Below are 72,089 nucleotides of genomic sequence, written 5' to 3'. Positions count from 1 at the left end.
ATACGGTGTCTAGCTTGCATTCCTTCTTATTTGTTGAAATGGCTTATGCTTAGTTTACACAAACAGTTGTGAATATGCCATGTCGTCCTGTTTTTCGTACATATTCCATCCTGGTATCATGTGTTTGCCTTACATCAAAGTAGTGATTGTCAGTATCATGCAGGAATGAGTTCTAAAGAGTGAATTTTATTGCTTTTTCTTGTCAGTTTTACTTGACAATTCAAAATGAATAAAGCGGAAGGAAGTTAGCAAGGCAGTGGATAAAGGTGCTCCTTCCAAATGGAGGGCCTCTACAGAATCTACTCCTCCAACCCCCAAGATGATTTGCAAGACAACACATGCATAGACACTCAACGTAGCTGTGTTGATGATTAGCACGTATCCCCTAGTGCACCATCACAGGTGCTCCCTCTAACTTGCCACTGTTATATGTGGTTGCATGTTATGTATGATGTCTAGATTGTATTGCTTCTAATTTTGTTGAATTCCAACTGCTTACTTTACATATTATACTTGTGAATAAGACACGTGTTCCTGTTTCTAGAACATACGATATCTGTCTATCACACCATGTTCTTACATCAAAGTACTACTGTTGTGTAACCTACAACAATCACTTATCATAAGACACATTTGACTTGGTAGTATGATATAGGTTACATCTCGCATTCTTTTCTAGCTTGTACTACTTCTAATTTGTTGAAATGGCACTTATGATGAGACAGTTTTAACTTGGTAGAGTGATATTCATTGCATCTTTCATATGGTGTCTAGCTTTCATTGCTTCTAATTTGTTGAAATGCCTTCTCCTTAGTTTACACATCGTAAGCTGTGAATATGCAATGGCACTAATGATGAGAGACCTTTAACTTGGTAGTGTGATGTTGTTTGCATCTTGCATATGATTTATTTCTTGTACTGCTTCACATTTGTTTAAACGCCAGTTATGACGAGACACTGTTAACTTGGCAGAGCGATATTTGTAGCATCTTTCATATGGTGTCTACCTTCCATTGCATTGCTTCTAATTTAGTGAAATGTCTTTTGCTTAGTTTACACATCATAGTTATGGTTATCTCATGCCGTCATGTTTTTCATACATATTACATCCTCCTATCATGTGGATGTCTAACATCAAAGTTCAGTTCATCTATATCACACATCAATTTGTTCTAAAGAACTAAATGGTTATTCGTTTTTCTTGTCGGCTTGACTTAACATGGCACAGATAAAGAGGAAGGGACACAGAATGACAAGGGATGGTGTCAGTACTAAGGACACACGAAAAGTGAACCGGAAGAATCCTACAGATTCTGTTGGTACTAATGGTGCAATAGAAGGTCAAAGTCCAGCAGAAAATTGTACAAACAGGGTATCCCATGCTACACGAGCTGTAGAACAAGCCAAAAAGAAATAAATAGCTGCCACGAAACAAGCAGAGACAACCCTAGTTGTTGCAACACCTTCCACAGTACCACCGGCTGCACGAGTTACTCGTTTGTCAACTTAGCTAGTAGCACATTCCCAAGCTCCCTTGCCACCCGACACTAGTTTCGAAGCACTCTTGACACAAGGCGAGTTGGCAAGATCAGATGAACTTTGTGAGCTTCAACGGCAAGATGGTAGTTGCTGGAGTCAAGTTACAGTTGCATGCTTCTTTATATGTAGTCTCACAGTTTGATGTACACTAACACTTCCTATGTTCATTGTTGGACTAGCACCTAGGCGCAAGAGGAAACAAACATCAGGGATAATGCTCGATAGGTTAACTAAATCTAGAGGAGGAAGAATGGAGATCCGTTTTGAGGTTGGTTTAAAAAGGCCACGTGATGCTACAGAGTCAGCTAGGTTAGTATTAGAGGCGGCGGTTGCCGTTAGGTGTCATGTACGTATCCTCCCAACATGGATTCAGCACAGGAATGACAAAGACGAAACCCAGTTCAACACCTTCCTCGACCATTTATCTGTAAGTATGGTTATGTATGGAAACTAGTAATATCGTCTTGCTCTGTCCCATACTTTCTAGGTTGCTGATAATGAGACTCCCATAATTTTCAACAGATGAGGTTCTACTTGGGTAGCCAAGATGATGCAACCAGACAAGCTTGCACCCATGTTTTCAAGTCTGCTCTACAACAGTATCGGTATAACTAGAGAAAAACTCACTTTGAAGGGAAGGCTAACAGTGAACTTGCCCAAACATCTCAAGTGGAAAATATATCGGATGAAGACTGGAGAGGCCTCGTTAAACACTGGTCTAATCCAAAGTATCAGGTACATTATATATATATGTGATCAGATCACATGTTGAAGTCCTATTTACGCACGCGCCTCACAAATCTATCTTCTTGTAGGTGAACTGTTCAAAGAACAAGGCCAACCGTATGAAAGTGAAATTCCAATAGACAGGATCTCGTAGCTATATTGCACACTGCGAGGCGCTTGTAATTAGCTTCTATTTCACTCTTTTCGCTGTACCATATTATCAGATCTATATTGACTTGTTCCAAATGTAGAGGAAAGCCCGCAAGCACCAAAAAGTACCTGAACCAAATGATGTGGAAATCTTCAAGGACTATCACACCAACAAGACGAAGGGCATGACTACACCAATCAAAGCCGCTATTGTAAGTCCTTAATCCTCATGCCTTCTAACTACTACTTACTCTGACTTGTGCATTGAACTGCATGGTTTGCAGCCAATGTCTATTACTCTTTTCAATTTTATACACAATTGTCTTAGCGTATCATTGCACCTTACAAGGTTTAAAAGAGAGGAGTGATGTTCCTTTGATCTTGATCTGTAATCTAGTTCCTTGCTGGACTTGCCCACCCAACGTTACAATTGCCTGTTTGTCTGTTCTTAGTTGTTTTGTGATATGAATGATGTCATACTATGCTTACCGTATTATAAACTTTCGCTACTAGGGAAATGCTTATACATAGGAGCTTATAAGAATGCGTTGCTACTAAATAACGGTAGCACTTGTCACCAAAGAGCGCTGCTAATATCCATCTAGCAGTAGCGCTTTTGTTATAAAAAATGCTACTACTCCCTCCGTTTTTATTTACTCTACATATTAGAGTTGACTGAAGTCAAACTTTGTAAAGTTTGATTAAATTTTTAGAAAAAAGTACAAACATTTCCTATAAGAAATCTATATGCTGTGAAAGTACATTCAATAATAAATCTAATGGTATATGTTTGTTATTGTATATGTTAATATTTTTGTTTATAAATTTGGTCAAAGTTTAAAAAGCTTGACTTTGACTAAAGCTAATACGCGGACTAAATAAAAACAGAGGGAGTACAATAGTTGCCAATGGTTGCATGGCAGTGTAGGTATACTAGTAGCGCTCTTAATTAAAAAGCGCTACTTCTATTGTACATAGAAATAGCATTGTCCTCTGTCGAGCGCTACTGCTAAATAGTAGTGGCGGTTGTTTCTAAAGAGCGCTACTACTACGCTCACCTTATCCACCCCGCGCGCGTCCCTCACGCTCCCTCACACCCTCACTCGCCACATGTCGCTAGCCGTTGCCCACCGTTCCGCCGACTCCCCCAAGGTATCTGCCTCCCTCCCTCCTCCTCCTCTCGCCGCCCTCCTCATTCCTTCCTCCCACGGCCCTCCTCTCTCCTCCCTCTCCGTCGGTGGCCCCCTCTGATCCTCCTCCTCCCTCTCCATCGGCCCCCTCCTCCTCCCTCCTCCCTCTCCTGCTCTCTCCTCCTCCTCCCTCCTCCTTCCTCCTCCCACCTCCTCCTCCTCCTTCCTCCTCCTCATCTTGGCCTCCTCCCACCTCCTCCCCCCTTTTAGTAAATAGGTTTTAGTTTTTGTTAAATGTAGGATTTTGTTTTTAGTAAATGTAGGTTTTTAGTATATTTTATTTGTAGAAAATTTGAATAAGTAATTTGAAAAGAATAAGTAAATGTAGGTCTTTTGAATAGAATAGGAATTTTTTAGAAATTTTGAATAAGTAAATTTGAATAGAATAAAATATGAAATTGAAAAAAAATAAGTAAATGTAGGTCTTTTGAATAGAATAGGAAATTTCTAGAAAATTTGAATAAGTAAATTTGAATAGAATAGGAAATTATAAGTAAATTTGAATAGAATAACTTAATGTAGCTTATGGAGTTTCACTAAGTCCTAAGATGACGGTAATAATGTTTTTGTTTATATTTTGTTTTTGCAGAAATCAAGGACCCCTGCATCATCCCCGCCATCGTCCCCGTCACCGACCCCCTCCGACCTCGATCGAGGTGAGACTAGCCACCCCATGTTGTTAATTTAATTTAGGTATTTTAGGTGTTTAATCTTAGAATAATGTTGTACGAACCCTAGTTATGATCGAATCATGTTCAAAATGTAGGTTTTTAATGAGGTGTAGTTAATAGAATTTAGGTGTTTCAGGTGTCACATTTGTTGTTATTTTTTTAGTTAAAGCAATTATTCCCGCATCGACGTCGACGATGCCTATCCTGCATCCTCGTCGTTGACTCGGCGGCAGAGGCCTACTTGATCAGAGGGGCCATGTCCGGGGCTGGGCTCCGCCGGGCTGGTACTGGGAGGCGCTACCTACCGGGGGCGCAGCTTGGTGAGTAGCCAGCCCGTCGTTGACCCGAATCTTCTTTGGTGGCGGTCGCATGGGCCAGTGATAGTGCGGATGCTTGAGGACCCCGCGGAGGTGGTACTTCATCGTGTCAGCAAGGAGGACGCGCTGGTCCGTCAGTACATGGTTGCGTTGGAGCGCAGGTTCTCCAACACCTGGCAGGTTCTCCAGGGATCTCACTGGAGCTCCTATGATGATTCCTTCTCTTTGGGTTTCCATCACCCGTGCCGATACCCGTCGTTCGCTAGGGTTTTAGTTGTATTAGTGATGACTATTCGAGATGTATTAGTGATAATATTGGATGATGTACGGACGAAAGAGATGATTTAGTTTTGCTTATTGAATGAATGCTAATTTGAATACTAATTTATTTTATGATTTGGTTTTGCTTATTGAATGCTCAAATTGGAAAACTACTCCATCAAGTTTGAATGCTCATATGATGTAGATATAAACATGTATATCTTGTGTTGCTCAAATAGGATATGTGCTTGCCCAAGTGGCCGGCCATGTTTGCAGGTTACACCTCCTATAGTGGCCTATGTTTTGCCGGAGTGTTGGTTAATTTCCGTTCCAGCAAATTTCAAGCGCTCAATATATCCTTTTTTAGCAAAGGTCATGCCGGATTTTTCCGTGAATTCTTGCATGACTTGTGCTAGAATATGTAGGAAATATCGAGTTGCCTGGATTTTCTAGAAAAATAATTAAATGACATTTTGGGTTGACTTTAAGTCTGTCGAGGCTTCATCACCGAAGGTCGAAAAAACGGTGAGGGAGTGTATCCACCATATATGAGAGAGGACGAAGAAGCCCGACTGTTGTCGTGGGGGTCGTTTCTCCTTCTTCTCCGGGTGCTAGACCTTGTTATGCACTAGGGGAAGGAGGAGTAACGACCATCACCGACGGTCGCAAATGTTTGAGAGGAATCAGTGAGTGAGAGTCTCCACCACATATGAGAGGACGAAAAATCCTGACTGTTGTCGTGGGGGTCGCTTCTCCTTCATTCCCGTGTGCTAGACACTTTGGTGTAATGCACTCGGTGACGAAAGGAGGAGCGATCATCACCATCGGTCGAATGTATACACCACGCGAACTGAGAGTTTTCAAGAAAAAGACTCGGCAGACCGATACACAACCCATGATGAATAATAATGATCTAATTTAGTTTTTGTAGTACATATATTGAATTGTAAAAGTTTAATCATTGAATTATGAACATAGGAAATGTCATCGTCGAACGACGAAAGTCTCCCGGGGGAGTGCAGCTGGTGCAACGACGACCGAGGTCTGTGCGACAGGCCTCACCTAGACGAAGATTGGCGCTTCAGCCTTAAGCTCTAGGAGACCTTCGATGTTGAAACGGTACGCGACGACGATAAGTGTTTTTTTCGTAATTAAGCATGACTTCAACTATTTCAACGTGTAATTTTCATCTTTTACAATTCGAGTAGCTTATCCCATGCCAAGCAAGACGCTATGTCTTGGAGAGGATGGATTTTGAGGACCATGAAAATTTAGAAACAAAGAAAATTCACCTAAGGACCCATCATGGTATGGATTTTGAAGTAAATCTGTACAATTCTGAGAGCGTCACCCATTTTGGTTGCACAAATTGGGAAGCAATTTGCAAGATGTATGGTTTTATGAGGGTATGCTTGTCACCATGGATCTTGGTGATCCTGACATCGACCAAGACAATATGGACATTTGGGTCCCTATTGATACGCTTCTAATTCTACCTCTATGTGAGTTTCTCAAACATAGTTATGAACTAATTTATATTGTTTATTTCAAAATAGTTGACAACTTATTTCCATTGACATCTTATTTTCATTCTCCAAACAATGTGCGGAAGATGGTAGACATAACCTACTACACCCATGGCTCTAAGTTAACTTATCAGGAGAAAAATCATCTGGTCGCATTTTGTACCGATCTTGATAATTACAATATCTATTATAAAACTCCTCCACATTATGGTCAATACATGCCACTAGTGCACATGTTGAACTACACTAACATCCATGGAGATGCCATGGTAAGATTTTTTTACTATTACGACATACGTGCATCTTTTGCATAAATTCTTTTAAAACTTAACTACATTGCTAACTACGAAGTTATTACTATGTTTTTCAACAGAAAATCCTGAAGGATTGTGTGCCTCACCTTATGTATCAGAATGGTCGCCTTGATGTTTTGAACATACGGCCAGGTCATCCTACGAACCACACCTTTCCATACTGGATTTCTAAAACCAGTGAAGACATGAAAAATCAAAGAATGGAAAAAATGTATGTACAGTCGTAAGGAGGTACTTGGAAGCAACATTGTGCGAAAGGCAAGAATTGGAGACAGGATAATCTCCATTCTCCATAATGGAGAGTTAGGGCCTCTCTTGTTTTATGCTATTTTACCTAAGATAAGGTAGTAGGTCCTAGTTAATAATACTCATGATCATGTGCTAAGAACAACTAAGTAGGATTGGTTAGATGACTATAATGATGATGTGGTATCGAGTAGAAGTTGTATGATCGATGATGATGAGTATGACTTGTTATTATGATACCAGTGATGAGTTATTTATTATTATGATCGATGTTGCATGATGCTAAGTTGTTATATGAGCATGATGAGTTATTATATATATCAGTGTGTGAAATGAACATGGATTAGATTCAAGTGGAGGCAACATGTGGTGCACACTGAAAGTACTACTAATCCAAACTAGATCAACTTTGGATTAGAGTATTACTTTCGACAGGCACCACATGTTTCCTCCACTTAAATCTACTACACGTTCATTTCACCCACTGTTATATATAATAACTAATCATGGTTGTAAAATCATATGATGAAAGTATTGTATATAAAACCACACAATGAAAAAAGCTGTATTTTTAAAAATACAGGAAATGTTAGCAGCATCGCTTTTCATAAGAAACACTACTGCTACTTACTACTAGCAGTAGTGCTGACCCGATGAAAGTGCTACTGCTAACTAGGTATAGTAGTAGCGCTCCCTTTCCGGCGCTAGAGCTACTAGTTAGCTGTAGCGCCTTAGTGCTAGCGCTCGTACAAGTGCTACAACTAGCTATGAAACAAGCGCTACTACTAGGGTTTCCCTAGTAGTGTTTGTCTCTTTATCCTTAGCTGTCAATACAATGTGAAGAAATAGACAATACATTAGCCATGGTACATGGTCATATGTTTGGAACCTGGTTTTATTATGTACTTTGAAGTAAAATACAACTAATATTTTACATGGGTTCACCAGAATAAGTTCTGTATATAGACCAAAGCTATTTTGTTTGGTTTTGCTTCCTCCTTAATATCTTCTGTTCTGGTACTACTAATGTATAAACTCAACTTTTTAGCAAGCTATGGAAAAATGGTGGAACCATCACCTTATGAAGGTGACGAGGCAACTATAACCGCAGTGTCACCTCTTGCTGCAGTGGGTTAGTACCTGTCCACTAACAGTGCCAAAAGCACTTTCCTGCGTAAACTGGGTTGGTTGTTAAGGCAATCTCGTCCAAACTACCTCATGATCAAGATATGCAAGCTCAAAACAATGTTATATCTACGCTCCAGACACAAGTCCATTACCTAACAGAGACCCTTTATGAAACAAGGACAAACATTGTTCGATGTCATCAAGATATGCATGGTTTCGAAACCAGACTATCAGACATTTGCTATGTTGTTCAGGAGCCTAGGAGAAATGAAGGCGAAGGGTGATCCATCAGACAATACAGCATGAAAACGTAACAGTCAGGTCAAATGAACTGAGCTTTTGAACTTCTGGTGGTGCATTTATCTGCCAGACTATTAACTATTATGCCAAGCTTCCTTTTGTTTTATGGTTGTAACTTGTTTTGTTGTGATACAAAATTTGTTCTTAACGTGCAGCCACTGACTGAAGAAAACAAGAAGCCATTTTTGTATAGTGTAGGGTGTTCCCTATATTTGCACTAGCGGCGATCTTTGATGCCTAGTGGATGTAATCTATGCAATCGCCTTAATAGCCTAGCGTTAGTTTCGGGCTTATTTATTTCCTAGTCTTCTTTTCCCTAGTTTGCTAGTGGCCGCAACAACCATAGGCCATATATGGACCGTGGTAACCTTGACCTTACTACAGGCCGTAGGATGCATGGGCCTCCTACGGGTCGTCGGATAAATGGGCCTCCAACGGGTCGTAGAATCAGTGGGCCTCGGGCCGTCGGATAAATGGGTCCACATAGGCCACAAACAGGCGTATTTCGTATCGGCCCAGCATGGTAACATGTTGTTAATAGGACGGAGGACGACAAAGGCTTAATTCTGTCACAGGCATAATGGGTCGTTAATGGGCCAGAGTATAGGATGGGCTGGAAACAACGCAACGGGTTAACAGGCCACAAACGGGCCGATTCTTACCACGTGCCGAATTTGGCCCATTAGGGGAACAGGCCAGTAACAGGCCAGAAGTAATCGAGGGCCGAAACGGAGGCCAAGAACATATGGGCCGTCAGCAGGCCGAAAGCTAATACGGGCTGGAAACGGCCCATGTGTATCATGGGCCGTTAATGGGTACAAAGAAATTTACTATTCATTATGGACTAGAGTCATCGTGGGCCACTAAGGGGCCTAAAGTTATGAAAGGCCTCATATGGGCTGAAAGACGTCATGGGCCATACATGGGCTGAAAGTGAAACGGGCTGGTGTTATATTTGACGGCTCACATGACGTTGTTGGGCCGATTTCGGGAAGGCCCTAACAGACCGTGAGTTACCGGGCCATAAAAACAAGCTTTTCATGGGCCAACCCGCTAATTTTGACCAAGTCAAACGGGCCGGCCTTTGTAAGCTAAATGGGCTAGTGGTGGGTCATCGCACGTGTCGGCATATCATAGGAGCCTATCTGACCCAATGACGAGCTGACATGTGTTTCTTCCGGCCAATGAGAATTTTCCACATGGAAAATCCCCATTGGTCCGGGCTGTTAACGGGTTATCGGATCCAAAACCGGACCCGATAGCTTAACGGCGACCCGTTACGGTGGATGCCACGTGTCGGTTACCCTTGACGAAAGAACTTCCATGGCACGTCATTTATCGTCATGGAAGTGAACACTTCCGTGATGATAAATTTGGTATTGTCATGGAACACTTCTATGACAGCATAGGTATGACTATCTTGATTCTGTCATAAAATCATCATGGATGTACATACATAACAAAAAAGGTGACCTACTATGACAAACACGTATCATTATGGAAGTGTATTTTTTTGTAGTGTCACTTCGGTTCTGTAATGCACAGTGAGCTCAAGCAGCCGACGAGAGTGATGTTATTTCCCTTGGTTGGGATTTGTTACAATATTTCACTCCTAATTAAACGAATGGCAAGCCATTTGCCTTGTTTCAAAGAAAATATGACAGACACAACCGAGTTCAAAAGGGCAACAACATCTAACTCCAGCTTACAAACTGTACAAAAGCACAAGCGTTAATTGTTCATCAGGTTTAGAGAAAACTCAGATTGAAAAGGGCAACAACATCTAACTCCGGCACTGTTTTTGGCAGTCACGGCCATATGGATCGGTCAGGTCCATAGAATGAACATCCCGGGTCGTAAAATTTAATGGATTATGACCACAAGATGTTATAAATAGAAGCCCGACACATTTAGAAGCTCTTTTGTCCACCTGAAACTCCTTTTTTGCTCTTCGACAAACCCATCCATCAAAACCATGCTGCTGATAAACTTAAGCCTGATGGAGAATAGTAACCTTGCATTCAGCAGGAAGAATGTGACAAATCTATTGTTTGCATGGTTCGGTACATATCATTCGAGCGTTATTGTCTTCAATCGAATGTCATGAGAAGTGAGAAAATCCTAGTTCTTACGAATCCACCGATTGGTTATAACTTTCTTACCCCGTCTTGTTGCCTAAATAGACAAGACGATTGAAACAGTTAAGGTCTAAAAAAAGAGTGTCGAAAGAGCAATAGCTGAATGGTTAATTCTAATACACTATATGCGGGCTTCCAATGTGCGTAAAATTATCACCTTTATATACAACTTCTCCAGACATGGAAAGCATTGCAGCAAGCCAATAATCTTGTTCAGATCAAAAACTATTCATTTGGATATATAAGATCTTGACAGAATCCAACACCATTGATAGGCTATCCATGGAGAAACTCTTCATTGAGCATAGAACATAATATTAGTATAAAATGTGTAGTCTAAGATGATATATAACTTATGCACAGAAATTTAAAATGCAGCTTATGGTTACAACGGTAGATGATAATATACAGCACCTAAAGAACTGCAGAGCCAAACACCATCTTGAAATGAGCACAGAGATCATGTACTACACCCAAGGTCTCTAGTTTAGGCGCAGAGAGGATAGTTATTTGCGACGGTGAATAACAAGAATCAAGGATCATCCTTTGAAGTGAAGGGGCATCTTGGATGATGAGATGCCTTCCGTCAAAACAAATTCCAATTCTTACAAGGTTAGGCAACTTTATTTGGAGACAACCGATTCTAACTATGAAAACAAGCACCAAGCACTCTAGGGCAGGGCAACTGGAGTGGATGATGATGTTCAATGAGGCCTCCAATATAACAATCCGCACAATTGAAAGTTTTTTGAGAAATGGGAGTCCAAATTTTAGTACCAGATTGTCTGGTAAGTAGCACAGCGCAAAGGTGGCGGTGTGGAGAGAGGAGGAAAACCACGAGATGGACATCGGTGCTGAGGGCACAAGTACATGTTGTTCGGTATCTTGTAGGTGATTTCCTGGGGAATAGTAAAACTCAAGCAGTTGTAGTTCTATGAATTCAGGGGATTTTAGCCAGGCGTCCACCGTGTAGGGCATGGTATGCTTGCTCAGGTAGCATGACGGGATGCAGAGGCTTTGAATGGAGCCCTGGTGGGAGGAGATGATGGCTTCGGGGAGTTTAAAATCATTAAAGAGAGATAGCTGACGACAGTCGAGATTAAGGGGTGCGGCGCACCATAGAGGGCGCCACCAAATTGAGAGGACTTAGGTGCGGCAGCAATCCTTTGTGGGGAGAAGCAACATGATCTCCCCAAGTATGGCATCCGGGAGATCGTTGATGTGGTCCACCCGAGATTCTATGGGTTCCTGGGATCCGGTGGGGCCGGGCTCGCCCTTCTCCCCGCGTTGCCTGGTGCGGGATCTACAACAGGCATCGCCCCTGGCGGGAGCATCATCTTCTTGGCGCTGGGGTAAGCCGACTCCATTTTCCTCGAGAGCATCGCGTCGAGCTCATGGATTTGAGCAGAGTAACGAATGATGGGCCTAGTTGTAGTGCGAGTGAAGAAGGGGAGATGGCATTTTTCTATAGTAGTGAGGAAGAAGGGGAGCTGGGTTTTTCTGTAGGAGTGAGGTGAGGAATTTGGGGGTACGAGTGGAGCAAGCTGACGTGAGGTGGGTGGGAGTGAGGAGGAAGAAGAGCACCCATGTTTTTTTGGGGGGGGCGGTTTGCTGGGTAGCGCCTCTCATTAAGTAAATATATGGGCTTTCGAACTGATTTTATTATTTACTAGGGTGGATGGGCTGTTTTGTCTTGGGCCCAAAAAAACAATTACTACTAGTATAGTGGAAACACTCTACAGCTACCCAGAAAAACAATTACTATTAGTACAGTGGATACACTACCGCTTCTAGCTCCTCCAAGGTCATCGAAACGTCTCCCTCTATTGAATGTCATTTTACTTTTGTTCACTGACATGCGGGCCATGAATCGAGCGGGCCCAAATGCCATCCACCAAATTAGAAGGCAGTATGTAGGCGGAGAGTCACCCCGGTTGTAGCGTGGCAGTAATGAGTTGTCGTATCACAAAACCCCACCTCCCCATAGTCTAAGTTTGACGGACGAAGCAACCATCATTTCACTCTTCACTGAATCCCCTTCTCCATCACCGTCTTCAGGAAAGCCAACACTCGCATCTGCCACTGTTCTTCTCTCCCAATGAAGGGAGGGTAAGCGGATCCATGATGTACGAAGCAACCATCATTTAATGCCCAATATGCGACTATACTCCATACATGTCGAGGCACGACTTGGGGCATAAGCGCATATTGGTATGGTCGCAAGAGTGGTTGTATCTTTGCGCATCTCATGTACTGAATACATAGAATACGAGCTTTTGCTTATAATCGCCACAATGTTACACAAATATCATCAATCAATACAATCATTTAAGATGAACACGGAGTCTGGCTATGAACGAAATCAAACGAATAAAAGAAAACCACCCAAGCTAAGTCTCGATCAACCCTACTGGGCACCACTACTGATCGTCCGGAAAGGAAACTTAGTAACGGCCATGGTCTTCGTCGAACTCCCACTTGAGCTCAGTGGCATCACCTGCATCAGACTCATCGGTACCTGCAACTGTGTTTGTAGTATTCTGTGAGCCACGGGGACTCAGCAATCATATCACCCACGGTATCAAGACTAACAAAGCTTAAATAGGTATGACATGGTTAAGTGGTGGAGTTGCAGCAAGCACTAAGCATTTGTATGGTGGCTAACTTACGAATACCAGAATAAGATAAGAAACTACACAACAGGTTGCAAACCAGTAATGATCAAGAAGTGATCCTGAACTATTTACGTTCAAGCATAACCCCACTGTGTTCTCTTCCTGAACCTCGTCGAAAAGAGACCATCATGGTTACACACGCGGTTGGTGTATTTTTAAAGAGTTTATTTCAAGTTCACTACAACCGGATATTAAAAACTCTTGTCTGCCACATAACCGTGGGCACATCTTTCGAAAGATAAAACCCTGTAGGGGTGTCCCAACTTAGCCCATGACAAGCTCATGATCCGCGGAGACAATCCTCCATCTCGGGACCCTCCGATCAGACTCGGAATCCCGGTGCACAAGACATTTCGACAATGGTAAAACAAAACCAGGAAGACCTCCCGGCGTGCCGACACCCTGATAGTAGCCGCACGTATCTCGTCTCAGCCCACGATGGATGAGCGATGCGTACATGTGCCAAAATAACCCAAGTTGGCTTGGGGCAGCCCCGCACAGCGCTCTAGTTTGGACCAACACTACTGAGGATCATTGGCCCGGGGTTGATTAAGAATCCCCGGGTTAATTACTCCCTATGCAATTTTTAGTTGTTATTAGGCAAATGGTAAAACCAAAGTTGGGACTTGCTGGAAGAGTTTTATTCAAAGCGAACTGTCAAGGGGGCCCATAAACCCCCACCATGTTAGGGACGCAAAATTCAAGGAACATAACACCGGTATGACGGAAAATAAGGCGGCAAGAGTGGAACAAAACACCAAGAAAAAGGCCAAGCCTTCCACCCTTTACCAAGTATATAGATGCATTAATTAAATAAGAGGTATTGTGATATCCCAACATATCCATGTCCCAACATGGAACAACCTGCACTGCACCTGCAACTAGCAACGCTATAAGAGGGGCTGAGCAAAAGCGGTAACATAGCCAAACAATGGTTTGCTAGGAAGGTGGGTTATAGGCTTGACATGGCAATTTGGGGAGGCTATATAAACAAGTGGTAGGTAGAGGGACATAGCGATAGAATGAATAACTAGCAAGCAAAAATAGAAGTGATATCGGGGGTAATGATCATCTTGCCTGCAATGTTTCTAGAGGTATCGAATCCTTGCTCCTCATGAATGTACTCGACAGGGACCTCATTCACGAACTCGTCTCCCGGCTCTATCCAAAGCAAGAACACAGACATCAGAACAACAATCAATCATGGTGCAATACGCAAGTGACATGATGCAAGACATGACATGGAATGCAAAATATGAGGTGCAATGCATATGAGGTGCTTCGGAAGGGGTGCAAATGAGACAGAAGGAGAAACAATGAACATGGCACAATCTTGGTGACCCAAGCATGCCACTGTATAGATCGGAAGATTTTGGTGGAAATCGGTATAAAAATCACCGGAAACGGATGCACGGTTTGGAAAAGACAAGCCAAACAAGACGCAATGCAATCTGTTGGAAATAGCAACATGGCCAATTAGATGCATAGTTTAAACATGCTACAGCACCCAAACATGAAAACAAAAGACATGGCAGTGAAGTACATATCAAGCACTACAAAACATTATTACTGAGATACTGCTAGAAACGACAAGAGCATGCCTAAAACAGCATGGACAAATTGCAAATGATAACAGTTTTACTGACTTGGTGAAAATACTGGACATGGCAGAAACAGCAACAGGTTGCAAAGTTTAGAGCTAGTAAACTACATGTCACATGAGCCTATCATGGAAAACTTGAGCATGGCATGTTAGTACTAATGCACTTAACAAAACTCCCTTACTAAACTTGGACTAAAACCTCATGGAAAAGATGCTAGCTTCACGCAAACAGGAGCAAATGATATAAACTATTTCAGACTTGGTCAAATAAACTAGCATGGCAAAACAGATTCATAACAGCATGTTTACAAGCTTGTTTAACTCAACATATCATGGCATGCAATTAATTCTGGCAGCAAGTAGGTATGATGAAGAGCATGTTCATGTGTAAAACTAATACATAGCACCTTTGCATAATTATCCACATAAATGACAAAACAGCAATGTGATGTAAAATGACATGTGTGCAAACTTGCTCAAATGATGAAATGGATGCCACCAATGGATTCATTGGATTTTCTAGCCCAGAAACATATATAATATACATACATTTCTGTAGAAAAATTCTAACAAATGCATGAAGTGAAATACTGCCATAAATGGAAAATGACAAAATTGGAAACTGCCTAAAAGGGAAATGTCCATATCTGGACTGGCCCAAAATGGAAGCAAGCCCGATTTGGCTAGATCCAAGCCTTGAGAGGATGACAAGTGGCCCGTGGGTCCACGTGTCTGGTGTGAGAGTGCGTGTGTGGCTGGCAGGTGGGGCAGGCTGTGTGTGTGGCTGACTAGTGGGGCCCGTGGGGTCCCACACGGCGGTGATGCATATGGCGCTCGAGCAGAGGAAATAGAGGATGGCGCCGGCGACGGGCATAGCATGGCGGAGGGCTCGCCAGAGTTGCTCCTCTGGCCCATATGAGCGGCGGACGACACGGATGGAAGCGCGAGAGGATCCCGCGCTCTCGCTTGGCACACATGACGCCCCATGGCGATGGGAACGTGGCCGGCGACGAGATACAGAAGTAGCGGTGAACGAGCTCGAGCGCGATGAGCCGCGGGGCTAAACAAGCGGAAGCGGGACGGATCGAGCCTATGCGACTCGGGGAACGCGAAGGGGACGCACACGAGACACAAGGAGGCCGGAACACTCGTCGGCGACGAGGTCCGACAGAGGCAGATTCGGGCGGAGATGGTGGCCTCGCTTAGAGCATGCAAACAAGGGGGAAAGAGAGATGGGGAGGATCAGGAGCTCACCACGAGCTCAGCGGTGGGCTCGGCTTGGTGAGAGGTAGGCGGAGACGGCGAGGACGACGGACGAATGGCTATAGCCACCGGAGTCAAAGACGAGGAAGAAGATGATGTAGCTTGGCGTCCTAGGCCTAAGTAGTTGACGTCGGGGATGGAGTCGACGTCGAGGAATAAGAGGGACACGGTTGGCGAGGCGGAGGGCGACGGTGAGCATGCCGACGATGAGCTCGTGCACGCCGATGCGCTCGCGAGGTGATGGGAGCTACGGATCTGGTGGTTTCAGTGGCCTAGCAGCGGCGGCGAGGGGGGGAGGGAACCCTAGCGGGTAGGTAGGGCAAGGAGGGAGGCCTTATAGAGGGCCAGGGCGAGTGGGGCGAGCTCGCGTGCGCTCGGCCATGCCATGTGCGTGAGCTGCGAGGGGGATTGAGGAAGGGGAAAGGTGGGTGCGGGCGTGGGCGGAGCCGCTGAGGGATGGGTCCCTCCAGGCCACGTAGAGGCGAGGCAGAGGGGGGAGAGCGGGGTGCGAGTGATAAAGGGAAAGAGGGGCGCCACGCGGGGCTAAGATGGGCTGCAGGCACGGAGCTAGCTGGGCTGGCCTAGAGGCTGAGGCCCAGGTGGGTGCTGGTCTGCTATTGGGCTACATGCCTGCTGCTGCTGCTTTTCTTTTACTTTTTCCTTCAAACAGAAAATTAAAATGAAAAGCATAGGGGGATTGGAGAGGTTTGTGAGAGATATGAAAATATCTTCATGACCCTAGATTTATGCACATAATTATAAAAATGGTTTGGACACTTTTAGAGGAAGAAAAATATACCAACACTGGTATGCGTCGGTGCTATACAAATGGTTTTTAACCCCTTTCCGCGATGGCATTTGGTACCGTCGCCAATTGATTGTGTGCGATAGGGTGTCCTTCCTACACGACCCAGAAACCGTTGGGGATATGGAGCAGTGATCCAGAGGCCTTCCAAAATGTAATTGTGTGCGATGTAGCACACACTAAATTCTTCCGCACGTCTGGTATCGGTGATTAAGCGTTTCTAATGACGCGGTGAAACCATACGATATGTCGTAATGAACCGTTTGGGAAACAGTTTGTAAGACACACGGGCCAACATATGAACTGTGTGTGATTCTTGCCCCATAGCACACGAGTTTTCTGCGTAACCCATCTACCACGCTAGACTCCATCGCACACGTTTGCCAACAATTACCGTCTGCGATAATGTTCTATCACAAACGGTTCAGTAGCCCATTCGCACACATACAAGTGCTGCAGACCATTTGTGATTTGCTGGGTATCACCGACGGTTACCGCAAGAGTGACGTCTGCGATAACGCGATATCACAAACGGTTCCGGAGACCCTACGCACACGTAGTAGCGCAACAAATCGTTTGTGATCTTATGTGTATCACCGACGGTTCCGCTATGATTGACATATGCTTTCCGATGTGGATCGCACACACTCATTTAGTTGAACCGTGTGCGGAGCAATTGCCAGGTTAAAACAAAAAATTCCCATTTTGAATCGACATGCAAAAAGCAAATTCGCCACAATATTCAATTGAACAAATAAAAAAATCATATTTTGAATCGGCACGCAAAAAGCAAATTCACCACAATATTCAATTGAACAAATAAACAAAAATATCCCATTTTGAATTGGCACGAAAAAGCAAATTCGCCACAATATTTAATTGAACAAATAGTGTACACTCATATGGTACTAATTCGCGAGGATCGTCACAACTATCAGCAGATTTGCAGATGGAGATCATGTGTCTGCAAACATAGTATCCACAAAGGTTGGCACCTGCTTCTTGCTGAGGACACTGATTTTTTTGTACAGAATTAGTCATGTATTTGTCCTGTTAGGAACAACCTAACCGGTGTTAGATGTATTATTTTTTTCTTTGGAAAAAATAGAAAGAGGTTTATTTAGAAGCTTGAACATTTGACTAGCGTAAGGGAAGGTATTTGCAGACTGTTGGAGTAACACTCCGAAAATAACGAATTTCGGTGTGTTACCGGAGAAACAATCTCGTGCTGCAGAGGTAGTTCACTCTTGAACAGGTTCCCTGGTTTAGTTTTCCACAATGCGAGCACACTGCAAATGATGATGAATTTTGACAACATCAATTATTGAACCATATATGAATGCAAATTAATTTCAACATCATAGAATTCAATACCTATCCATGAATTGCTGAAGATGCGTCAGATCCTGAGCGTTTGTTGAGACTCTGAGAGAATCGATGTAGTAAACCGTGTTCATGTTTGGAACAATGAGTACCAATATCCAATTATCGCTACATATTAAGAAAGCCATGAACTTACGAATTATGTCGAAATCTGAAAGACAATCAGTGTGTGCGTGGTTGTTTACTTGACTTACCATTCATTATATGGCCAGAGAAATGATTCTGCATGGGATGTGTTTTCGAAGAGACGGACGACCGTGTTAACAGCCTAGTCCCATAGATCCTTACCATGTATTGTTATGCCATTTGCTAATTCAGGATCTATGAAATATACACCCTCCCTTTTTCTTCTATGTGCATTCAATCCCCTGAGAGGAATAAAATGCAATTAGCTCTTTATCATTTACAACCTTGTATGGAGAAGTTGATCAGAATTTGTTAAGTACTTACAAAATCAGGCATCTAACAAGAGTGGCGTCGAGCACGTTGAAGTTGAAGAAGAGATGTAAGTCCTTGAAACTCACATTGATGGAACCAGCATCGTGTCGGAAATGATCTCTATTGTAGTAGACTAGCAAAGCATGATGACCTGCAGACATTTGATCCATGCAATATTCATGTAACTCATGGAAACTGGAGCTGCACTCATCAAAGTATTCGCCAACAAGAAATGGCTGGCCATGGACATAATTGCATGCTTCAGGTATGCCTGGTTTACTTTTAGCAAGCAACAAACATACTTCTTCATCATCCATGGCGTCAAAAATAATATTACTCCCAGATTCGAACAAGCTGTTGTTAATTTGGTTCTGGGCGATGAGTTCTTTAAGTAAGAGGCAATCGTTCTCTTTCCTCTTCACTCTCCCGCTGCGCTTCCTCATGGTCGTGGGTGTAGCCTTTTTGGCCACTTCCTTCTTGGTACTTGAAGCATGTCTAGCAGAACGTCTAGTCTCCTACAAGGTAGACTGCCGAGCAGACGATGAAGCTTGGACGGACTACTTAGCAGACGGTTTATCTATGCCGGACCGCTGAGCTAGCAGTGCTGCTGTGACGGACTGCTGGGCTGTAGGAGCAGAGGCATCGGAGTACTGGGTTGTAGGAGCAGAGGCATCGAATTGTTGACCATGCGTTGAAGCTATGTCGGGTTTCGGTGCAGGTGGTGCCAACTTGTCGGTGTGCTGAGCAGGCCGTGCCAACGCGTTGGTTTGCTGCAGGAAGTGCTAACGCATTGCTATGCTGATCACGCGACCATGGACCGACGGACAAATGAGCAGTTGGTTCTGGACCTACAGACTGCTTAGCAGGCGGTTCCGAAGTATTAGACTGCTTAGCAGTCTGTTCCACCAGGTTGGTCTGCTGAGCATGTGCTACAGCTGGGTCTCCCCCCGCTGCTTCAGCGGCCGGCATATGAACTGGTGGTGCACCTTCAGCAGTTGTAGGCCTTGCCACTGGCTGCTTTGGGGTGGAGGATGACATTGCCTGTACGCCACAAAGTCGGGCCAGCTGATCACATGTTGATGCATCAGCCTATGAGAGCTGTTGTGGCAAGGAGAGCGTCACTGGGTGAGGGGCGACAGTGGTTGCTCTTGGCAGGGCTTCAGGGATCTCATCGATGAACTCTATTTCCTTTCGTGGCCACTGGATGTGATGTAATAGTGTTTCTCCCAAGGTCCTTTGCTCATCGAAGTCTCCTAGGACATTCTTCAAGGCAAATTCATTGAATCCAGGCTTTACTTCAGTCACGTAGCACTTCACACAGCCCGGCTTCAATGGCACATTGTCCCAGAAGAGGCCATCTTCCAAGAAGGGTGGGCAAACCTAGGTTGTTGCACATTTTAATGTACCTTCATAATGTGTAAGCACGCCCTTCAGCCTGTCTTTCATTCTAAATAGATCAGATATAGTATCATCACGAGCAGTTGCAGTCTCAGTGTCGCTGGGGTCAGCTGATGCACAACTACTCTTGTGCAGTGTTGTCATGCAATAAGAAGCATCCTCCATGCCCGCCTCCCATCCCATCTTCGGGCTATCTGTCAGTGTTAGAGTCTTCTACATCATCATTGACTCCTCAACATCCTTTCGAATAGACGGATAAATCTCCTTCCTCAACCTTTCATACAATGCATTCTGCTTCATTTCACTCCTCGCTTTTTTCATCCTGAGCCTTTATTCTTTGCTGAGTGTGAAAGCCCTCTTGTGCGGGACATTAACACCTATACCCCTTCCATGTCCAGGGGGCTCTTTTGTTTCCAGAGCAATGGACAAAATGTCACTTGGCCCTGAGTTCCTGTAGAACCTTCCAGGGATCTTGGAAGCCTCTAACATCACTTCATACAGTTTGGCATCACGTGCGTTTTCAAAGTAATAAGTTCCGTCATCACACCTCTTTGCATGTGCCCACAAGTAGTCTCTGGCGCATTCGCCCCTGATTTCACTAAAGGCCGGATTCCCACCCGCCGCTACTGCTTCTTTGTCCTCCTGTTCCCATGTCAGTTTCATGTCGTAGTATCCTGCCACACCAATACGGTGGGGGTGTATGTTCTTCTTCTGAAGTTCCGATTGCTTGAAACTCTTCTAAGCAAACTCTTTAGTTGCCCTGACCCTTTTGAATTCTTCCCAGTCTGCCTTTGTAATTTGGGGGTATGCGGGGATTGGGTCCTTGCCTTCACTCAAGTACTTCTTGTACAGCACGTGCTTCCAGTTTCTCCAAGCATCCCTAGCCTTCTTCAGTGCAGCGTGTTCCACCTGCATTGTCCACTGCTCTGGAATGTTGAAGTGATCCATGATCTCCCATACTATCATTTGCCGTGTTTCTGTGTCAGCCTTCCGAAACCCCGACTGATTAATGTTGAGCCTTGCCCTGCCAACAAATCCACACACAATCCTGAACCTCATGTGTGCTTTATCTGGTTTAGTTGGATCCCAAGACTTTAAATCAATCTCGGTTATTTCATATACACCTTTAGGCTGGTGTGTGGGCTTCCTTGGAGCGTTCCTCCGTGTCCCGACCAAAATGGTAATTGTTGCAGCTCTATCCCATTCAAGACTAGTTGATCCCTCACAATCTGCTGAAGACCTAGGGTTGTCCGAATCAGATGAAGATACATGGCCTGAATGAGTGTTGTCGCTGCTACTCGGCATCTACAGAGAACACATGTGAAACTCGGGAAAGGAGGATAAGCATAAAACTAACAACTTGGTATCAAGCTTTCTAAACATGCCATGCAATAATTAAGAAAATGTACGGCTAATTTGTTAAGTTTGTGTGACTCGGGCGCCCGCGATCTGTAAATAGGCAGTAACTTATTGGAACAAATACAGCTTATATGTAGTAAGGAAGGTAGATAATGAACATATATACGCTCTTCGTTATTTTATAGCCAATTTGGGAACATAGGGGACAAAATTGGAAGAGGGATTGCGAGGAAATATGCCTCACCGCGATGGAGAGCAGTAACTAACATGCTTCTTAATGCAAACCCGGCCGGACCACAGGAGAGGAGAGGGTTACTGCATCGATATGCTCGAGGGTGGCTGGCAAGCAAACGAAGACGGCGAGGCACGGGCCGCCGCGTGTTGGGAACGGTAGTGGAGGTAGGCTTGATGCTGAAGAGCGGGCACACAGCCGGGGTGAGCACGGCGGCGCCGGAGAGGGTTCTGTTGTGGATCTGGGGGAGGGGGGAGCTGGCGAAGGAGATTGGATGGACTAGTTTAGTGAAACGTGGGCGGATGGTGGGGGGGGGGGTTGGGGACTCCGGGTGTTGGCGGCCTAGGTGAAAAGGGTGAAAAATATCCCCGGTCGCCACGCGTGCAGAAAGGCCTATGCAGACGGTTGCCTCTATGCCCTCGTGTGCACAAACAGAATATTTTGTTTGAAATGAAGACGTGATTTCATCGTTTCACCTCTAAATTTTCCCACGTAAACCATTCACAATTTTACCACGGGTTTGATTTGCTAACGCATTTCAGGTCTCGTGTGCTATATGTAAGACATTTTTTGGCATTTACCGTGCATGTTGGCATATAAATCAATTCCTAGTCGGGCTGCATTTCTTGTCGAAAGGGATGAGGATTGTCGTTCGATCTGGGAGCATCCAACGGTGCAGACGTACGATCTGTGGGGTTTGGGTTTTGGCAAATCATAATGCATGACTCAGATCACGTGCGTAGCAAAGGGGTGCATTGGCCATGGTTTGGTAGACACACGGCTTTCGTGTGTGAACCGTGTGCTATTTGAAAACATTTTTTTGGAGGGACTATTTGAAAACATTTACATGTGCTGTCGAAAGGGATGAGGATCGCCATTCAATCAAGGAGAATCCAACAGTGCAGACGTACGATCCGTGGGGTTTGGGTTCTGGCCTATCAGAATGCACGACTCAGATCGCGCGCATGGCAGAGGGGGGGTGCATCGGCCACGGTTTAGTGGACACACGGCTTTCGTGAGCGAACCGTGTGCTCTTTGAAAACATTTACATTACATAACATCATATTTTTGTTCGAAATAAAACATGAGTTTCGTTTCGCCTCCAATTTTTTCCCACGGTAAGAAATCACGAGTATAGTGGAGAGTGTCATATACTAGTATCATCAATATACAGTATATATGATATTAGTGTATGATACTACCTTTAATTAATTATAGCGCATACTATAATACATATATATAAATATAGAGTATAGTATCATATATAGATCATATTTATTGCCATGCATGACACAAATTAGCATCACATTTAACATGATACGGTATCTACCTATATGTTACTCTAACCCTCTTTATATATATTTAATTCTATGCCACATCAGCATACTTGCGCTATTTCCGGGTGCATGACATCGTCGGCTATGATACCACCACTATGGCTAGCCTTATATAGTGGGGAGTATCATATACTACATATATATAGTATCATGCATATGATACTAGTGTATGATACTACGTACGTACCTTCATAGTGCATATATATAGTATCATAGAGTAGTATATATTTATATCATAGATGCCCGTATTTATGGCCATGCATGACACACAGTAGTATAGCATTTGTTATATATATATATATAGAGAGAGAGAGAGAATGGATTTGCTACCCACACTAGCTCGGGTGGTGGTTATCGGAACCATTGGTTTGCTTTAAGATCCGCACCTTTTGGTGGATAATGTTCTTGTTTCATCAATTATTGAATTTCACCAGGGCAGATGAGGAAAGAGAGGTTGCACCTTTCTGGACCGGCAGACCCAGGAATGGCAACCTAGTCTCTAGCTTCGCAGGAGCACCCAGAACAAAAAACTGCTTCAGCTTTCTGAAGTGGCAGGGGCTACAGGAACTACTTCAGGCTAACTTCTGAAATCAACCGATGATGGCAATTTATTAAAAGTTCTGGGCTCGGGCATCGTAAAAACTGTCATTTTCGTATTGCCAATTGAAGGAAAGGTTCCGCACCCTCTGTACTGGTAAATCAACTGTGATGCGTCCTGCCATTTTTTGTCAGATAAATAAAGACTGTGTTGCACCGTTCAGACTAGTGTTTGAACTGCCGCGTGATGAAGATGTATCTGGCGGAGGAAAAAGCCCTGTGTAACGCATCCAAAAAAGGCTATGTGGTAAATGTTTGTGCCGCCGTCTCGGGCGTGCAATTACTACGTCCAGCGATAGTTTTTGCATATGATTAGCACTATATATTACTAAAAATCAGTAAAATACAACCGTATATGATTACCACTGTATGGCATGCTTGGTTGGTCGAATTCCTCACTTGGTATCGACAGACTCTATGAACGCCAAGAAGAAAGGCCAGCGGCCGACGGCCACCACAAGTATTCTATGGAGAGAGTGCACGGTCGGGACACATGGTTAACCATGAGTCTGGATGCTGCCATGACGCGAGACCGTCGACGGCCACCACCGACCATGGCTCAGTCATCCCCCTCGCCTGAACCCATAGGTCGGCGGAAGCTTCATCCTTTCGCCAGCGCTACCACCGGGGACCAGCGAGGCAGCTAGACGCCTCCACTAGGCCCGTGGTACTTGGCCCTCACCCAGTGGCAGAGCAACACCGCGGTGGTTGCGCGGGAAGGCGCTTTGGTGGCGACGCATGGAGGCGCTCCGGTGGCAGCGCGGACGCAGCAGCGGCGTCAGCCCAGAGCTCGGGGCGCGTGGGCAATCATCCGGGTAGAGGTGGACGCTGGTCGTTAGTGGCAGGCCGTAGTGGTGGAGGGTATGCGGTGGGAGGTGACGACGCTGGCGGTTGACGGAGGTGTCTCCGGCGAACAGGGCTGGCCTCTCCGTGCTCCGGTCTAGCCACTATGGTGCTTTCATCGGCCTGACCGCCAAGCGAGATCGAGCGAGACAGGGGAATACGGGAGCAGTGTTTTGTAGACTAGTGACATACAGACGAAATACAAGTGACTTGAAACCGGACGGAAACTTTACGACGCAAAAACGACCATCCGCTTGACCTGAAACCGGGCTGTGGTATCGTTTGAGCGAGAAAACATGCATGGTTTGGGAGATGGGAACGCGAGCAACGGAAGCCGAAGTTCAACCGTGAGCATTGCCGGGGTGAAGACCCGTTTGCAGTGCAGCCGATTGCAAGTGAGAACCAGCCACCACTGCGTAACCAACTCTTATGTCCAGGAGATAAATTTCGTTTGCTCAATCATGCCCATTTAATATCATTTGGGTGGCTGATATAGGGGCGCCAGTTACAGCGTGACTTGCAAGAGGCAAGTCACCTGATCTCGGTCCCCACCATTGTGCCTTCCCAAATCGATGATGACACTGGTGAGGACAGGTGATATTTTTTCGCACCGGCCATGGCAGCGAAATATAAGCATCATGCCTTGCAAAATTCAGTAAGCATGTTGTCCATCGCTTTTCAGGACGATCGATCGACTCGGAGTACATGCAGGCGTTGTGTTCAGTCAGACTCGGTGCATGTGATTCAGATAGGACAATTCGCTTGTTTATACCGCCTCTCACAAAAACCCAATACGACACATGTAGCAATGATGACTATGGAATAGTTAGTGGCTCTATAAGGATGCGGGGTACCCTCTCACAAAGAAGGTACGTCCATGCGCAAATCACCAGCGCCACTTTGAACTTGTTCTTTTCCTGAACTGTCATCCAAGGCCCATACATCATCTTCACAGCTTCAACCATTGGCAGTATGTTGTATTGTTGTGCTCCCTTTATCGATGCCAAACATCCCTCTGATCTATGACAGCACCTCCTCCATGAGGGCAACTCCAACACGCCTACACAAACGGACACGAATTTTGGCTGTTTTTTGTCCGTCTGAGTCGGCAAACGGATAGATGGACACCGGTGGACAAACGGACGCGGCTGATACCCAACGTGAAGGACCTATTTCGAGCGGACTTGTAACTTTTTGTAAATAGAAGAAAGATAGGCCATAGTAAACGCGCGACATGGCGGATCCCTCAGACCCGGCGGTTGCCTCGTCTCCTGCTGGCTCGGTACCCCGGCCACCGCCGCATTGGAGGCCGTTGCGCCTGGTGTTGGAGGGAGTGCCCCGCGCCATCTCCTGCAGCCCCAGCGCCCCCGCCGCCGCCTCATTGGAGGCCGCCGCAGCAGGGAGGGCTCCGGACGTCTGGTTTGTGCCCGTCTTCGACCCAAATTTAAGGCGAAAATGGGTCCGGACAGACACAAAATATACAGAAAATAGAAATGAGTATGTTCGTTGGGCAACTCTTTTGCCTCCGCGGACACAAACGGTCACGCGAATACTATGCATCGGGGCGTTGAAGTTGCTTTCACAACAATATCCTGGAGCCAGCACGAGCTCTGTCGCCGGCGGCCGGGTGCTCCCATGGCTGTGACCACGTCCTACAACCATGACGGTTGGGTGCACCTGACGGCGGTGACCAAGGTGACCACGGGCTGCAAACATCGCCGCTAAGGGCCGCAACCGCAGGTGCAGCTGTTGCATGGGTCGAGGCAGCGACAAGGACGGTCGGCGAGGGTGGGGAACGACAACGGTTAGTCCACAAAACACATTGTCATCAACACCAAAACCAATTAAATAGAGACATGCCCTTTCACGCGTGAAACCCACAAAGGGAGGCCCCCTTGTGCTTTTATGTAAAGTTGATCCTATAGAGAAAGTTCTCAAACACGGAAAGAAGGGTTCCTCGGGTTGGGTGGGTGTGGTTACGCTAATCTAAAACGGAGGTTCTTCACATAATGTAAGCATTTGTGGTGGTCATTTTTCATCTAAGCCAACTTATAGGGGGGAGGATGGTGTCGGGGGGTTGCAACATCCCCCTATATATGATGTTCTCATGAAGATAGAAGGGTTCCATCAGGTGGTTTGTGCATGGTTCCGACAATGTAAAACGGAGGTCCTCCACGTAATGTAAGCGTTGCGGTGGTTGATGTGTCTAGTTATCTATCGCTTCCATGTTCTCTAGTCCTTGATATCTCTTTTTGTGTGCATGCAATGTCAACCCGATGGAGAGGGTTCCTCGTGCAGAAAAAGGGGGTTCCTCCCACCGACAACAATCCCCTCTTTGAATCACTCTTCTCTCTGTGTGTGTGTGTGTGTGACTGTCGGTGTCAAAACCGGCGGATCTCGGGTAGTGGGTCCCGAACTGTGCGTCTAGGCCGGATGGTAACAGGAGGCAAGGAACATGATGTTTTACCCAGGTTCGGGCCCTCTTGATGGAGGTAAAACCCTACGTCCTGCTTGATTAATATTGATGATATAGGTAGTACAAGAGTAGATCTACCACGAGATCAAGGAGGCTAAACCCTAGAAGCTAGCCTATGGTATGATGGTTGTATATGGAGTTGATTGCCTATGGACTACAACCCTCCGGTTTATATAGAGTCGGTTACATAGAGTCGGTTACAATTATAGGAGATCTTGAATATCCGCATCACCAAGCTTTCCTTCCACGCCAAGGAAAGTCCCATCCGGACACGGGACGAAGTCTTCAATCTTGTATCTTCATAGTCCTGGAGTCCGGCTGAAGGTATAGTTTGGCTACCCGAACACCCCCTAATCCAGGACTCCCTCAGTAGCCCCTGAACCAGGCTTCAATGACGACGACTCCGGCGCGCAAATTGTCTTCGGCATTGCAAGGCGGGTTCCTCCTCCAAGTCCTTCATAGAAGATTGTAAACACCAAGAGTAGTGTCCGGCTCTGCAAAATAAGCTTCTACATATTGCCATAGAGAGAATAATATTAACACAAATCAAATCTGCTGACGTATTCCGCAGTGCGTCATCACACTACAGCCAAGTCCTTCACTCGAATCGTTTTCACTTTTCCACCTCAGCGTGTTTTGCGAGGCGGTTTCCTTGGCACGTCTTGTCAAAGCAGAGATCGTGTGCCCCCCTTTTACGGGATTCTCATCAATACGGACGTGGGTAACCCAATCGTGCCCGTTAGCATGTTTTCTCGATTAAAGGCGAGTCCCAAACGGTTACGGGGAGGGCTCCTGGTATTCAACCTCTTATAAAGAGACCAGGGCCTTACTCCTTTTCTCCAATCCCAAAACAAGTTCGCCCGTCGCCTCGAGTTCCAACACCCTAGGCTCCAGATTCCGGGCGCCTTAGACCTTCGACAATGTCCGGTTCCGACCTTCAAGGCCGATGGACGGAGGAGGACATGCTAAAGTTGAGAGAGGCTAAGTTCTTGACCGCCGAAATTTCGCACAGGTTGCCTGCTCAAAGGCAGGCTATCCCCAGTCCCCAGCCCGGTGAGAGCGTAGTGTTCGTGTCTCACTTCCTTCGGGGGTTAGGCTTCCCGATGGACCCCTTTGTGAGGGGACTGCTGTTTTATTACGGGTTGGAATTCCACGACTTAGCTCCGGAGTCCATCCTCCATATCTCCTCATTTATCGTTGTATGCGAAGCGTTCCTCCGTGTTACCCCTCACTTCGGATTATGGCTCAAGACTTTCAAAGTGGAGCCGAAGATGATCAAGGGATGGCACGCAGAGTGCGGAGGCGCTGTTATAAGCAAAAATGCTGATGCTCCATGGCCCGAGGGCTCTTTTCAAGAGGAGCTAGGCTTGTGGCAACGAGAGTGGTTTTATATCACCGCTCCTCGGAGCGCCAAGTGGGTGGCGCTTCCTGCCTTTCGCTCGGGTCCCCCACCACGGCTAGCGTCATGGGTTAACAGAGGGTTAGATTGGGGTTTGCCCAAAGATGTGCCCCTGTTACAGGGCCGAATTAAGGATCTCTTGGAAGGAGACCTCAGCTTGGTCAAGGTGACGCTGGTCATGTTGATTCGCCGAATATTGCCCGGCAAACGTCGCCCCCTTCGCCTGTGGGAGTTAAATCCAGAGGGACCGCGAGCTCTCCAGAACTTTATGGGCGCAATGCCCGCGGAGATGTATAGACTGTTCTTCGGATCACAAGAGATGTCTCCGGATTTAACCGAGGACGCAGGCCTAATTGCAATCGCCCGGATACTCAAGTAAGCAACCTTGTGCCCGGACCACCTATCCGTATAATTGTCATAAACTTGCCCTTAAAAGAGCCGTCCTTTTAAACAGGAGTGGATAGCGAAGGCGAAGCTGACCAGGTGTCCGGCTCCCCTTCCTGAAACCATGCCGGACCCCGTGTTGGTCAGGATGCTGGAGATAATGCCTTTGGAGGGAGAGGACAAGGAAGCTATGGCCTCCTCGAAGGAGGCTTCTCTGAAGGGAGGAACCGACAATTCCTCTCCTAAGGGTAAGAAGAGAGCCGCCTCCTACGACCCGGAAACCATGGCCTCGAAACGGGGGAGAAAATCCTCGTCAGAGGGTCCGACGCCGGGGAGTTCCTCGGTCGGACTACGCCCTCAAGGGGATCAGCCCTCCAGCGAGCCGTAAGTGGAGAAAAGATTTTCCTTTTGAGGGATGAGGGAAGTCCTTGATTTATATCTGAGAAGATTAACCAAACCTTTATCTTGTAGCTCGGACCTCAGCCCTTCTCAGCAGAGCTCGTCTTCGGGGGATCTCCTTCCGGAGATGATGGAGAGCGGGACGCCTCCCCCTGCCGTGCCGCCTAGTGAGGCGGGCGACCCTGAGGTGTCGTCGCGGAGGGTTTCTCCAAATCCGGCAGGGGCGGAAGGTGGCTATGCAGCCCCCCGAGGTTCTCCGCGTCCGGCCTTCGAAAGAGGTCATGGGACGAGCCCGGCACCGTCTGGTGCTCGGCCGGAGGAGCTAAAGATTCTGCTGGGGCGAGCTTCTATCTCAGAGGAGCACCGCGCATTGATGGGCACGGTGATTGAAAGGATTTCATCCATAGAGAGCGGATTGTATGAGGCCGTCAAAAGTTTACTGACGGGTTTCGAGGTACATTAGATAATGTATACTTTTGTCAGTTGCGCATGAATAAGATGCGCCCTGTGTAGATAGTAGCCCCTGAGACTCTACGCGTCGTCAAGAAATGACGGCATGCGGAGGATCATAATCCCAGGTCTAAGATGTCGCCTTTAAATGTAGGCGGCAGGGTGTCCGGAATCGAGCCGAACTGACGATTTTTCCCAACTAAAGCGGCAACTGGACGTGGCAGATGCCGACATCATGCTTGTTGATAAGCGGCTTGATGAGGCTCAAGGTATGTAATTCCTCGGGCGGCATCAGGTAAGAACAGTTTTATGCCTGTGTCTTACGATGTGTGTGCTTGACGCAGATGGTGCGGCCGCCATGGAGAGTCGAACTTGCCCGAGCTAAAGAACAAGCCAGTGAAAGTGATGCGGCCACCAGGAAAGCCCTTGAAGAGCTAAGAGCCAAACAGGCTGCTCATTGCCGAAGCAAAGAAGAGATGGCCAAGATGGCCAAAAAGTTAAAAAGCGCTACAGACCTTTGCAGACTTCTTGAAAAAGAAGACCAGGCGAAACAGACGGACTTAGAGAAGGCCGTTGCCAATGCCAAGGACGCGCGCTCTGCGATGAGAGCTGCGAAGGAGGAGCTGCGTCAGGCCGAACAGATTGCGGCTGGGAAGCCCTTTATGCTGCGAAGGAAATTTTGTGATCCGAAGTTTGCTCCGTTGGACCGGATGTGGAGTGTGGAGGATACCTATCTAGACTTGGCAGCGAGTGCTGCTGATGCGACCAAACACTTTCGAGATCAGAAAGATCGCAAAGTGGAAAAGCTTTTCTGGTCGCAGTTTCACAATCCAGAGCATCCACTGGCAGTGGATGATCGTTTGGCTCAATGGGCCGAACTGAATAGGTTGTCTGGACTCACCATGAAGTACGTCATGGGTCACCTGTGGCCGGGGAGATCAGAGCCAAAGAGTTATTTCAGCTTGGTGCAGCAATTCCTTGACGCGGTGCCGCGTATAAATGCAATGAAGAGGTCAGCATGCATAGAGGGCGCTAGGATGGCTCTTGCCCGTGTTAAGACTTACTGGGCAGAGATGGAGACCACCGTTGTTGTGTCCCGAGATTCGGACAAAAGCCGAGTACCCTCCGAGCACTATTTTCAGGAAGTTCTTGAAGGCGCTCGTGTAATAGAGACGCAGTGCCCGAAAGATGCTATGTTATGATAGCATATGTAATTATAAAGTAATATTTTGATAAACTGTAGTGGCCTTTTTTATACTTGTGCCTCCAAGTATTGGGAACACCTCCTGTGCGGCCGTTTTAAGATATATATATATATATAGAATCTGAAAGATGGCAGTCGTTGGCTTCAGCCCCCACGCACATAGTGCGGGGGTGCTCGCAGAAGACGCATTTTCACACTTAACCCAACGTCTTGGTCCTACAAAGGAGGTGATAGCGTAGCGGGCCAGGAAACCAGACTATAATGCTTTAACACTTTCACTTAGCCATAGGAGTTTGACAGTGAGACTATTCAGGTAGCCCCTTGGTGGCAACTGCGCTCGTCCGAGTTCGGGCGCGTATGTGCCTGACTGGGAAGCGGCCCTTCGTTAAAGCGGAGGAATCCGATAGATTCCGATAGGTCATCGAGTGGCTGACCAGTCTCATGCTACATCATGTCAGTCAGTTTCAGCTTTCTCTACTGAGGTGCTCGCCCGGCCGAACCGGGGCACAATCGCAGTAGTTCTCCTAGTGCTACCTTAGCCGATAGAGCGGAAAGGAAGGTAGCCGAACTCAGGAGCCGGGCAACCCAACATTTGACCAAAGACATGATTCGGAGCTGATGCATATAATGCCAAAACTCGCGACGCCGAACACTCCCTAAGGTGTTCGGTCTTTATGAGTGCGGGCGAAACAACACTCTTTATTAAAAAAGCCCCTAGTGTCCAGGTACGTGCAAAAATTCTGACGTGGCCACATGCCAAGACACCAGCCTCCTCCTTGGTTATATTAGAAAGAAAAAAACCAGGGGATGTGTAGCAACAAGAGACAGTAAAAAAGGTTTACGCAAGGTCTTAATCTGAAAAGAATCATTTAGGACGGGTCCCTACTACACGTCTGCGCTTGTGTCTCCGTTGTGCCGTATCCTGGACGGGCGCTGCACGACGTTCATCTGTAAAAGAGAGGAACTGAGTTGAAAACGGGTCGTGCCGAAAAAGTTTAAAATAAGCAAAGTATAACGTAAGATATATAAGATTGAGCTTTATTGTCTCTTATTGTATATGCGTGGAGCCCCTAGTGCGGGGGTATATGGCTTCTAGGCCTGCATCAATGATGATTTTGCACCGAACTCGTCTATCCACGTTCGTGGCCTTGAATGACCTATTTCGAAGTTTTTTTTGGCCGGTGAGGCCATTTTGCTGTGGGGCTGTCAAAGCGGCCGCACAGTCCTCCGCTTGGGGAGGCGCACTTTAGTGCTTCCCCTTCAAAGAGATGATGCCTCGTGGACCGGGCATCTTAAGCGTAAGAGATGCATAATGCGGTATTGCGTTAAAGCGAGTAAAAGCTTCGCGTCCCAGTAGTGCTTGATAGCGACTTGAGAACGGGACGATATGGAAGGTCAGCTTTTCGCGGCGGAGGTTATCGGCAGAGCCGAATATGACTTCGAGCCGGAGAAAACCCATACAATGGGTGTCCGGACCAGGTATTACCCCTTGAAAGGAGGTTTTGCTGCGGCGGATTCTTGCTGGGTTTATCCCCATGTGCTGGATTGTATCCTGATATATCAGGTTTAGTCCACTGCCGCCGTCCATAAGGACATTTGAAAACTGGAGTCCGCCAATTATTGGATCGAGTATCAAGGCAGTCCAGCCTATATTCTTGATATTCCTAGAATAATCTAGCTGATCGAAGATGATCGGTTTTGACAAACAGTGGCAGGACCCTTTGGGGATGGGCCGTGTGGTGCGTACCTTTATGGGCGCCACACGTTTTGTTATGTGAAGTGAGTTCACTGTTTTTACTTCTTGTGGGAAGTTCTTTTGTTTCCTGGTGCTCTGCTTTTGGGGTTCATCCTCGTCTTCGCTTGGTGTGTCGAGCCCCTTGTGTTCGGCATTGAGTCTGCCGGATTGTTTGAAAACCCAACAGTCTCTGTGGGTATGGTTAGCAGGCTTCCCGGGAGTACTGTGTATCTGACATATCCTGTCCAGGACTTTATTTAGGTTGGATGGATCGTCACTGTTATCCTGGGGGGCGGTTTTTCCTGATTTTGTCGTGAGCCTTTGAATCCGGCATTGACTGCCGTGCTCTTCAGACTTTTGTCCTTAGTCCAGCGACGGTCCTTGTTGCATCGCGGTTTTCCGTTTCCATCCCTAGTTTTGGATGTACTTGGGTTGCTGGGGCTGCACCTTGCCAACCAGCTGTCCTCCCCTGCACAAAAGCGGGTCATGAGGCTTGTTAGTGCGGCCATTGTTCTTGGCTTTTCTTGGCCGAGGTGTCTGGCGAGCCATTCGTCTCGGACGTTATGCCTGAAAGCTGCTAAGGCTTCGGGGTCCGGACAGTCGACTATCTGATTCTTTTTAGTGAGGAATCTATTCCAGAACTGCCGAGCTGATTCTCCGGGTTGTTGAGTTATGTGACTAAGATCGTCTGCATCCGGAGGGCGGACATAGGTCCCTTGAAAGTTTGCTCAGAAAGCATCCTCGAGCTCTTCCCAGCTTCCAATTGTGTTTTCGGGAAGGCTTTTAAGCCAATGCCGGGCTGGCCCTTTAAGCTTAAGGGGTAGATATTTTATGGCATGGAGATCATCTCCTCTAGCCATGTGTATGTGGAGGATATAATCCTCGATCCAAACTCCAGGGTCTGTTGTTCCATCATATGCCTCTATGTTTACGGGTTTGAATCCCTCTGGGAATTCATAGTCCAGGACCTCATCGGTGAAACATAGGGGGTGTGCGGCGCCCCTATATTTGGGTGTGCCGGATTCTGATGATGGCTTCATAGCGTTGCTTATGAGAGCTTGCTTTCTTGGCCCATAAATGGACCTGACTGGGCCATGATGCGAGTCCTTAAGTGGGTCGCATGCCGATTTAGGTGCGGCGCCGCTTGCCGCTTTATTGGGTCGTCTATCCGACCGTGTGGCTTTTTCATTTTCTGAATGCGAGGGCTCTAGGGCCTCTTCGTCGAATTCAGGCAGTAGCTTTCTTTTCGGATAGCTTTTAGTGCGGCGACTGTCGCCGTACTTATCTGTGGTATTGATTACTTTGCTCCATCTAATCCGGAGTGCATCTTCCGCTGTCTTTAGTTTCCGCTTCTGCTTTTTAGGCTGCGTGCAGTTGCAACGAGCCTCTCGTGGAGATTCTTCTGCTCCATAGGTTTATTCGGCGTGAGGTCGTCCGGAATGCCATTTTCGCCGGAGGAGGGATGTTCGGTTTCTCTATCCGTGTTTCCCTGTTCGGACGGTTGCTCTAAGGCCTGCTCGTCGTCTACCGGCTCGTCCTGCTCTATGGCTGGGTTTTTGTCGAGGCGGGGCTTGGGTCGGTGTTTATGCCGACGCTTTGATTGCTTTTCGGGGGGTCGGTCTCCCGTCCCATCCCCTTTTTCCTCGTTGTCGCTTCCTTTAGGGGTATCCACCATGTACACATCGTGAGATGAGGTGGCTGTCCAATGCCCTATGGGCGTTGGTTCATCGGTATCTCCTGCATCGTCATCCATGCTATCGATGTCTCCGGAGTCGAAGTTGAGCACGTCGTTTAAATTATCGACAGTGGCTACCAAGTGGGTGGTGGGTGGGCTTTGAATTTATTCATCATCCGTATCCCATCCTTGCTGACCGTAGTTCGGCCAGGGCTCTCCTGATAAGGAGAGAGACTTGAGAGAGCTCAGGATATCGCCACAAGGCGAATGCTGAAAGATGTCTGCGGCGGTGAACTCTATTGTCGGTGCCCAATCGGATTCGATCGGCAGGGGCGCAGGGGGTTCGGAGTTTGGAAAGGAGTCCCGATCCTCGGAGTCACGGATCATGCAGAGTGCGGGGCTAGCGTTCGGCTCGATCGCCTTTGAGATCGAAGCCCCCGAGGTGACGTCCAACCGCTCATCCTCGATTGGCGCAATAGGCTCCGAGCTAGGGGTCGGAACCGATGCGTGTGCGGCCTCCAGGACACTGTCCGGAGGTAGAGCTAGGTCATGCCCCTCGAGATAGTGCGGCGCGCATGGTCGTGGCTCGAACCCGTCGAAGATCAAGTCTCCGCGGATGTTAGCCGTGTAGTTTAAGCTTCCAAACCTGACTTGATGGCCAGGGGCGTAGCTTTCGATCTGCTCCAGGTGGCCGAGCGAATTGGCCCGCAGAGCGAAGCCACCAAAGACGAAGATCTGTCCGGGGAGAAAAGTCTCACCCTGGACCGTATCGTTGTTGATGATCAAAGGAGCCATCGGGCCTAAAGGCGACGACACAGAGGAACTCTTAATGAAAGCACCAATGTCGGTGTCAAAACCGGCGGATCTCGGGTAGTGGGTCCCGAACTGTGCGTCTAGGCCGGATGGTAACAGGAGGCAGGGAACACGATGTTTTACCCAGGTTCGGGCCCTCTTGATGGAGGTAAAACCCTACGTCCTGCTTGATTAATATTGATGATATAGGTAGTACAAGAGTAGATCTACCACGAGATCAAGGAGGCTAAACCCTAGAAGCTAGCCTATGGTATGATGGTTGTATATGGAGTTGATTGCCTACGGACTACAACCCTCCGGTTTATATAGACACCAGATAGGGTTAGGGTTACATAGAGTCGGTTACAATGATAGGAGATCTTGAATATCCGCATCGCCAAGCTTGCCTTCCACGCCAAGGAAAGTCCCATCCGGACATGGGACGAAGTCTTCAATCTTGTATCTTCATAGTCCTGGAGTCCGGCTGAAGGTATAGTCCAGCTACCCGAACACCCCCTAATCCAGGACTCCCTTAGTGACTATCTATCTAATATCCACCGACCAACCTTGTGCGTTGCACGCTGGACCCGCCTTCACTATTATTGTTCATATGATGTGTGGAAATTGTGTCGATAGGTGCAATATCTGTGCTACGTGAAATGTTCATGTTTGCATGTAAGAATGTGCCCCCATGCGGTGTGCATGGTTCCTACAACGTAAGATGGAGCTTCACGTGTAAATTAAAAGTTGTATTGATCCTATATCTATTTATCTATCGACTCGTCTTTCTCTAACTTTTTAAGACCTTATTGAACGTGTATGCATAGTAAAAGCTCGTATGGTGTCGAATAGTGTGGGGTTTGCAATGTCCACGGATGGAGAGGGTTCCTCGTGCAGAAAAAAAGGTGCACTCTGATGTAGTGTGCATGGTTCCGATAATATAAAATGGAGGCTCTTCATATATACAGAGAGGGGATGGATTTGCTAACCACACCTACAGAGAAGGTTCTCATGCGCATAGAAAGGTTCCTCGTGGTGGGTTGGAGTGGTTCCGACAATATAAAACAGAGGTTCTCGATGTAATGTGAGTGTTTTGCGGTGATCATTTTTCATCTTAACTCATTTTTTTATCATCCCCGTGGTGCAAAAAATGTGGTGCGTGTGAAACCTACAAAAGGAGAATCCCCCTTGTGTGGATATGTAAGGTTCATCCTATAGAGAAGGTTCTCGAATGCAGAAAGAAGGGTTCCTCCGGGTCGGTGGGTGTGGTTCCGATAATGTAAAACGAAGGTTCTTCACATGATGTAAGCATTTGCGGGTGGTCATTTTTCATCTAACCCAACGCCCATGCTCCCATCCTTTGTCATCTATGGGGCACAAATCTGGTGTGGATGGGCAGGCAATTTAAAATGGGATATGTAACTATTCACCATAACCCCCCCCCCCCACCCCCACCCCCGTGCGTGCGCGGTTGTGTTGATTAACCTATTCAAAAGAGAACATCACAATTTTTATCATATTAAACTAAAAATGGTTTGTACAGGGTTAATTATGGTGTGTGGTCACTAATCGTTGGCGCGTCGTAGCGCGCCCAAGACGTAAGAATGGTGGGGGTGGAGGAAAATGTTGTTGTAATGCCTGGCTGTGACAAGTAGCTTTGACTTTAAGGGCATTTCTGGCCGATCCCTAAATCGCATTAGAGAAGTGAAAACACTAGTTTACTCCTCTAAACCGGATCTAGCCGATCGCGTAAAACTCATAGAGAAGTAAAAAATTTACTCCGAGCGGCTGCCGAGGAGTAAATTAACTCGCCCCCTTTGCGCCGCTCACTCTACCGCCCCTGTCCACTTATCAACTCCCCTGTCGCCCATACATGCTACCCGAGACCCATTCGTAGTCGACATTGCCGACTACGGCGCCACGGCGCCAAAGAAGGCGACGACAGGAACAACGACTGCAATATAGGAAAGGGCGGACGACAACGGCAGTGGGGTCGGTAGGTGCATGTACGGTGACCTAGACGACGACACAGACGTGTACCCTTAATCAGGGGTCTGTCCAGAGCTGAGTGGAAGGAGATCGTCGAATCATCTGATAGTAATTAAAATTAGTAAGGTTTAGCTTGACTGGCATTTAGTTTTTTTATGAAAAATTTACCGAGTTTCAGTTTGTATGTTTAAGTAGTATACTTCTTTGAATCCATTTTGTGTTCGTTTGTACCAGATTAGTTTATAAGCTTAAAGTTTGTGGAGTAAGGGACAGACTATATGTCAGTCAACTGAAAATAAAATTCGAGTCAGTCGGCTGACCACGAATATTGTTTCAGTCGATTTCCTACCCAGCTGGAACCGAGGGACAGAACGCGCTCAACGCTGGATGGATCGATCTTGAGAGTCCATACATGCACACGTGTGGCCGGCGCGGAGCTGGAACCGGTCCTTGTCCACTTCCATGCGAATGCATGCATGCACACAGCTGCACAATCTCTCGGCCCCACACCCTGTCTTGTAGTAGTAGTATACTCTATCCTCTAGGCGGGACACATGCATGCACAGCCAACCGGCTAATACACATATACGCATATACTTACATACATATCAGTTTGAAGGGAGAGAAGAGGCTATTTAAACCCATATTTCTAACATATTTATTTCTAGTAATCATCACACAAGACAACTTAATATTAGAATCATACTGAATCTTCAAAATATTCTTACAGAAGCACGTAACATTTTACCTGAATTGGGTATCGATCTGGTAAAGGCATCACTCGAACATTCTTCACCTTTAAGCCGCTACCTGCAACATAAAAAACAAGAAGTCACGCCCAAACATTATATTGTAAATGAAGAAAAACACACTTTTAGCTTTGAAATGTGGTACTTGTGTTGGATCCACCATCAAGAATAAAATGCAGAAAAAAATAAAGTAAAACAAAAAATAAAATTTTCTAAGAAAGAATGAAATAGGCACATTGATATAACCCTTAAAGAAGAAAGAAAATAAAAATATGAAAACAAATCATGCAAACTTGCACATAATTTACACAAAACTTACACTATTTATATAGTATGCAATAATAAGCATACAATAGTAAAAGTTTCGTAAAAACTTTAAGAAGGAATGAATTAGTGACATTGATACGTATTACCTTTAAAGAAGAAAGGGAAATTAAATTAAATTAAGGTAAAACCAAATAATGAAGATTGAATTAGTGACATTGATATTGCCCTTTAAGAAGAAATAAAATGAAATGGGAAAACCTTAAAAAAACCTACACATAACCTTGCACTAAAAATGCACCTTTTATAATACAGAAAGAATAAGCATATAATAGTGCAATTTCCGCAGTCTAGCATAATTTAGACACATATTGTATACAACATACATGTATACATTTAGAAATAAAGAATGAATTAATCATTGGTGTTACCCTTTGAAATAAATAAATTATAACATACAACAATAATGATAAAATTTGCACACAATTTACAAATAAATTGTGAATGTTTATAATATGCAAGTATAAAGGAAACTAAAACAAATAAAGACAAAATTTGTACATAATTTACACAGAACACACGCCTTTATAATATGCAAGAATAAGCATATAATAGTGAAAGTTTCACAAAAACAATAGATTTCTATGAGGGATTAATTAGTGTCATTGATATAACCCTTAAAAGAAGAAGGAAATGAACTAAAAACAATATCAAAATCAAAATATAAAAAATTTATCAGGAATTATGAATTAGTAACATCGGTATTACCTTTAAAAGAAGAAAGAAAATGGAACAAAAACTAAAAATGAATAAATAATCAAAATACTGAAGTTTTATAAGGAAGAATGAATAAGTGGCATCGGTATTATCCTTCAAAAGAAAAGAAAAGAAATAGAACTAAATCAAAATCAGAATAATAAAGTTTTATATGGGAGAATTAATGGGTGCAAGTACGTGGTCCTACGTGAAGTATATGAATTGTTAACTACCCGCATTAAAAAGATCGAGAGAGAATGATTTTGACTTTTACGATGCGCCCATGAGCATCCTACTGCTCGTAGTCCATGCTCTATAATGTTGCGTGTTGTATCGAACGTGGCCGTGGCATTAAGGGAGATCATGATCTCTAGGGCTCACGGGTGTGGCGGCATGCAATCGTCTGTCATACACCCAGCTCGACATCACTATAAAAATACCAATTTCAGCCATTGAAATAATTCAACATCCATTGGTCCAAATGCCTAAAGGCTCACCCTACTCATATCTTCTGCAATTCTGTAGTTAGCAGCCATGTCCAGCGGTAGCTCCGCCTCGTCTCGGTTCACGAGCAGCAGGCTGTTTTTTGCAGCTGCGGCGCGAAGGCAGCCCGCCTGATCTTGTGGACAGATGCCAACCCAGGCCGGAGATACCTATCTTGCTCACGGGTGACGGTGAGCGCGCAGTTCATCTTTTTCCTGTCGCAGGGCTTGGTCAATGGGCGACGACATGTGTGAAAAGACGAGCTTTGTAATGGATGGTGGTTTGCCGCCATCCTCGCTGGCACTGGCTTGATCCCAAGCCGATCCTGTACATGCGTCAGCCTTTGGTGGATCTGCGTGACAAGATCCGTGTGCTGGAGGAGGAGAACGACGTACTACTCCAATAGTCCCGCCTTCCGAAACAACAGTTCTGACCAGCAGCATGACCGGAGTTGGCGTTCCCATCTATGTACCGCTGATTTTTGGGTTGTGTTGTTTGCTGTGGCTACCTTTGCCTCGCGCATGTGGGTCGGTTGAACTACCAGTACGTGTCGTGGTTCATATCATTTTTTTTACGGGAATGGTTCATATCGTTGTTGGTTTGTTCGATGATTTTAAGCTTAAACTAGCAGTGTTCATCAAGAAGAGTATGAGTACTAATTTTGGAGACCACAAAATAGATCGGAATCAATAAGTGTCGAAGGTGTCATTTTTTCAATTCTCGTCTTGAACGCTGAATTCACCCTCGGTTTTTTGCACACAAATCTTGGAACAGAATTCTACCATGTCATATTTCCTTGCTCGTTCGGGTTTCATGCACGAGCGAGAGCGACCCCTCGCCCCACACCTTTATCCACTCAATCGAGACTCGACGCGAACACACTAGAGAATGAATAGATGAGAGGAGGAGAGAGGTGCGGCGGCAGCTCGCCGGCGGCGCCTGGGATGGCGACCTGCAGGTGGCCAAGCGGCGGTGCTCGGGAGCTCCTCTCCTGCAGGAGCTCCGACGTGGAGGCGTAGGTGCAGCTAAAAATTGGACCAAAGTGTTATCAAGTTAAATGGTACTCCTTGAGGAGACGTGGAGTACTGTAGTATCTGTGTGTTGCAATCTCAAGAAGGGGAAAATAAATAAAGAATAAAAAGACGCACAAGAATCCATTGGGGGAAACAAGAATAGAACAAACAAGACAATTGTTTTGGAAGGATGGGTCTGGTTGGTTCGAGCCGCTTGCCTCAGGTCACCTTGAGGCGACCACGTACGAGTAGTCGAATAGAAACCCAGCCTTCTCTATTTGCCTATTGCCGCCACGCCGTTCAAGTATGGGTGCCCGAGGACGACAAGCCCCACTGCTGCATCCAACGCAGCCGCCGAGAGGAGGACAGAGTTGGGGGTGGGCAGCAGCACCTCGCGCCATTGACGACTGTGGACAGCTTGTATCGGAGCACCTCTCCACGAGCGCGGAAGGAAATCGGATGGCACGGTCTGGCTCCATCACTCATCTGCACTCAGCTGCTAGTTCCATGGGCGTCGCGACCGCATGGAGCTCCTCCTCCTCCATGTGCAGCTCTCCTTCGTCGGCTGGACTTGATTTCGCGGTGTCGCCTCCTCGGGCAGATCTCAGCCACGACAGAAGTGCTGATGGTCGTGGTTGCGGCACCATCGACGGGTCATGAGGGCGGTGGGACGCTGTTGCTGTTATACGGGTCATGGGAGGAGGATATGAATGCAGAGAAGGCGGTTGTGGAGGCTGGCGTAGCAGTGGAGGAAGAGAAGAGCACGATCCTGATCTACTCTGTTAGGGAGGCCAGGGCAGGCGCATGGTCGACTGGGCTCCATGCTAGAGCGATGGTGATGAGCGATAGAGAGGAAGGGTCGGGACAGAATGAGCTTTGTGAGTCTCGGCACTTTGCTATATGTATAGCAAGTTATTTTATTGCATATGGCTCGGTAGAGCTAGATTGGTTGGTTTGCTAGGTGCTTCATTTGAATGTCACACACGTACTGTGCTAGACTTAATCCAAAATGCCACAAAAAAGGAAGATTTAACCGTATGTCCAATGGTTTGCCAAGGAGCTAGCTTGTACAGGTAAGACTTGGTGATGCCTTTCGATAACCTCAGGCAGATACGACCAAAAAAGTTCACATGGGCCAGCTGGGTAATTGTTTTGGAGAACTTTATAGAGATGTATCAACATGGCAAAGTCAGAAGCTGCCACACACCCTACTGTTGGAGCCGACGGTTCTCCAGATTAATGTTGGAGCTGTTCGAGCCGAACACTAGTGGTCACTGCCTGCTGCACTACCATCCTGGCAGCCTAGCGCATGCGCAGCACTCTAGCGTTGCAGACTGCGTGGGTCATCTTCCTCTATAAAAGGAAATAATCATCAAACGATTAATAACACGAAAATGCAAATAAGGAAAGAGGAGGGACCAGATCCCAACACCAACGAGCGCACGTGATTGCAGCCGCCCCAGCGAAGTTTCATAAGTTTGCTTTTCCCTATATATATATATATATATATATATATATATATATATATATATATATATATATATATATATATATAGGACAGGGCTATTATGTTACTAGTAACAGAATAATATTCCGTTACCCTCCGGCCCTATATAGGAGCGACGGTGACCGAACCCACCACCTCCCTCTAGATCCCCAACTCCTCCTCCAGCGCGCCGCCCCCTCCCACCCCGCCGGTGCACCGCCCCCTCCCTCCCCCGTCGTGCGCCTCCCCCGCCGGTGCGCCGCACCCTCCCTCCCCCGCTGTGCGCCGCCTCCTCCCTCCCCCGCCGTGCACTGCCCCCTCCCCGCCGGCGCGCCACCTCCTCCCTCCCCGCCGCGCGACACCCCCGCCAGACGCACCCCGATGCCGCCGGACCAGACCCATGCCGCGGCGACCCCAACTTACGCCGCCTTTCTTCTTCCTCCAGCGCACAGCCCCACCACCCCCTCCCCCCAGCGCGCAACCCCGCAGTCCCTCCCTCCAGCGTGCCGCCCCGCACCCCCTCCCCGGGGAGTTCATGTATTATTGCCTGAGGAGTTCATGTGTTACTGGCCAGTAAGTAAACATATTAATCACTCTCAAGTGTGATGAAAAAAATGGGCAGTAAATTGATGAAAAATATCATCGAGTTCAAAACACGCCAAGACACGCGACAGCCACCCTAGTTTGGGCGTAGTAAGTACCTCAGTACGAGTTAAAAACGGTGGTCCGTTCGGAATAAAAGAAATGGCAGAAATTCAAATTGTAAAGTTCAAGCAAAAAAGAAACCCCATGAAAATCATGCTTAGTAAGTACCTCAGTACAAGTCGTAAAATGAGAGAAGTTCAGAACAACGTTGTCAAAAAAATGTTGAGTTAAAAAAGGAAACAAAACAAACACATTTTCTTTTTAAATAAAATATCATTCAGTTCGATGATACAAACCATAGAAGTACAGGGGCGACGATACAGTAAACCGTTGAAAACTTACGAGAAAATATTACCAAAAAATAGAGAAAAGTCTAGTTAGTGAAAACACGCTTAGTACAAACCCATGCAAGCATCAGTACAAATACCCTTTTTCGGAACCATTCAAAATTAATCTAAAAAAAATAGCTCAGTACAAACATACATATATATCAGTACGACTACTCTGTTTTTCACATGAGAAAACAGCAGGAACCGTCATGCCGTATTCAAAATTACTCTTAAGCAGTTGCGAAGTAGAGAAAATGTTCAACATGACTAAGTTTCGCATTTTCTATAGCTATCCAACGGTATATTATTTGCCATATTTCGATAAACTTTTTAAAAAAATCGCGTTCAAAATCAAATTTGACCGTATTCGAATCCATTTTTAAATCGTAAGGAATTAGAAAAACATTTCTATACGAAAAAGTTGCGCATTTTACATAGCTTTCCAACGCCATATCATTTGCGTCAATCCGACAAACCGTTTGCAAAAAAAATCGCGAAAATACGTTTCGTCCAGAATTAAACCGTTTTTCAAATTACTTTTAAATCATATAGAATTAGAAACAACAATACATATATGGAAGATGCGGATTTTCACCAGCTTTCCAACGCCATCTTATTTGCTCAATTCTGACAAACCGTTAGAAAATTGAGTCCAAAATACGATTCATGTTTTCGGTTTTGAAAAAAATGGTTTTTTCAAAACTGCCTTTAAACCATAATGATTTTGCAAAAACGTTCAATATACTTGAAATATGGTTGTCAAGAGCTTTCCAACGATATATTACACGCCATGTTTCGACAAAAAAATTACAAAAAGTTTTTGAACTAAAGAAGACGATGTGTTAAACACAACTGAAAGCATCAGTTCAACCGCTTCGAAAACATCAGTTCAACCACCTGAAACCGTTAGTTCAAAAAGGGTAACAGAATAATATTATGTTACTAGTAACAGAATAGCCCAGATGTATATATATATATATATATATATATATATATGATCGGTTCTACAAGAAATTCTATTTATATATATGCATAACGTGTACAATATGTAGTATCATAAAATACCAGCAAACAAAAAATAATTAAATGGAATACACAAAATTAAAGGGAAAATAAAAAATAAACCAAAACCAGCAAACCGATACTAAAGGGCTCCCCGCCCCCGACGTTGGCTCGTGCCACGTAGTGGCCCTTTAGCGGCGGTTCGTGCAGAACCGGTACTAAAGGGGGGACCTTTAGTCCCCACTCTTTAGTGCCGGTTGCAGAACCGACACTAAAGGCCCTTACGAACCGGTGATACATCCTGGTTCTGCACTAGTGCACCTACAAAATTGTTTCATACTTGTTCTAGGTAAAGGTAACGTTAAGTGTGCATAGAGTTGTATCTGTGGTCGATAGAACTTGAAGGGAATATAAATCCTACCTTTAGTTCCTCGTTGGGTTCGACACTCTTATTTATCAAAAAATCTACAATTGATCCCCCACACTTGTGGGTTATTACCTGCTCGCTCGCCAGAGCCACGAGCCGGTCGAACTAGCGCTTCTCTTCAGCGATGACCAAAGGCTCGGCCAGCCGGGAGCCGGCTGCAGCGCACTCGAGGGACTTCTTGTAGTCCTCGGCGATGGCGATGATGCCCTTGGGACCCGACATCTTCAGCTTCACGTAGGCATAGTGGGGCACCGCCATGAATCTGGACAGCACGGGCCAGCCCAAGAGCGTGTGGTAGGGGCTGCTCAGGTCGACCACCTCGAACCAGGTCGGCTCACGGTGGAAGTGGCCCTTGGTGCTGAATGAAACGTCCAGCCGGATCGTGCCGACAGGGGAGCAAGAGTGCCCTGGCAATGTCGTGGAACACTGTCCGGCTGGGCTGCAACTAGTTCTCATTGATGCCCAGCTTGAGCATGGTGTCACGGTAGATGGCGGGGTCCTGTACCAGGGGTGGCTAATGCCAAGGAGCCCGACCTCATCAATTACAAGGGGGCCTAATGGTCCCACGATGCAACGCTAACCCTAGGAGTCTAGATGACCTTCTTGACGCCCAAGACTAGAGGATGGAGGTGCCCCAGATCGCATCCAACATGTAAACCCTAGACCTCTCATGTCTATATAAAGGGGGGGTCTAGGGTTCCTCCTGATCATCTATCTTTAGATAGGAGAACTCTCGCTAGCAATATCATACACCATTGTAACCCCTCGCACGAGGTATCCCTCCATTATGAAAGACTGAAACCAGTAGGACGTAGGATATTACTCTCCGGTGGCCCAAACCTGGATAAACCCCTCGTGTGACCTTCGATCATGACTTCCAGCTGCACTTGGACCCCTACCAAGGGATCTGATGGAAATCTCCTCTGTCGGCTGGCACGCAGGCACGGGTGGTGCCGGCGGGAGACCGATCATGGGTCGGATTTTTTCTACCTCTGGTGGCCTCTCACGAGGGGAAAGCCTAACCATTGGCTCTCGGACATTCATCGCGAATGACGCGGGCCGGGTTGACCCACCGGACTGTCTCACACGCACGATCTACATCGGCAACGTCGCCTTCATCACCAACACGCACAATGACCTCCGACTATGCTTACCACCTGTCCAACGCGGAGGACATGGCAAACTCCCGATTCCGATGACCTCAGCGACCAGCCCCGCCAGCCGCTTCTTGTTCGGGCTAAAGAACACGGGGCTGCATATCAGAGCGAGCTCCATCAACATCATTAGAAAAACGTATAGCTCGTTGCCATGGTGTGTGACAACTGCTACATCGACCACACACCCGAAGACTGCTTCCTTGATGAAACGATCTCAAATTGTAGCATCGACACTACATACCTGCTATCATTATGTAGCGTCCAAGATGTGATTCTATCCCAATCACGTGATGAATTCATGATTGGAGCACAACCGCATTTCGAGCGCATAGCAAGGTGGATATCATTACAACATACCATGTGCTGAATAGATGAGAATACAAGATAAAGGCTTACACTCGCCACAAGCTACAACATGAATACAACAGTTCATCAATGCATAGCAATCATCATACAAAAGAGCAGTATCCGACTATGAATGAAATCAAACGAAAAAGAAGAACGACACCTGCCCTGCTAATCCCAGGCTCCCGACCCGGAACCTATCCCTTGATCGGAGAAGAAGCAGAAGAAGAACTCCAAAACAAGCAAGCATCGCTCTCACGTCATAGCATCGCATTACCTGTACCTGCAGATGTTGTTGTAGTAATCTGTGAGCCACTAGGACTCAGCAATCCCATCATCATGGGTATCAAGACTAGCAAAGCTTAATGGGCATGGAATGGATAAGTGGTGAGGTTGCAGCAGCACTACGCATTTGTATGGTGGCTAACTTATGAGTACAAGAATAAGAAGAGAAACTACACATAATGGTCGCAATCTAGTAATGATCAAGAAGTGATCCTAAACTACTTACGAGTCAATCATAACCCCACTGTGTTCTCTTCTCAAATTCACTCAAAAAGACACGGTCACGGTTATGCACGCAGTTGGTGTATTTTAATTCGGATCTAGTGTCAAGTTCTCGACAACCGGATATTATAAATTTCCCATCTTCCACATAACCGCGGGCACGGCTCTCGAAAAGATTAAACCCTGCAGGGGTGTCCCAACTTAGTCCATCACAAACTCTCATGATCCGCGGAGGAAAATCCTCCATTCTGAAACAACCTCATCAAGCTCAGAATCCCGGTTCACAAGACATTTCGACAATGGTAAAACAAAACCAACAACACCACCCGATGTATCGACAATCCTGATAGGAGTCGCACGTACCTCATTCTCAGGGCACACCGGATGGGCAAGACGTCGGGTTGGCTGAGACCCTAGTTGCCCAGGGGGCGCCGGACATCTCCCAGTTTGGACCAACACTCATGAGGAGCATTGGCCCGAGTTTTTGATTAATTATCCTCGGGTACCGGTAAGTCCCTATGCAAGTTTTAGTTGTTATTAGGCAAATGGTAAAACCAAAGTTGGGCCTTGTTGGAAGAGTTTTATTGAAAGCGAATTGTTAAGGGGGTCCATAAACCCCGACCGTGTTAGGAACGCAAAATCAAGGAACATAACATTGGTATGATGGAAACTAGGGTGGCAGGAGTGGAACAAAACATCAAGCAAAAGGCTAAGCCTTCCACCCTTTACCAAGTATATAGATGCATTAATTAAATAAGAGATATTGTGATATCCCATGATAGCCATGTCCGAACATGGATAACCTGATACTGCGCCTACAACTAGCAACGCTATAAGAGGGGCTGAGCAAAGCAGTAACATAGCCAAACGACGGTATGCTGGGATGGTGGAAAAGGTTAGAGGCTTATCATGGCAATTTGGGAGGCTTGATAAACAAGTGGTAGGTAGCGCGACATAGCAATAGCATCGAGAAAACTAGCAAAGAAAAGATAGTAGTGATATTTAGGGTAACGGTCATCTTGCCTGAAATCCCGCTAGGAAGAAGACCGAATCCCTGAAGTAGACGAACCAACGTAGTCGAACGAATCCTCACAATTGCAACATTACCGGTACTACCGAGAAGAAGCACAACCAGAAAGAAGAAAACAACACAGTAAACCAACAAGCATAATCATGGCATGATGCACAATCAAGTATGATTCATGTCCGGTTTAATAAGGCATGGCATGGCAAAGTGCAACAAACAATACTTCAAATTAAGTGAAGCTCAATATGCAACGGGTTGCATATTGACGAAACACCACATTCGATTATTTAGTTCTCTCTCCTTTATGTACCCAACAATATTAAATATTGTTAAACATGGCAAGAGGTGAAACATAACTAAACTAACTATTTAGGCAAGTTTAAATGAGGCCGGAAATAACAAACAACAATTTCGGAAAATCCCCATATGCATATGTCGAATTTGCTAGTATTCTGCCCTATACACAATTTTAGAGTTGTTAAACATGCAAAGTAATGACACCATGTTAATCTATGCATTTTCCACCCCATTTACATATAAAGTTTATTTAATTCGGAGCTACGGTTATTTAGTTATGAAATAAACCATTTTAACATGACATTTTGAGCAAAATAATGCAAACAATAACTTACACATTTTTAACATGGATGAAAGCAGCATATTATGAAACTAGATAAAATTCTAAGCATGTTACATATTTAGTTTGTTTTAATCCGATGCACGGTTATGAAGTTATCATATGCATGAACATGAGGGTGCAATATGTAAATATGCAGTTTTCCTGGAATAATTAGCAAATTCACAAAACTGGAAAAAACAAGATACGGCCCGCATCTGAATAGGAAGCCCAACAGAGGAAAAGGCCGGGGGCTGCTCACCCTGGGCCTTGGCGGAAGCAGGCCGGTTGGGGTGGGATCTGGGCCTTAGAGAGGAAGCGGGGCGCTAGAGGCAGGGTCAACGCGGGTAGGGAAGGCCTGTGCGGGACGAGCGAAGCCCCTCTGCTCGATGCAGAGCGAGCAGAGGCTGGCGGCGCTGGGACTTGACGAAGGCGGGGCATCTCCGGCAAGGCGAGGATGGGGCGGTGGAAGTTAGCGCAGCGGCGGAGCTTGATGCAGCGGCCATGGTGGTCTCTTGTGAGCGAAAGCAGAGAGAGGGAGAGGGACATCATGAGAAAGAGAGAGATAGATAAGCATGAGGGGAAAGGAGCAGGGCTGTCGGGCACTCATCTCTGGTGAGGTTCCGGCCGCCGGTGTCGGCCGGACGACGGGGCGGAATCGAGGGTGATGGGGAGCTGCTGGAGGAGCTCGGGCAGAGGCAGGGCCACAGGGTTGTGCTCACGCCTCAGCACGCGAGGAGGCAGCTGCCTCGAGCGCAGCTTGCGGGGGCACGAACCCAGGCATGGGGAGGTGAAGCAGCGGTCTGGCGGCTTGAATTGGAGGCAGCGACGAGAGTTGAGGAGGCCAACGTCGTTCTTGGGCTTGGTGGCGCGGCCCTTGCAGGAGAAACACGACGACGACACGGTTAGAGGTAGTAGCAGGAGCTAATGAGAAACAGAGAGAAGACGCGCTGAGGAGGACCTGCGGGTCGGAGCAGCTTGACGATGGGATCGCTTGCCGGCGTGGGGCGAGGGCGCGACGGAGGGGGTCCTGGAGGTGGTCATCCGAAGTGGAGCCGGTCATCAAGGCGAGGTCGAGCTCGAGGCCACGACGCAGAGGTTGGAGCCAAGGGGATCGAGGAGCTCCTCTCCTATGCGTTGGCGACTGGAGTGGAATCGGGAAGAAGGTGGAGGCTTGGCTGCGTGTGGGATTGGGTCCATGGGGAAAACGAGGAGGAGACCAGGTGGAGTGGGACTGAGATCCGGTGCCTTTATCAAGTGAAGTCACGCTGCAACTTTACCCTTCTAATCTCTATCCAATCCACATCCTACGGTCCAGATCACACAAGGGGAAAGGCTCTCAACACTTAGCAGTTTTCAGCATAGCAGCAAACATCAATACAGACTAGCTGCAAACAACGATGCAATGGCACTTGAACTCAGTTTTATTTGAACAGATTAAAATCCAAAAAATAAAGATCTGTAGATACTCATGAGCAGACTATAAAACAAAATTTGGTCTAGTTATACAGTAGTGCATTATGCAATCAAAGTGGAATAAATCAATTGCAGTTGACACTAAATCCAGTAGAACTTGATATTAAAAGGCTGCAGCGCATAATGTCCGAATGCTACAGCAATAAGTGTCAATGTTGAGTAATCATCTACACAAAAGCAGGCCATTTTACTTATACATTTAGGCCAAAAGAGACTATCGCAACCCCCCCAAAATACTGTTGTTAGCACTGTCCAAAATACTACCTAACAACTTTGAAGATACTAGATCATATCATCATAAAGATATGATCGTCAACTCGTGAAGTTGTCAAGAGCTCGGTAAAGCTGTCAATTGTATCATATTCTTGACGCTTCTCACTACTTTCTTTCACCCGCACTTGCACTTCAGGTTGCAGACTATTGCCATTGTTCTCGACTTGCACTTGAGGCTGCGCACTATTTTTTTTTCTTTTGTTGTTGTTGTTGCTGCTAATGAAAATTAAAACTTATTTTGTTAGTACAAGAATGAATAACAACTCATATTACATACATACTACACCTTACCTTTGCTCCTTTTTTGTCGTTGCCGCTGATTTAGTTGGCTTTCGTCCTTTGCGTAACTTATCAAACCAGGTTGGCTTTCTCCTCAAATTTTTAGATGAAACCTCCTTTTTCTTCAGTCGTGCAGAACTAAGCAAGTCATTGGCTTGCTGCACATTTGGAACAACATTTTCTTGGTCATTGGAACATGCATCAGTAGCACCGGTGGCTGATGCATTGAGTTTATCCTCTAGTTGTGGCCAAAGACAAGCAAGTGCATCTTCTAGAATCAAACGACATTCGAGAGAGTTGGCTATTTTATATGTCATATCATGAAATTTATGAGACATATCTTTGTACCAAAGTTGAGCTTCCAATTTTGGATTTTCTACCACTTTCCTTCCTTGCCTGTCATGTATACTTCCGTTGCGTGCTTCTCTAGTCCATCTCTTTAGGAGATAATGTGTTGGCAATGTCTTTACATTCATCAAATCAAGAACTTTCAAACTATGCCCACACAATATTCCAGCCCTATCGAACATTTGACAACTACATGAAGCGGTTTGGTTCAACGGATCACCAATCACTATGCGCTCCTCCTCCTCATAGGTCAAATCACCATGCAACCTCCCAATGGCAACAGCAAATTGGTTATTTTCCTCCAACACTCTAGTGCAAGCAGCCATGGATCTTTCATATTCACTTTGGAAAGATTCAAAAATAGTTGGAGTGTACACTTTACTTGCTTGCACCAACATGGGTGTGCACATCATGATTCTTGGCAATTTTTTTCTTGCCTCATATTCAGATTCCAATTCCTTTCTCCTTTTTACTTCAACCGTTCTCTCAAAATGCTTCAAGAATCGGACAATATGGAAATCAGATTTCAAATGGTTCTTCAATGCATTGTTGAAACTCTCACTTAGTTGTGTACTTCTCACTCTCAAACTGAAGACATCTCTCATATAACATTCAGCCCATTTTTCTTTCACCTTGTAGATGCTATCTAACCAAGTTTGCTTATGCACTTTATGTCTCATGTTGTCAAATGCTTCTTGAAATGCTGCCTTGTCCTCATAGCCATACATACAGGCACTAAAATCAGAGAGAATATGAGATTCCTCCTCCCCTTCATCTTCCTCTTCCACCTCCCCTTCATCTTTCTCATCATCCTTGACTGGAGATAAATGTTTGACATCATTCATCATAATGTGAAAGGTGCACAGCCCGTGATATGATTCCGTGAATACTTTCTCTATAGTTTTTCCCATTGCTACATCTTGATCCATATAAATAGTTCTAGGTTGTCGTCCATTATGCGCAGCTAGAAAAGTCTCAAATAGCCATATAAATGAGTCCTTCGTTTCATCAAACAGCAAGGCAGCACCAAAAATAGTGGTTTCTCTGAACTGATTGAGCCCAAGAAAAACACCAAATGGCCTATACTCTTTATTTGTGCCAAAAGTAGTGTCAAAAGTGACAACATCACCAAAATGCGCATAGTCAAGGATCATTTTAGCATCAGCCCAGAATATGTTGGTTATATCCTCCTCACAATCCAACTGTAGTGCATATTGGAATGATGGATTGTCAGCAATTTTTTCACGAAAATATTTCAACATACTTCCAGCTTGTCCAAAAGCCAACTCCCTCTGTCGCTTGGTTCGCAAATGATTTTTTTGGTCACGGCAAGTATATCCAAGGTTAATCGGTCCACCAACTTGATGAGAAGCAAACTCATGTGCAGCTTGTGGCATAATGCCGGAATCATCAGCGGTTTCAATTTCAAAAGCTTGTCGTTCTGAAATCTTTCTTTGGGATATCATCAAGTGGCGGGTTTGTGGCAATTGAAGCAAGTGGTTGTGTTCAAGCACAACCTCAGTTACTTCATAATTTCCGGCCTCTTGATCCAATTGGAAACACATATGAGCTTGGCAATTGGTTCTTGTTTCAGATCTAAAACGCTTTGGTGCTGTGTCAGTTAGCCCTTTTCTTCGATGACCCTTGTTGGAACAAACAAATCTTCATGAACCAACCTGACCATCAAGTCTGCTTTTGTTTGCGTATCTCCTTCTCACATCAAAGCCGGTGTGACCCCCATATGCATTCCAAAATGCCCAAGCCTCATCTACACTTCTGAACCTCATACCAACTTGAGGTATTCCCTTACCACTTTTTGCCATCCCACAACACTGAAAATTGTCAGGCACAATAGAGTTCTCAATTTTTAGAGCAGAGCACTCATGCTAACTTCAGTTACTCACGCCTGGACAAAGTTCAGTTAGTGACAATATTTGTATGCTAAAAAGTTCAGTTAAAAATTACTCAAATAAGTAAAATAAATCTGAACCAAAAAAATGCATTAGAGCCAGCTAGGCACGTTCCCTTTGCCTACAGGCTGCTCCTCTCTCACGCCTACTGGTCCTAGTCCTACATATTCATGTTCTAGCCAGTCTTGAGGTACCATGTATTCAGGCACTCAACATATTCACTGGATGACTCAACCAAGAGCAAGCAGGTACTGGTATTCAGGCAAAAGTAGGAATTTAATTCAGGTATCAAGTTATCAACCATAGTAACAGGGAAAAGATGTGCAGCAATTGTTATAGATGAAATCCGTAGAAATGGTAGGACACGATGACAGTAAACCGTCAGCCATGCACATCTTCCTAATTTAGTAATTCATATTCACTCAAAGTGATATTTGAAGTATGAACATTCTCAATGCAAGTATGAACAAGAAAACAAAAATTGGGCCTAAGACTAGAACGACTTATGCAGAACTTGCTTGCTCTCAGATAACTGCAGGAGTGATCATCCTCTGGGCAGTAATTATAGATTCCAAGATTCCATCGCACTATGTACATGAACAAACATGTCCAGCAATAATGAAATTTAATATATGTATTTTCAGACAAAATGCTGGAGGCGTTTAAGTTTGCGAATGCCTGCTGAGGTACATTTTCCTCCTGACACGCTAAACCAAAATCAAAGTGCCTAAGTATGGAACAAATATGTACTGGGGCAAAGACGAATCTCATCTGCAATTTCTGCAACGATTTCTGCAGCGATGGACCTGTAAATTACCTCTTATGCAGCGATGGACCTTGTCCTCCACCGCGGCCGGCCCTCCTCTCCCACAGCGACGGCGTGGCCCGCCCCTCCTCTCCTCCGGCGCCGGCCGCCCCTCCTCTCCCCAGCGACGGCGCGCACGCCCCTCCTCTCCCTAGCGACGGTGCGCCCGCCCCTCCTCTTCTCCGGCGGCGGCTGACCCTCCTCTCCCCGAGCGACGATGGCGTGACCTGCCCCTCCTCTCCTCCTCCGGTGGCGGCGCGACCTGCCCCTCCTCTCCTCCGGTGGCGCGGGAGTGTTCCGGACGAGGCGCTATAGCCCGCGAACCCCCAATTTCCTGCCCGCCCTTGCCCAAACTGATAACTGCTGAAGTTTTTGCCTATGTCTAACGTACACCGTTGGATATGTTTTGGATGGAGATTAGAAGGGTAAAGTTGCAGCGTGACTTCACTTGATAAAGGCACTGGATCTCAGTCCGGTGGAGTGTGGCGGCGACACGAATGGGAAGGATGGGACAGTCTACCTAGATCCTAGGGTTGTCCACTATATATAGCAAGTGGATTTGAGTAGGGGTTGTTTGGTCCCTCCAATCTTAATCGGACGGTCCGAGATAAATAGGTTAGGTAGTCCAAATAAGAAACCAAAGATGTTTTAGGGATGTTTGGGGATGATTCGGACCCAATGGTGACGACTGAGCAGTTCGGGTTCAGGGGCGAGTTTCGGACGCGCGCGAGGTTGTGAAGGGGTGGTCCATGACTGTGCAGAGAGATTAGGTGGTCAGACAAGAGGGACTCGGAAAAAACCTGGTTAGCCTCAGAAAGGACAATGAAGACAATGAGGAGATGCGACAACTACAAACAGATGCAGGCTTTAAAAGATGCGGATGCAATGCGTATGATGCCATGATAAAATGTAACAAACAAATAAAACATGCACGATGAAACTCAAAATATATGGAAGACGTTTAGAGCAACGGTCTCGGGTTGTTACACATTACCAGACCACAAGGACGCAGACGGCGAACCGACCTCACCAAAAGAGGCCGAGTCTGAAAATGCTGCAACCTCGCCAACTAAAATCAGATCTCCATAGTAGAAAGGCCGAGGCGAACAGCAAAACACCTTGAAATTTTGCGAACAACAGGAAACAGAGGAAGGCGCCGAACCATACGCCCCGCAGCCGATTTGTCTACACAAGGCGATGTTCGCAAAAGTAGCAGTGCACCGCACTCAACCACCACAATGGTGGAAAAATCCACGAAGCTCCCGAGCCCAACAACCCATGAGGGCAACCCACCCCAATCCCAAGAGGATGAGCTTCGCGAGATCCTCAAGCCTGGGGCTGTGCGCCACACGCTATCAGAAGTAGCCGCAAAAAAGGAATAAGCAATGATAAACCGCACCAGGCGAGTATGGCATGGAGGCCATCAACAAAAGCCAGAGGCCGTTAATCGTGAGAATGACAAGGAAGCCACTAACGAAAACAACCCAACGGAGCGCCTTACAGCAGCGCTGGGCATACAAGAAGGGGTCATGTTGGTCAACAAGCTCGGAGCCGCACCCGCTGACCCCAGAATCCTCGCCAACCTCATCAAAGTTGTTCACAGGACAACCGAGCTCCAAGAGAAGCAAACACACCATGCAACGGGTGCCCATAGACCGCCCAATAATGACCTGACACCAAAAGGCCGGGAGGCAGGCAATGTCAAGAGGTACGACGAGACGCTATGCGCTGACGACCTCCAGCACACAATACAAGCCGTGAGTGCAAGAAGTTAGACGTTTGTGGCCGTATGCATCGTCCAGATGCAGAGGCCGGGGGTCATTCTCCTTTTCTAAAAAAAAGGGGGATTCGTTCGCGGCCCCCTCAGCTTCCACCCAGATCTTCGGGTGTTGGGGAACGTAGTAATTTCAAAAAAATTCTACACACACGCAAGATCATGGTGATGCATAGCAACGAGAGGGGAGAGTGTTGTCTACGTACCCTCGTAGACAAGAAGCGGAAGCGTTATCACAACACGGTTGATGTAGTCGTACGTCTTCACCGCCCGACCGATCAAGCACCGAAACTACGGCACCTCCGAGTTCTAGCACACGTTCAGCTCGATGACGATCCCCGGACTCCGATCCAGCAGAATGTCGGGGAAGAGTTCCGTCAGCACGACGGCGTGGTGACGATCTCGATGTTCTATCATCGCAAGGCTTCGCCTAAGCATCGCTACAATATTATCGAGGATTATGGTGGAGGGGGGCACCGCACACGGCTAAGAGATCAATGATCAATTGTTGTGTCTATGGGGTGCCCCCTGCCCCCGTATATAAAGGAGCAAGGGAGGGAGGTGGCCGACCTAGGAGGAGGGCGCGCCAAGGGGGGAGTCCTACTCCCACCGGGAGTAGGACTCCTCCTTCCCTTGTTGGAGTGGGAGAGAAGGAAAGAGGGGGAGAGGAACAAGGAAAAATGGGTTGCACCCCGTGTCCAATTCGGACCAGAGGGGGGGCGCGCGCCTCCTTCCTTTTGGCCTCTCTCCTCTATTCCCGTATGGCCCAATAAGGCCCATATACTCCCCGGCGAATTCCCGTAACTCTCCGGTACTCCGAAAAATACCCGAATCACTCGGAACCTTTCCGATGTCCGAATATAGTCGTCCAATATATCTCTTTACGTCTCGACCATTTCGAGACTCCTCATCATGTCCCTGATCTCATCCGGGACTCCGAACTCTTTCGGTACATCAAAACTCATAAACTCATAATATAACTGTCATCGAAACCTTAAGCGTGCGGACCCTACGGGTTCGAGAACAATGTAGACATGACCGAGACACGTCTCCGGTCAATAACCAATAGCAGAACCTGGATGCTCATATTGGTTCCCACATATTCTACGAAGATCTTTATCGGTCAGACCGCATAACAACATACGTTGTTCCCTTTGTCATTGGTATGTTACTTGCCCGAGATTCGATCGTCGGTATCTCAATACCTAGTTCAATCTCATTACCGGAAAGTCTCTTTACTCATTCCATAATACATCATCCGGCAACTAACTCATTAGTTGCAATTCTTGCAAGGCTTAAGTGATGTGCATTACCGAGAGGGCCCAGAGATACCTCTCCGACAATCGGAGTGACAAATCCTAATCTCGAAATACGCCAACCCAACAAGTACCTTCGGAGACACCTGTAGAGCACCTTTATAATCACCCAATTACGTTGTGAAATTTGGTAGCACACAAAGTGTTCCTCCGGTAAACGGGAGTTGCATAATCTCATAGTCATAGGAACATGTATAAGTCATGAAGAAAGCAATAGCAACAAACTAAACGATCAAGTGCTATGCTAACGGAATGGGTCAAGTCAATCACATCATTCTCTAATGATGTGACCCCGTTAATCAAATGACAACTCATGTCTATGGCTACGAAACTTAACCATCTTTAATTCAACGAGCTAGTCAAGTAGAGGCATACTAGTGACATATTGTTTGTCTATGTATTCACATATGTATTATGTTTCCGGTTAATACAATTCTAGCATGAATAATAAACATTTACCATGATATAACGAAATAAACAATAACTTTATTATTGCCTCTAGGGCATATTTCCTTCAGTCTCCCACTTGCAATAGATTCAATAATCTTGTTCACATCGCCATGTGATTTAACATCAAAAGTTCACATCACCATGTGATTAACACCCATAGTTCACATTGACATGTGACCAACACCCAAAGGGTTTACTGGAGTCAATAATCTAGTTCACATCGCTATGTGATTAACACCCAAAGAGCACTAAGGTGTGATCATGTTTTGCTTGTGAGAGAAGTTTAGTCAACGGGTCTGCCACATTCAGATCCGTACGTATTTTGCAAATTTCTATGTCAATAATGCTCTGCACAGAGCTACTCTAGCTAATTGCTCCCACTTTCAATATGTATCCAGATTGAGACTTATAGTCATCTGGATCAGTGTCAAAACTTGCATCAACGTAATTCTTTACGACGAACCTTTTGTCACCTCCATACTCGAGAAACATATCCTTATTCCACTAAGGATAATTTTGACCAATGTCCAGTGATCTACTCCTAGATCACTATTGTACTCCCTTGCCAAACTCAGGGCAGGGTATACAATAGGTTTGGTACACAGCATGGCATACTTTATAGAACCTATGGCTAAGGCATAGGGAATGACTTTCATTCTCTCTCTATCTTCTGCCGTGGTCGGGTTTTGAGTCTTACTCAACTTCACACCTTTGTAACATAGGCAAGAACTCCTTCTTTGACTGTTACATTTTGAACTACTTCAAAATCTTGTCAAGGTATGTACTCATTGAAAAACTTATCAAGCGTCTTGATCTATCTCTATAGATTTTGATGCTCAATACGTAAGCAGCTTCACCGAGGTCTTTCTTTGAAAAAAAACTCCTTTCAAACATTCCTTTATGCTTCGCAGAATAATTCTACATCATCTCCGATCAACAATAAGTCATACATATACTTATCAGAAATGTTGTAGTGCTCCCACTCACTTTGTCGTAAATACAGGCTTCACCGCAAGTCTATATAAACTATATGCTTTGATCAACTTATCAAAGCGTATATTCCAACTCCGAGATGCTTGCACCAGTCCATAGATGGATCGCTGGAGCTTGCATATTTTGTTAGTACCTTTAGGATTGACAAAACCTTCTAGTTGCATCATATACAACTCTTCTTTAATAAATCCATTAAGGAATGCAGTTTTGTTTATCCATTTGCGAGATTTCATAAAATGCGACAATTGCTAACATGATTCGGACAGACTTAAGCATAGATACGAGTGAGAAACTCTCATCGTAGTCAACACCTTGAACTTGCCGAAAACCTTTTTGCGACAATTCTAGCTTTGTAGATAGTAACACTACTACCAGCGTCCGTCTTCCTCTTGAAGATCCATTTATTTTCTATGGCTTGCTGATCCTCGGGCAAGTCAACCAAAGTCCATACTTTGTTCTCATACATGGATCCCATCTCAGATTTTATGGCCTCAAGCCATTTCGCGGAATCTGGGCTCATCATCGCTTCCTCATAGTCCGTAGGCTCGTCATGGTCAAGTAACATGACCTCCAGAACAGGATTACCGTACCACTCTAGTGCGGATCTCACTCTGGTTTACCTACGAGGTTTGGTAGTAACTTGATCTAAAGTTACATGATCATCATAATTAGCTTCCTCACTAATTGGTGTAGTAGTCACAGGAATAGATTTCTGTGATGAACTACATTCCAATAAGGGAGAAGGTACAATTACCTTATCAAGTTCCACTTTCCTCCCACTCAGTTCTTTCGAGAGAAACTCCTTCTCTAGAAAGGATCCATTCTCAGCAATGAATAACTTGCCTTCGGATCTGTGATAGAAGGTGTACCCAACATTTTCTTTTGGGTATCCTATGAAGATTTACTTCTCCGATTTGGGTTCGAGCTTATCATGTTGAAACTTTTTCACATAAGCATCGCAGTCCCAAACTTTCAGAAACGACAGCTTAGGTTTCTCGCCAAACCACAGTTCATACGGTGTCGTCTCAACGGATTTAGATGGTGCCCTATTTAACATGAATGCAGTTGTCTCTAATGCATAACCCCAAAACAATAGTGGTAATCGGTAAGAGACATCATAGATCGCACCATATCTAATAAAGCACGGTTACGACGTTCGGACATACCATTACACTGTGGTGTTCCAGGTGGCGTGAGTAGAGAAACTATTTCACATTGTTTTAACTGAAGGCCAAACTCGTAACTCAAATATTTTACTTCTGCGATCATATCGTAGAAACTTTTATTTTTGTTACGATGATTCTCCACTTTTCTCTGAAATTTTTTGAACTTTTCAAATATTTCAGACTTGTGTTTCATCAAGTAGATATACTCATATTTGCTCAAATCATCTGTGAAGATCAGAAAATAATGATACCTGCCGCAAGCCTCAATATTCATCGGACCACATACATCAGTATGTATGATTTCCAACAAATCTGTTGCTCGCTCCATTGTTCCGGAGAACGGAGTCTTAGTCATCTTGCCCATGAGGCACGGTTCGCAAGCATCAACTGATTCATAATCAAGTGATTCCAAAAGCCCATCAGCATGGATTTTCTTCATGCGCTTTACAGCAATATGACCTAAACGGCAGTGCCACAAATAAGTTGCACTATCATTATTAACTTTGCATCTTTTGGCTTCAATATTATGAGAATGTGTATCACCATGATCGAGATCCAACAAATCATTTTCATTGGGTGTATGACCATAGAAGGTTTTATTCATGTAAATAGAACAACAATTTATTCTCTTACTTAAATGAATAACCGTATTGCAATAAACATGATCAAATCATATTCATGCTCAACGCAAACACCAAATAAAAATTATTTAGGTTCAACACTAATCCCGAAAGTATAGGGAGTGTGCGATGATGATCATATCAATCTTGGAACCACTTCCAACACACATCGTCACTTCACCCTTAACTAGTCTCTATTCATTCTGAAACTCCCGTTTCGAGTTACTACTCTTAGCAACTGAACCAGTATCAAATACTATGGTTGCTACGAACACTAGTAAAATACACATCAATAATATGTATATCAAATATACCTTTGTTCGCTTTGCCATCCTTCTTATCCGCCAAATACTTGGGGTAGTTCCGCTTCCAGTGACTAGTCCCTTTGCAGTAGAAGCACTTAGTCTCAAGCTTAGGTCCAGACTTGGGTTTCTTCACTTGAGCAGCAACTTGTTTGTCGTTCTTCTTGAAGTTCCCCTTCTTCCCTTTGCCCTTTCTCTTGAAACTAGTGGTCTTGTCCACCATCGACACTTGATGTTTTTCTTGATTTCTACCTTCGCCGATTTTTGCATCACGAAGAGCTTGGGAATCTTTTCCATTATCCCTTGCATATTATAGTTCATCACGAAGTTCTAATAACTTGGTGATGGTGACTAGAGAATTATGTCAATCACTATTTTATCTGGAAGATTAACTCCCACTTGATTCAAGCGATTGTAGTACCCAGACAATCTGAGCACATGCTCACTGCTTGAGCTATTATCCTCCATCTTTTCTCTATAGAACTTGTTGGAGACTTCATATCTCTCAACTCGGGTTTTTACTTGAAATATTAACTTCAACTCCTGGAACATCTCATATGGTCCATGACGTTCAAAACGTCTTTGAAGTCCTGATTCTAAGCTGTTAAGCATGGTGCACTAAACTATCAAGTAGTCATCATATTGAGCTAGCCAAACGTTCATAACGTCTGCATCTACTCCTGCAATAGGTCTGTCACCTAGCGGTGCATCAAAGACATAATTCTTCTGTGCAACAATGAGGATAATCCTCAGATCACGGATCCAACCCGCATCATTGCTACTAACGTCTTTCAACTTAGTTTTCTCTAGGAACATATAAAAAATTAAACGGGGAGCAACATCGCGAGCTATTGATCTACAACATAGATATGCTAATACTACCAGGACTAAGTTCATGATAAATTTAAGTTCAATTAATCATATTACTTAAGTACTCCCACTTAGAAAGACATCCCTCTAATCTTCTAAGTGATCACGTGATCCAAATCAACTAAACCATAACCGACCATCACGTGAAATGGAGTAGCTTTCAATGGTGAACATCAATATGTTGATCATATCTACTATATGATTCACGCTCGACCTTTCGGTCTCAGTGTTTCGAGGCCATATCTGCATATGCTAGGCTTGTCAAGTTTAACCTGAGTATTCTGTGTGTGCAAAACTGGCTTGCACCCATTGTAGATGGACGTAGAGCTCATCACACCCGATCATCACGTGGTGTCTGGGCACGACGAACTTTGGCAATCGTGCATACTCAGGGAGAACACTTTTATCTTGAAATTTAGTGAGAGATCATCTTATAATGCTACCGTCAATCAAAGCAAAATAAGATGCATAAAATATAAACATCTCATGCAATCAATATAAGTTATATGATATGGCCATCATCATCTTGTGCTTGTGATCTCCATCTCCGAAGCACCGTCACGATCACCATCGTCACCGGCACGACACCTTGATCACCATCGTAGCATCATTGTCATCTCGCCAATCTTATGCTTCCACGACTATCGCTACCGCTTAGTGATAAACTAAAGCATTACAGCGCAATTGCATTGCATACAATAAAGCGACAACCATATGGCTCCTGCCAGTTACCGATAACTCGGTTACAAAATGTCAGTGTCAAAACCGGCGGATCTCCGGTAGTGGGTCCCAAACTGTGCGTCTAGGCCGGATGGTAACAGGAGGCAGGGAACACGATGTTTTACCCAGGTTCGGGCCCTCTTGATGAAGGTAAAACCCTACGTCCTGCTTGATTAATATTGATGATATAGGTAGTACAAGAGTAGATCTACCACGAGATCAAGGAGGCTAAACCCTAGAAGCTAGCCTATGGTATGATTGTTGTATATGGAGTTGATTGCCTACGGACTACAACCCTCCGGTTTATATAGACACCGGATAGGGTTAGGGTTACATAAAGTCGGTTACAATGGTAGGAGATCTTGAATATCCGCATCGCCAAGCTTGCCTTCCACGCCAAGGAAAGTCCCATCCGGACACAGGACGAAGTCTTCAATCTTGTATCTTCATAGTCCAAGAGTCCGGCTGAAGGTATAGTCCGGCTACCCGAACACCCCATAATCCAAGACTCCCTCAGTAGCCCCTGAACCAGGCTTCAATGACGACGAGTCCGGTGCGCAAATTGTTTTCGGCATTGCAAGGAGGGTTCCTCCTCCAAGTTCTTCATAGAAGATTGTAAACACCAAGAGTAGTGTCCGGCTCTGCAAAATAAGCTTCCACATATTGCCCTAGAGAGAATAATATTAACACAAATCAATTCTGCTGACGTATTCCACAGTGCGTCATCACACTACAGCCAAGTCCTTCATTCGAATCGTTTTCACTTTTCCACCTCAGCGTGTTTTGCGAGGCGGTTTCCTTGGCACGTCTTGTCAAAGCAGAGATCGTGTGCCCCCCTTTTACGAGATTCACATCAATACGGACGTGGGTAACCCAATCGTGCCCGTTAGCATGTTTTCTCGATTAAAGGCGAGTCCCGAATGGTTACGGGGAGGGCTCCTAGTATTCAACCTCTTATAAAGAGACTAGGGCCTTACTCCTTTTCTCCAATCCCAAAACAAGTTCGCCCCTCGCCTCGAGTTCCAACACCCTAGGCTCCAGATTCCGGGCGCCTCAGACCTTCGACAATGTCCGGTTCCGACCTTCAAGGCCGATGGATGCCCTCCTCCGTCACGGAGGAGGACGTGCTAAAGTTGAGAGAGGCTAAGTTCTTGATTGCCGAAATTTCACACAGGTTGCCTGCTCAAATGCGGGCTATCCCCAGTCCCCAGCCCGGTGAGAGCGTAGTGTTCGTGTCTCACTTCCTTCGGGGGTTAGGCTTCCCGATGGACCCCTTTGTGAGGGGACTGCTGTTTTATTACGGGTTGGAATTCCACGACTTAGCTCCGGAGTCCATCCTCCATATCTCCTTGTTTATCGTTGTATGCGAAGCGTTCCTTCGTGTTACCCCTCACTTCGGATTATGGCTCAAGACTTTCAAAGTGGAGCCGAAGATGATCAAGGGACGACACGTAGAGTGCGGAGGCGCTGTTATAAGCAAAAATGCTGATGCTCCATGGCCCGAGGGCTCTTTTCAAGAGGAGCTAGGCTTGTGGCAACGAGAGTGGTTTTATATCACCGCTTCCCGGAGCACCAAGTGGGTGGCGCTTCCTGCCTTTCGCTCGGGTCCCCCACCACGGCTAGCGTCATGGGTTAACAGAGGGTTAGATTGGGGTTTGCCCAAAGACGTGCCCCTGTTACAGGGCCGGATTAAGGATCTCTTGGAAGGAGACCTCAGCTTGGTGAAGGTGACGCAGGTCATGCTGATTCGCCGAATATTGCCCGGCAAACGCCGCCCCCTTCGCTTGTGGGAGTTTAATCCAGAGGGACCGCGAGCTCTCCAGAACTTTATGGGCGCAACGCCCGCGGAGATGTATAGACTGTTCTTCGGATCACAAAAGTTGTGTCCGGATTTAACCAAGGACGCAGGCCTAAGCTGCAATCGCCCGGATACTCAAGTAAGCAACCTTGCGTCCGGACCTTCTATCCGTATAATTGTCATAAACTTGCCCCTAAAAGAGCCGTCCTTTTAAACAGGAGTGGATAGCGAAGGCAAAGCTGATCAGGTGTCCGGCTCCCCTTCCTGAAACCAGGACAGATCCCGTGCTGGTAAGGATGCTGGAGATAATGCCTTTGGAGGGGGAGGACAAGGAAGCTATGGCCTCCTCGAAGGAGGCTGCTCCGAAGGGAGGAAACGACAATTCCTCTCCTAAGGGGAAGAAGAGAGCCACCTCTGACGACCCGGAAACCATGGCCTCGAAACGGGGGAGAAAATCCTCGTCAGAGGGTCCGACACCGGGGAGTTCCTCGGCCGGACTATGCCCTCAAGGGGATCAGCCCTCCAGTGAGCCGTAAGTGGAGAAAAGATTTTCCTTTTGAGGGATGAGGGAAGTCCTTCATTTATATCTGAGAAGATTAACCAAACCTTTATATTGTAGCTCAGACCTCAGCCCTTCTCAGCAGAGCTCGTCTTCGGGGGATCTCCTTTCGGAGATGATGGAGAGCGGGACACCTACCCCTGCCGTGCTGCCTAGCGAGGTGGGCGACCCTGAGGTGTCGTCGCGGAGGGTTTCTCCAAATCCGGTAGGGGCGGAAGGTGGCTATGCGGCCCCCCAAGGTTCTCCGCGTCCGGCCTTCGAAAGAGGTCATGGGACGAGCCCGGCACCGTCTGGTGCTCGGTCGGAGGAGCTAAAGATTCTGCTGGGGCGAGCTTCTATCTCAGAGGAGCACCGCGCATTGATGGGCACGGTGATTGAAAGGATTTCATCCGTAGAGAGCGGATTGTATGAGGCCGTCAAAAGTTTGCTAACGGGTTTCGAGGTACATTAGATAATGTATACTTTTGTCAGTTGCGCATGAGTAAGATGCGCCCTGTGTGTTGGGGAACGTAGTAATTTCAAAAATTTCCTACGCACACGCAAGATCATGGTGATGCATAGCAACGAGAGGGGAGAGTATGATCTACGTACCCTTGTAGATCGCAACGGAAGCGTCGACACAACGTAGAGGAAGTAGTCGTACATCTTCTTCCCGATCCGACCGATCCAAGCACCGTTACTCCGGCACCTCCGAGTTCTTAGCACACGTTCAGCTCGATGACGATCCTCGGGCTCCGATCCAGCAAAGCATCGAGGAAGAGTTCCGTCAGCACGACGGCGTGGTGACGATCTTGATGTACTACCGACGCAGGGCTTCGCCTAAGCACTGTAACGGTATGATCGAGGTGGAATTTGGTGGCAGGGGGCACCGCACACGGCTAAGGAACGATCTCAAGGATCAACTTGTGTGTCTTGGGGTGTCCCCTGCCCCCGTATATAAAGGATGAAGGGGGGAGGCTGGCCGGCCAAGGAGGGAGGCGCAGGAGGAGTCCTACTCCTACCGGGAGTAGGACTCCCCCCCTCAATCCTATTCCTAATAGGATTCCTTAAAGGGGAGAGGGAGAGAGAGGTGGCCGGCCCCTCTCCTAGTCCTAATAGGACTAGGGAGAGGGGGGGAGGCGCAGCCCTATGTGGGCTGCCTTCTCACCTTTCCACTAAGGCCCATGTTAGCCCATTTGGCTCCCGGGGGGTTCCGGTAACCCTCCCGGTAATCCGGTAAAATCCCGATTTCACCCGGAACACTTCCGATGTCCAAACATAGGCTTCCAATATATCAATCTTTACGTCTCGACCATTTCGAGACTCCTCGTCATGTCCGTGATCACATCCGGGACTCCGAACAACCTTCGGTACATCAAAATGCATAAACTCATAATAACTGTCATCGTAACGTTAAGCGTGCGGACCCTACGGTTCGAGAACAATGTAGACATGACCGAGACACATCTCCGGTCAATAACCAATAGCGGCACCTGGATGCCCATATTGGCTCCCACATATTCTACGAAGATCTTTATCGGTCAGACCGCATAACAACATACGTTGTTCCCTTTGTCATCGGTATGTTACTTGCCCGAGATTCGATCGTCGGTATCCAATACCTAGTTCAATCTCGTTACCGGCAAGTCTCTTTACTCGTTCCGTAATACATCATCTCACAACTAACATATTAGTTGTAATGCTTGCAAGGCTTATGTGATGTGTATTACCGAGAGGGCCCAGAGATACCTCTCCGACAATCGGAGTGACAAATCCTAATCTCGAAATACGCCAACCCAACATCTACCTTTGGAGACACCTGTAATGCTCCTTTATAATCACCCAGTTACGTTGTGACGTTTGGTAGCACCCAAAGTGTTCCTCCAGCAAACGGGAGTTGCATAATCTCATAGTCATAGGAACATGTATAAGTCATGAAGAAAAGCAATAGCAACATACTAAACGATCGGGTGCTAAGCTAATGGAATGGGTCATGTCAATCAGATCATTCAACTAATGATCTGACCTCGTTAATCAAATAACAACTCATTGTTCATGGTTAGGAAACATAACCATCTTTGATTAACGAGCTAGTCAAGTAGAGGCATACTAGTGACACTTTGTTTGTCTATGTATTCACACATGTATTATGTTTCCGGTTAATACAATTCTAGCATGAATAATAAACATTTATCATGAAATAAGGAAATAAATAATAACTTTATTATTGCCTCTAGGGCATATTTCCTTCACTGTGTAGATAGTAGCCCCTGAGACTCTGCGTGTCGTCAAGAAATGACGGCACGCGGAGGATCATAATCCCAGGTCTAAGATGTCGCCTTTGAATGTAGGCGGCAGGGTGTCCGGAATCGAGCCGAACTGAAGATTTTGCCGAACTAAAGCGACAACTGGACGTGGCAGATGCCGACATCACGCTTGTCAATAAGCGGCTTGATGAGGCTCAAGGTATGTAATTCCTCGGGCGGCATCAGGTAAGAACAGTTTTATGCCTATGTCTTACGATGTGTGTGCTTGACGCAGATGGTGCGGCCGCCATGGAGAGTCTTAGGGCAGAACTTGCCTGAGTTAAAGAACAAGCCAGCGAAAGTGATGCAGCCACCAGGAAATCCCTTGAAGAGCTGAGAGCCGAACAGGCTGCTCATTGCCGAAGCAAGGAAGAGATGGCCGAGATGGCCGAAAAGTTAAAAAGTGCTACAGACCGTTGCAGACTTCTTGAAAAAGAAGACCAGGTGAAACAGACGGACTTAGAGAAGGCCGTTGCCAATGCCAAGGACGCGCGCTCTGCGATGAGAGCTGTGAAGGAGGAGCTACGTCAGGCCGAACAGATTGTGGCTGGAAAGCCCTTTATGCTGCGAAGGAAATTTTGTGATCCGAAGTTTGCTCCGTTGGACCGGATGTGGAGTGTGGAGGATACCTATCTGGACTTGGCAGCGAGTGCTGCTGATGCGACCGAACACTTTCGAGATCAGAAAGATCGCGAAGTGGAAAAGCTTTTCTGGTCGTAGTTTCACAATCCAGAGCATCCACTGGCAGTGGATGATCGTTTGGCTCAATGGGCCGAACTGAATAGGTTGTCTGGACTCGTCATGAAGTACGTCATGGGTCACCTGTGGCCGAGGAGATCGGAGCCGAAGAGTTATTTCAGCTTGGTGCAGCAATTCCTTGACGCGGTGCTGCGTATAAATGCAATGAAGAGGTCAGCATGCATAGAGGGTGATAGGATGGCTCTTGCCCGTGTTAAGACATACTGGGCAGAGCTGGAGAGCACCGTTGTTGCGTCCCGCGATTCGGACAAAAGCTGAGTACCCTCCGAGCACTATTTTCAGGAAGTTCTTGAAAGCGCTCATGTAATAGAGACGCAATGCCCGAAAGATGCTATGTTATGATAGCATATGTAATAATAAAGTAATATTTTGATAAACTGTAGTGGCCTTTTTTATACTTGTGCCTCCAAGTATTGGGAACACCTCCTGTGCGGCCGTTTTAAGATATATATATATATATAGAATCTGAAAGATGGCAGTCGTTGGCTTCAGCCCCCACGCACATAGTGCGGGGGTGCTCGCAGAAGACGCATTTTCACACTTAACCCAACGTCTTGGTCCTACAAAGGAGGTGATAGCGCAGCGGGCCAGGCAACTGGACTATAATGCTTTAACACTTTCACTTAGCCATAGGAGTTTGACAGTGAGACTATTTAGGTAGCCCCTTGGTGGCAACTGCGCTCGTCCGAGTTCGGGCACGTATGTGCCTGACCGGGAAGCGGCCCTTCATTAAAGCGGAGGAATCCGATAGATTCCGATAGGTCATCGAGTGGCTGACCAGTCTCACGCTACATCATGACAGTCAGTTTTCGGCTTTCTCTACTGAGGTGCTCGCCCGGCCGAACCGGGGCACAATCGCAGTAGTTCTCCTGGTGCTACCTTAGCCGATAGAGCGGAACGTAAGGTAGCCGAACTCAGGAGCCGGGCAACCCAACATTTGACCAAAGACATGATTCGGAGCTGATGCATATAATGCCAAAACTCGCGACGCCGAACACTCCCTAAGGTGTTCGGTCTTTATGAGTGCGGGCGAAACAACACTCTTTATTAAAAAAGCCCCTAGTGTCCAGGTACGTGCAAAAATTCTGACGTGGCCACATGCCAAGACACCAGCCTCCTCCTTGGTTATATCAGAAAGAAAAAAACCAAGGGATGTGTAGCAACAAGAGACAGTAAAAAAGGTTTACGCAGGGTCTTAATCTGAAAAGAATCCTTTAGGATGGGTCCCTACTGCACGTCTGCGCCTGTGTCTCCGTTGTGCCGTATCCTGGACGGGCGCCGCACGACGTTCATCTGTAAAAGAGAGGAACTGAGTTGAAAACGGGTCGTGCCGAAAAAGTTTAAAATAAGCAAAGTATAACGTAAGATATATAAGATTGAGCTTTATTGTCTCTTATTGTATATGCGTGGAGCCCCTAGTGCGGGGGTATATGGCTTCTAGGCCTGCATCAATGATGATTTTGCACCGAACTCGTCTATCCGCGTTCGTGGCCTTGAATGACCTATTTCAAAGTTTTTTTTGGCCGGTGAGGCCATTTTGCTATGGGGCTGTCAAAGCGGCCGCACAGTCCTCCGCTTGGGGAGGTGCACTTTAGTGCTTCCCCTTCAAAGAGATGATGCCTCATGGACCGGGCATCTTAAGCGTAAGAGATGCATAATGCGGTATTGCGTTAAAGCGAGTGAAAGCTTCGCGTCCCAGTAGTGCTTGATAGCGACTTGAGAAGGGACGATATGGAAGGTCAGCTTTTCGCGGCAGAGGTTATTGGCAGAGCCGAATATGACTTCGAGCCGGAGAAAACCCATACAATGGGTGTCCAGACCAGGTATTACCCCTTGAAAGGAGGTTTTGCTGTGGCGGATTCTTGCTGGGTTTATCCCCATGTGCTGGATTGTATCCTGATATATCAGGTTTAGTCCACTGCCGCCGTCCATAAGGACATTTGAAAACTGGAGTCCGCCAATTATTGGATCGGGTATCAAGGCAGTCCAGCCTACATTCTTGATATTCCTAGAATAATCTAGCTGATCGAAGATGATCGGTTTTGACAACCAGTGGCAGGACCCTTTGGGGATGGGCCGTGTGGTGCATACATTTACGGGCGCCACACGTTTTGTTATGTGAAGTGAGTTCACTGTTTTTACTTCTTGTGGGAAGTTCTTTTGTTTCCTGGTGCTCTGCTTTTGGGATTCGTCCTCGTCTTCGCTTGGTGTGTCGAGCCCCTTGTGTTCGGCATTGAGTCTGTCAGATTGTTTGAAAACCCAACAGTCTCTGTGGGTATGGTTAGCAGGCTTCCCAGGAGTACTGTGTATCTGACATATCCTGTCCAAGACTTTATTTAGGTTGCATGGATCATCCCTGTTATCCTGGGGGGCGATTTTTCCTGATTTTGTCGTGAGCCTTTGAATCCGGCATTGACTGCCGTGCTCTTCGGACTTTTGTCCTTAGTCCAGCGACGGTCCTTGTTGCGTCACGGTTTTCCGTTTCCATCCCTAGTTTCGGATGTACTTGGGTTGCTGGGGCTGCACCTTGCCAACCAGCTGTCCTCCCCTGCACAAAAGCGGGTCATGAGGCTTGTTAGTGCGGCCATTGTTCTTGGCTTTTCTTAGCCGAGGTGTCTGGCGAGCCATTCGTCTCGGACGTTATGCCTGAAAGCTCCTAAGGCTTCGGCGTCCGGACAGTTGACTATCTGATTCTTTTTAGTGAGGAATCTATTCCAGAACTGCCGAGCTGATTCTTCGGGTTGTTGAGTTATGTGACTAAGATCGTCTGCATCCGGAGGGCGGACATAGGTCCCATGAAAGTTTGCTCGGAAAGCATCCTCGAGCTCTTCCCAGCTTCCAATTGTGTTTTCGGGAAGGCTTTTAAGCCAATGCCAGGCTGGCCCTTTAAGCTTAAGGGGTATATATTTTATGGCGTGGAGATCATCTCCTCTAGCCATGTGTATGTGGAGGATATAATCCTCGATCCAAACTCCAGGGTCTGTTGTTCCATCATATGCCTCTTTGTTTACTGGTTTGAATCCCTCTGGGAATTCATAGTCCAGGACCTCATCGGTAAAACATAGGGGGTGTGCGGCGCCCCTGTATTTGGGTGTGCCGGATTCTGATGATGGCTTCATAGCGTTGCTTACGAGAGCTTGCTTTCTTGGCCCATAAATGGACCTGACTGGGCCATGATGCGAGTCCTTAAGTGGGTCGCATGCCGATTTAGGTGCGGTGCCGCTTTCCGCTTTATGGGGTCGTCTATCCGACCGTGTGGCTTTTTCATTTTTTGTATGTGAGGGCTCTAGGGCCTCTTCGTCGAATTCAAGCAGTAGCTTTCTTTTCGGATAGCTTTTAGTGCGGCGACTGTCGCCGTACTTATCTGTGGTATTGATTACTTTGCTCCATCTAATCCGGAGTGCATCTTCCGCTGTTTTTAGTTTCCGCTTCTGCTCCATAGGTTTATTCGGCGTGAGGTCGTCCGGAATGCCGTTTTCACCAGAGGAGTGATGTTCGGTTTCTCTATCCGTCTTGCCCTGTTCGGACGGTTGCTCTAAGGCCTGTTCGTTGTCTACCAGTTCGTCCTGCTCTATGGCTGGGTTTTTGTCAAGGCGGGGCTTGGGTCGGCGTTTACGCCGACGCTTTGATTGCTTTTCGGGGGGTCGATCTCCCGTCCCATCCCCTTTTTCCTCGTTGTCGCTTCCTTTAGGGGTATCCACCATGTACACATCGTGAGATGAGGTGGCTGTCCAATGCCCTATGGGCGTTGGTTCGTCGGTATCTCCTGCATCGTCATCCATGCTGTCGATGTCTCCAGAGTCGAAGTTGAGCACGTCGTTTAAATTGTCGACAGTGGCTACCAAGTGGGTGGTGGGTGGGCTTTGAATTTCTTCATCATCCGTATCCCATCCTCGCTGACCGTAGTTCGGCCAGGGCTCTCCTGATAAGGAGAGAGACTTGAGAGAGTTCAGGATATCGCCACAAGGCGAATGCTGAAAGATGTCTGCGGCGGTGAACTCTATTATCGGCGCCCAATCGGATTCGATCGGCGGGAGCGCGGGGAGTTCGGAGTTCGGAAAGGAGTCGGGATCCTCGGAGTCACGGATCATGCAGAGTGCGGGGCTAGCGTTTGGCTCGATCGCCTTTGAGATCGAAGCCCCCGAGTTAGGGGTCGGAACCGATGCGTGTGCGGCCTCCAGGACACTGTCCGGAGGTAGAGCTAGGTCATGCCCCTCGAGATAGTGCGGCGCGCTTGGCCGTGGCTCGAACCCATCGAAGATCAAGTCTCCGTGGATGTTAGCCGTGTAGTTTAAGCTTCCAAACCTGACTTGATGGCCAGGGGCGTAGCTTTCGATCTGCTCCAGGTGGCCGAGCGAATTGGCCCGCAGAGCGAAGCCGCCGAAGACGAAGATCTGTCCGGAGAGAAAAGTCTCACCCTGGACCGTATCGTTGTTGATGATCAAAGGAGCCATCTGGCCTAAAGGCGATGACACAGAGGAACTCTCAATGAAAGCACCAATGTCGGTGTCAAAACCGGCGGATCTCGGGTAGTGGGTCCCGAACTGTGCTTCTAGGCCGGATGGTAACAGGAGGCAGGGAACACGATGTTTTACCCAGGTTCGGGCCCTCTTGATGGAGGTAAAACCCTACATCCTGCTTGATTAATATTGATGATATAGGTAGTATAAGAGTAGATCTACCACGAGATCAAGGAGGCTAAACCCTAGAAGCTAGCCTATGGTATGATTGTTGTATATGGAGTTGATTGCCTACGGACTACAACCCTCCGGTTTATATAGACACCAGATAGGGTTAGGGTTACATAAAGTCGGTTACAATGGTAGGAGATCTTGAATATCCGCATCGCCAAGCTTGCCTTCCACGCCAAGGAAAGTCCCATCCGGACACGGGACGAAGTCTTCAATCTTGTATCTTCATAGTCCAGGAGTCCGGCTGAAGGTATAGTCCGGCTACCCGAACACCCCATAATCCAGGACTCCCTCACAAAACATGATCATCTCATACAATAAAATTTAGCATCATGTCTTGACCATATCACATCACAACATGCCCTGCAAAAACAAGTTAGACGTCCTCTACTTTGTTGTTGCAAGTTTTACGTGGCTGCTACGGGCTTAGTAAGAACCGTTCTAACCTACGCATCAAAACCACAACGATAGTTTGTCAAGTTGGTGCTGTTTTAACTTTCGCAAGGACCAGGCGTAGCCACACTTGGTTCAACTAAAGTTGGAGAAACTGACACCCGCCAGCCACCTGTGTGCAAAGCACATCGGTAGAACCAGTCTCGCGTAAGCGTACGCGTAATGTCGGTCCGGGCCACTTCATTCAACAATACCACCGAACCAAAGTATGGCATGTTGGTAAGCAGTATGACTTATATCGCCCACAACTCACTTGTGTTCTAGTCGTGCACAACATCAACGCATAAAACCTAGGCTCGGATGCCACTGTTGGGGAATGTAGTAATTTAAAAAAATTCCTACGCACACGCAAGATCATGGTGATGCATAGCAACGAGAGGGGAGAGTGTTGTCTACGAACCTCGTAGACTGGAAGCGGAAGCGTTATAAGAACGCGGTTGATGTAGTCATACGTCTTCACGGCCCGACCGATCAAGCACCGAAACTACGGCACC

General features: G+C 46.4%; 2 protein-coding genes and 1 long non-coding RNA gene across 4 annotated transcripts; all 3 read right to left on the bottom strand.

The window, feature by feature from the left end:
* Window positions 1-44,201: 44,201 nt before the first annotated feature.
* LOC147959572 (uncharacterized) lies at window positions 44,202-44,552 on the bottom strand. The gene has a single exon (XM_087532746.1). The coding sequence runs from the start codon at window positions 44,550-44,552 to the stop codon at window positions 44,202-44,204; it is 351 nt and encodes a 116-aa protein (XP_087388872.1).
* Window positions 44,553-45,596: 1,044 nt separating this feature from the next.
* On the bottom strand, window positions 45,597-48,978 carry LOC125523782 (uncharacterized). Of its 2 annotated transcripts, XR_007290378.2 has the most exons (4): window positions 48,710-48,977; window positions 48,011-48,624; window positions 47,129-47,217; window positions 45,597-45,881 (listed from the first exon to the last, which is right to left on the bottom strand). It is a non-coding gene; the product is annotated as an uncharacterized LOC125523782 (long non-coding RNA). The 2 variants fall into 2 exon arrangements; XR_015611120.1 differs by having other exon boundaries at window positions 48,011-48,978.
* An 806-nt stretch (window positions 48,979-49,784) lies between these two features.
* On the bottom strand, window positions 49,785-51,205 carry LOC147959571 (protein FAR1-RELATED SEQUENCE 5-like). The gene has a single exon (XM_087532744.1). The coding sequence runs from the start codon at window positions 51,051-51,053 to the stop codon at window positions 49,785-49,787; it is 1,269 nt and encodes a 422-aa protein (XP_087388870.1). The 5' UTR covers window positions 51,054-51,205.
* Between the last annotated feature and the right edge of the window lie 20,884 nt (window positions 51,206-72,089).

The sequence above is a fragment of the Triticum urartu genome, chromosome 7A, assembly GCF_056163025.1.
Source record: "Triticum urartu cultivar PI428250 chromosome 7A, HENAU_Tu73, whole genome shotgun sequence".
In the NCBI taxonomy this organism is placed as follows: domain Eukaryota; kingdom Viridiplantae; phylum Streptophyta; class Magnoliopsida; order Poales; family Poaceae; genus Triticum; species Triticum urartu.
This window is presented reverse-complemented; position numbering and strand designations above follow the sequence as displayed.

Excerpts from the sequence above, each read along its gene's own strand:
- LOC147959571 (XM_087532744.1), bottom strand. The coding sequence starts at position 51,053 with ATGGATCAAGATGTAGCAATGGGAAAAACTATAGAGAAAGTATTCACG.
- LOC147959572 (XM_087532746.1), bottom strand. The coding sequence starts at position 44,552 with ATGAGAACTAGTTGCAGCCCAGCCGGACAGTGTTCCACGACATTGCCA.